Here is a 71,667-nt window from a genome sequence, read left to right on the forward strand (position 1 = left end):
ATATACAACATTGCCCTTGCATTTTGTTTGGTTAATTTGGAGGAATCTTTGTACATTGCAAGTTAATCCATGAATGGTAGTCATATCTTTCTTGAACTAATTCTCTTCTGAAGTCATTTATATGAATCAAGGGCATACACTACCAAGTAAATCTTTGAAGTTATTGTTATCTCCATACATTCTGCATTCTTATTCACTGCATTGCCGAGTGTCTACAATCAATATTTATGATTTGTCTACATTTTGTAGGCTGAAGTTCAAGGGAAAAGGCTCACCTAGATAACTCCACATGCTCTTCAGCAAGTGCAGATTTTATGGGATTCATGATCTGAGAGATGCACCAACGGGTTCTATAGTGGATTTAGGAAGAGAATGCTATTGAGGTCTAGAAAGAGGAAGTGTCGCATGTCATCATGGTTTTAGGGCTAGGATGTCATCGAATCACCGAGCAGCTGAGAGATAGAAAATACTCTATATTGAGTGTCCGCACTTAAGACCTAAGAAGATAAATAATCATTGGAGGTTCACTAGAGTAGATGCAGTAGAACCCCGTATGACCTTATAAAAAATGAACACTAGGGAAGCCCTTATCATATTTATTTATGCTTGCTGACACCAATGTAAGGATACATCATTTGTGTATGGATATTTCATTTATGTAAATCATCGATCAAATGTTCATTTACACATGTTCATGAATTATAATGATCATTTGTCACAACTTAAATGGAGTTGACATTATTTCTGTAACAATGCAGTTGGTATGTAGCTATTATGTTTACGCATGTGATGTGGTGGCAAAAAAATGAGGACCGTGGCAATGCACAGACAAAGGTTTCGGCTTCATGGTGTTGGAGCGGATGATCGATAGGATGAGATGGTGATATCGGCGCCTAGCACTACTGACACTTGCGGAGAAGCGGCGGGAAGAGGGGACCGTGGTGGTACGCTTGGAGCACACATGTGTCGCGCTAAAATTATATCCACGACTTAGATTGTCCTTCTCCCGTTGCAACGCACGGGCATATTTACTAGTAGAAACTGTAAAATAGCATATTCCCGAATATTTCACATTCTTCTTCCTTCCAATCCTCCGCGCCGCAACACCACGTCGTCGGCCCGCGCTCGGCTGCCCCACGCCGGCCACGCCCGCCCACGCGCCGGCCGCAACCTGCTCGCGTGCAGCAGCCGCCAGCTGCTGGGCACACACGCGCGCAGCAGCCCGCTCGCGCCGCAGGCTGCAGGCCACGCCCGCGCCGCCGGCCGCCGGCCACGGCCACGGCCACGCCCCGCGCTCGGCCGCCCTGAGCATCCTCGCAGCGCTGCTCGACCAGCTCTGCCCGAATTCAACCTGGGCGGCTAATTTCGGCGAGCGTGGTTTGATTTTGCCTAATCTCCAGTCATATTACGTGGAAGTTCGCCGGAATTTGATCGGACTCCGATGAGTTTATCGGCGAACTGTGTTGGAGCGAGCTCGTGAGAGCGTTGACCGGGTTGGCCTGCAAACATGTCACCGAAACCCCAACTATAGAGGTCGTGGGCTTGATATGCAAACAAACCTCCAAAAAAATTGCGGGTTTGACCACTTTGGGGTGTCTGGACTGGGCGAAAAACACGCTAAATCCCCAAATCGGCCTGCAATTATCCGGGTTTGACCAATTTGGGGGGTCTGCTAGAGATGCTCTTAGAGCTAACTTCGTTCTCGGTTACACGATGTTATCGAATCTTAGTTTCAACCCATATTGCAACTTACTATTAGTACGAATCACGATGCAAATCTAACAGTTTGGAGACATTTTTCCTAGTTGCAATCTGACTTGCGCTGCCTAGTAAAACTTACAAATAAACCAGATGTAGAGATGGCGACTAAATTAAGTTGCAGATTGATCGGTGTCTTATAGCGAAGCTTTATTTGTTTACATGCGGACCTTTATAGATTGGCGCTGGGTTTTGGATGGAGGTAGCGAGTGGTTGTCATTAAGCAGTGGGATGCCCGTGCGCCTAACCGAAGATGCACCGATCGAGAAAGCAGAAAGAATGGAAAGTTCATACATACTACCTAAACGATGTCAATGGTAAGAACAAACGAAAAACTAAGTGCCATCCCTTGAGAGTCTTCTCCCTCCCCCCGGCTCCTCTCCCTCTCCCTCTCCTCTCCGGCCGAAGGGGATATGGGAGAGGACGCCGGTCGCCTGCATATATTAGTAGTAGGGTAAGAGTTTGTTCCTTCGTGGAGTATGGCGTTATGCCGTGGCGGCTGTTGCTCCTAGTGCTTCGGCGCGGCACTGGGTGGTGGCTGGCGGCGCTCTCCGGCGGATCTCCGTGGTGGAGGTCGGTTTCTGGAGGCGGAGCTGACCAAGTCGTCTTCAATAAGCGCGGTGGCGATCCAGATCGGGCGGATCCTGGTGGTTTTTCTTCTGCTGTTGCCCATCGTGGGGATGGGATGGCAGAGGGATGGATCCTGGATTCCGTCGCAGATCTGGGAAGCGGGAGCGTCCAGCAGCTGCAAGCAAGGAGATTTTCGGGAGCGCATCCTCGGCGGCAACTCGTCGACGGCATGATGCCGTCCTGCCGCCGACCTTTATGGCCCAAGGGCGGCCGCTCCGAGCTCTGGATCCGGCAAGACGCCGGAACTACCTCATCTACTTCCTCCAGGCCAAAGAGCTAGAGGGGAAGATCTTCCTCAGCACCGTCAAGGCATCCATCACCTGCCCTGTCCCAAGTGGTTCCGTCCCCGGTGACGGTGTGGGTGGCCATGGCGGCGTGTTGTTCGTCAACTTCGGTGGAGAAGGACTCGATGGTGTTTCCTCATTTCTTTCCAGGGTCCTTAGTGAAAAAATAGAGGATGTATTTGGAATTTTATTTCTCTTACAGTCCCTCTATGTAATTTGTAACCCCACCGCTCCTGATTAATGCAGTTTCTGGGGCCTTCTAGGCCCTCCCTGTGTTCAAAAAAAAAAGTGCCATCCATAGCTGTTTAGAGAATAAAAATCTGTCAAAAGTTCAGATAATAAGAAAAGGAGAGATGATAATACCTAGCCATGGAAAGAGTAATGACGTAGAATATAGGTACACTACAACTTTTATTGGAAACACAAGAGGAATGAAGTAAAATATGAATATTGCAAAAAAATACAATAGAGAGACCTAGCAAATATGGGATTAACTATGACATATGAAGGGTCACAAATCGCAGGTATGAAAAAACAGAAATACCTCAAAGGAACACAAAATAAAGTAACATTTTGCAATTGCACGTATATATAGCAGATAACTAAATTATGAAGCCACTGGAAAGGCTCATCATCGCACAATGCAAACTACACATACATGTCAAACTCTTCCCAGTTGATCACATGGTTTGCAGCTTGCATAGCCTTGACATTATCCCACTTTGCTCTAGCAGGTCCAGGAAGTGCGGCGAGAATCACCTTCTCGTTTTCTCCAACAGAGGCAACCTCCAGATTGTTCTCTATGGTGCGGAGCCAGTCGTCCGCATCAAGAGGTGCAGTGCACTTGGAGAACACGGGTGGATTGGTGTTCTGGAAGTCTCTCAGCCGGGATCTTGATGCTTCCTCACCATTCCCTTCATTGTTGTTGTTGTTGCCTGCAGCGAGCTGTGCAATCTGCTGCAGTGCCGCGATATTGGCTTGAATCTCAGCTCAGGCAGCTTGGCGATCCTCCATCATGAGGCGCAGGATTTGGACCATGTTGGGATCAGGTGGGGGTGGAGGGGTCCTGGCTTGAGCTTGATGGGGTTCGTAGCATAGAAAACAAAAATTTTCCTACCGCAAGACGAATAAATCCAAGATCTAATCTATGGAACACCCAAGATCTAATCTACAAGATCGGAGCAACGAGATTGATATGAGACTAACCCTCGAAGATTTCCCAAACCTACGAGATTAGATCTCGTTGTTGGTGTAGACGATCGTCCCCGGTGCTGCAATCCGGCAGCACTTCCGTACTTGGTCGCGCGTACGGTGTCGATGAAGCCCGTCCTCTCCCCGTTCCAGCGGGCAACGAAGGTGTGGTAGATCCCCTCGGAATCCCATCAGCACGACGGCGTGGTGGTGGTGGTGGAGGAGAATCTCTGCAGGGCTTCGCCTAAGCCGCAACAGAGAGAAAGAGGAGGGAGGAGAGGTGGCGGCTAGGGTTTCAGGTTGGGGACTTGGCCGGCCACCCCTCCCCTCTTTATATAGTGGGGAGGGTCGGTTGGGGTGTCCCCCCCACGTCCAAACCCATCTAGGGCTGGCCAAAGGGGGAGGGGGAAACTTTCCTTCCCCCCCAAGCCTTCCAATTTTAGGGTTTCCACTTGAGCTTGGAAATTCCAATTGAGTTGAAACCAATTTTGCTGGAAATAGGACGACAAGAGCTACATCCACATAAGGTGAAAACATGGAAACATGTGGAGGATTATTTTCTATGAATTTAGAGGTGCAACCTCTCAATAAGGTAAACCGAGAAAATCACCCAACTCGAACACGCAACATGTGATGCATCCGGAATCCGTTTCTGATAAGCTAGAGATTGTCATGAGAATTAACACAAGCTCTAAAACATCTCATGGATAAGAACCAACAACAACCAAGAAACACGATATAATGCATGCAATGGTTTGAGCTCTCTTCGAAAGATGCGACCAAGTGATTCATCCGAGAGCCCTCTTGATAGAGAGGACAACTATCCTATCAAGAACAAACCTTGACCTTGCGCATTCCACTCGAGCCGGCAAGCTCCGTCTTCACCCCCTTCACCATTGCACATGCCACCGTCTTCATCCAACATCCACACCACCGTCTTCATCCAACTTCTACACCGTCTTCATCCATCTTCTACAATGCACTTGATTTTCTTCATTGCACTTGATCTTCTTCAACTTGCAACCTTGTGACCAACATATGTCTCAAGCATTGCCTATGGACACAACTTAAGAGAAAACCTCAATACAACCATTAGTCCATAGGAATTGTCATCAATTACTAAAACCACACATGGGGGCTCCATGTCCTTTCACGCTCTCCTTTAGACCACGTCGTCGCCTCGAGACCGCGTCGCCGGCCTCTGGCACTCGCTTTCTTCCCCGAAGAAACGTGAGTTATGGGTCGTGTGTGGAAATTACACGATTCTTTGGGCTTGGAGGTGGAACTTTGGGGATGAGCCGGAGAAAAACTCGCAAAAACAAGAGAGGTAAACGACATGCTCGGAATTTTCCAGGACCGTGGGGGTGGACTAGGAATTTTCCCTTTACCCCGTAAAATACTGGAGGAGTAAATAAGGCGTGAGAGGGTCTTTTTCGGTGGCAGATGGGCACTAAAAAAAAAAGGCTAGAGCATGATACTACTTTCACATAATTAATCAATCGTATCATTTATTTGTTGGCTAAAGGTTGTGTTTCCCTTTTTTATATATGACTAGTAAATATGCCCGTGCGTTGCAACGGGAGATAAAAAAAATCTATGTCGTAGCAAGCCATCGTTGATATAGCCGCGGCGTGTCACAGCAACCAGGCAAGTTCACGGGAGCGTTGTCGTGTCATGAGCGATGACATTGACTCTAAGGTCATTGGTACACGTGCATCTTAGATCCTTGGGTGGTCATCACTGTCTCACTGCCTTTATTTGCATGCCGCCATTGTGGATGCGGACGCATGACTCCAACACCAGCAACCCTGAGACCTTTATTGATAACATCAAATAAATTAATAATAATATAAAATGCAACTTCTGAAAAATCAGTTTGGTGAGGCCGCGCTTGCTCCTACGACGATCTTCGTGTGTGGCGCTGGAGCAAAATAATGTGGTACAACTGTTTATGTCTTTTAAACACCCATATTAGAAATCTGTGTAAGTGTATTATCCAACAACTTCAAATTAAAAAGAAAGCAAGAAGCGAACTACATATATAAGAACAGATTGATGTGTTTGCTCATGCATCATTGTACCACTTGAATTGAAGGTACCGACCTATTCCTTCCTGCATGCTATGTAGTCCGGCCCGTATACATTGTTCAGGATCTTGAAAAAAAATTCAATTGATTACCACAAAATTAATTAATTGAAATGTCCTGCCTCCATCAACGCCCGTCTTCCCGATCTGTCTCTTTGACCTAGCTAGTAGCCATCACGCTTCTTGGCCTGCCGTTGAATATCAATGGAGCATACATGTTGCACACCTCCACGGAAGCAGCGGCCGGCTATCCTAGACGCTTGGTTCGATCTGCCAGCACCATGCCCGCGGATCGCTGTCCGCCTGTTTTTCCATCAACGCTTCTAGTTCATGGTCGTGTAACCATGCAGCCATTCTCCAGTCTCGAGGTCAAACTCGACGACAAGTGTGTTTCTTGTTCATGGCCGTGTAAACATGATTCTATGGAGAAGTAGGCAACCCCCCTTGACGACGGCCAGGTCGCTGTGCCGCCAATGGACCATGGCCGAAGCGCTTTCTGCCTCCCTGTATCGGCCGCCATTGCTTTCTACGACTGAGGCTGAGCACCATGCCCACCGAAGTATATGATTTTGCCGGGTTCCCGCCGTCGTCCGCGGTTGTGTCGTGTTCGACGTGGCGACGAGACCTCGCTGTTCATCATAGCTCGTTGACTATTGTGGATGGCCATGGCAAGGAGATCTGCTGCTTGATGTCGTCTCTGCCGGCGTGGCGGCGAGAAGTCTAGTGTCGCTATGAGGCCATACGTCCAGGCCAATCGGTTCAATGGCGTGCAGAGGTTCGCCATCTTCCGCGAGTGTAGGACTGATCGATCTGGTCGCGAAAACTGAATTTGAGAAATCAATACTTTTATCGTCTTAGGGGGCCCTATTTCTGCAGATCGTACCGTGGGGCAAGATGGACTGGTTGGCAATCAACTTCTAGGGGCGGCTGGTGCGGGACATGTAGCTCCAATACGTGGAGAAGATGATTGACCTTGTAGCGGTGATTTCTTTCATGTAAGATCCACATCGGCTTTGGTTTAAGCTTCTGGGCAGTGGCCTTGTTGCCTGCTGGCACCCGGCACCAGCACGGACCGCGAGCTTGATGTTATTCTATGTAGCCAGAGTACCGGAGAGGTAACACCCGAGGATGTTTTCATCGGCGTTCTCATGCCACTACCAGAAACCGTCTTTTTCCTCTCAGCTATGAATTTTCCTGTGAGGCCCGAAGTAGATATCAGGATAACACGTTTTCCTGTGTCCTAGTCAGCTCACAGGAAAAAATTTAGAGCCCACCCGCCATCAGATGCACACGACACGCAAGTTCGCGCCGAAATTTTTCATCCCGGCGCCACACTGGAAACTTCGCGCGACATTTTTCATCTACAGATAAGATTAGAGACAGCCCTAGAAAATTTCCCCATTCTATCCTCTTCTCCACGCACCGCCGCCGCCCTCCTCCCACTTCCTCACCATTGTCGCCGCCCTCCTGTGCCGCCAGCCTCCCTCTCCTTCGACCTCCAGATCCAGATGCGGCCGCTGGCCACCGGATCCATCCACGACCGTGCGCAACCAGATCCAATCGCGCCGGCCGCCTAGTTCCCATCTACGTCAGCGAGCTCCGCCCAGCTCCCTTCTCCGAAATCCACCGCCCAACTCCTCTCCCTTTTGTCCAGAATAAGTGTTTCAGCTTCCGTATTATCTTTTTGTGAGGAAGTTTTCTATTGCTATTGATATATCATTACATATGCAGATACGTGAAATCACTCGGGAGGTAGCAGCAGCAGTTTCATTTTGGTGTGGTAAGTATCAGCCATGGTCGTTGGGGAAATTATTACTCATAAATGTGACAAAATGAGGGCCTTTTGCATTTTTAGTGCATTGTTTTATTTAGTTTTCACCATGCAAGAAACAGCTTTGTTCTATCTTGTAGATTGTAGATTTAGGTGCTACTATAGGTGCGTTATTAGCATGCCATTGGGAGACTCAATAGTGTCATGGCTATATAGTTTGCATAGTTGTTAGGTACCTGATCTACTTTCAAATTACCATATCTTTCTCATGTTAATTATTTGCTTCCATGTGTAACTGAAATGTTGTAGGCCTGTAACTAAGTTTCAAAAAACAAGTTTTGTAGGCCTCGTCAGAAAAGCAACGAATAATCTTATAAAGCTGGTGCAGATGATGTGTTCTCAAAAAGACTGCTAAATGTGAAGAATGTCAATAGCTTACTGGTACTACTCTAGAACATACTTTCCTGGCTAACATGTATTTGTGTTGTATTTCTTATGCCAGTCCTATTTTGGTCTCTATCATGTTAGGGTTCTTTGTTAGTATTTAACTGTGATGGAGGAGATGCTTCATCGTCTTATTAAGGTGTCACTATTTTGTAATTGTACCATTCTCTTCAGGCCGGAGACATCATGATGACATATGGTGGAATGTCCAAGAAACCTGAGAAGGTTTCTTTCTAATTCATCTTTCATTATATCCTGCTTATTGCTACATATAGTTATTGAAATGCAATTATTTGAATTTCTTCATAAGAAAGAATGTGTGTTTATATAAAAGATAGCGTGCTTTCTTTTTATCCTTACATATTGCCATCTTTTTGAATAAGAAACTGTTCCTGAATTTGGCTCTAAAGAGCATTGCATATACTACACATGGCTTGTTATTTCACTGTTAAAAAACTTTTGCTGCCAAACAGGTTCTAAACTGCATTGTTTTTATATACATGGCTTCTGCTATGTAGTTATATATACAGAACATCTGAAATGTCTTGCGCAACGAAGTTTTCTGGATGATCTTGCTGTGAGAGTAAGTTTGTAAATTTTATATAACGCTGGTCCTTAAAAGCTATATACAAATTTATATAGTTAATCTGTTGGTGCAGCCTGGTAAGGTAAACTATGATAATGATACAAGCTCATTGCAAAAAGAAGGTTTCTAAGTTGGAAAATAAGTTTGTATTTTCAATTATTCTTACAACACTCCAGAAAATGGATAGTTGCATCAAGTACTCTGTAGATAGTGATGCTTTTTCATGTTTACAAGTGCAAGGGTTGTACATTATTGACAATTTCTTTTTGTAAATATCTTGTGTTGTTTCATTTTGAAAGATGTTCTCACATGGTCTCATTTACGTGCACATGACTTTGTAGGGGAACACATATCCATCCCATGTTAGCTTGGATGCTGCTGCTATGGACGATCTCTTCGGCCATGGTAACATTGTAGGTAGAACAATGGTGAGAGAAATTGTGCTTCCGGAGGAGGATCTCTTCAGTGTACCCGTAATGAATATATGTACCTGCACTTGGGCAAGTCTGTATATGCCAATTATCATTGTTGGAACGTGTTGATTGTTATAATCTTATTTATAGACTGATTCTGAATGTGTGTATTTGAATATGAATTGGATCGTTAGCTAAATATGTACTGACTGAATGATTTTGTATATGATGTGGATTATACTCAGATTAGTTTTCTGAGAGCAGTCTAGCGCCATGCATATTATCCGTGATGGTACCGTGGTACAGCAGCATTTTCTTGTAGCGAGCCGGTCAGGCCTTTCCCTGTCGGTTAACTGACGTAGAAAACAACAACTTGGTAAACCTGATGCTGGCATTTTCCTGGGAGCAACTGACAGGAATAGCCGCCAGGAAAACAGTTCCTGTCAGCCAACCGTCAGGCAATAAGAATTTCCCTGTCAGATTAGTCCTGGCGGTGTTTTCCTGTGGGTCAGCTGACAGGAACAATTATCCTGACGGTTTTCGCTAATTTCCTGTAGGTTCTTAGCCGTGGGGAAAATACTGGTTTCTGGTAGTGTGCACTACGTGGCCACCGCGATTCTCATCAGCTGGTCGCCGCCTACGCGGCATCGGCCGCATTGGTGTAACGAGCAGAGTGGAAGGTGATTGTCTGGCGCACGGAAGAACGGTGGCGTTCATATCCAAGAACCCTATTCGGGCTGCGCGGCCGTGGCCCGGCGGGCATCTCCAACCATGTCGGCATTGCTTCCGTCCACCATGGTGTCCCGTCGAATTGAATCGCTAGCTTGTCTAAAAACTTGCAACCTCAAATTTCGTTCCTATACTTGGATCGATCTCCCCAGTATTTGAAGAATCAGATCAGGCAAGAAGAGGCTGAGTCGGGCTGGTGTGGATTCTCGAGTTTCGATCGATCTCTTTTCCGCCACAGTCATGATCTCCCAAATTCAGTACTACCCAGAAAGCCTTTTCTCACACGGTTTTGCGGCGTTGGTGTGTGGACAAAGGAAGTCGTACAATCGAAGGAAGTCTCCACCATGGTGTTCGCGTCGCACTCCTCGGAGGCGTGGCCTCTTCTCTTCATATTTTTTTTCCTTCAGCGATCTGTTAACTGGGCCGGGCCAATGAGTGCTAGGCCACGGGTGAATATGATGAGCGCGTTTTTTTTTTTTTTTTGAAAGCGTAGAACTTGTATTTAACCAAGTAGGAAAACAGTACAGGTACGATTACAAATACAAGAAGAAAAGAACAGCGAGGATACAGAAGCTATCGCTGTAGATCCGCCATCTTCCTCGTTTCCACCGGAGACCAAAGTCCTCCAACGCCGGCAGAGACGGCGGAGAAGAACAGCGCCCAAGTGGCAAACCCTAGGAGCAGGATGAGCTCCATGCCCGAAGGCAAAAACGAGCCGCAGTAGCCACCATCTCCGTGGAGATGGATCTTGACGCAGAACGACCAACAGCCGGGGACTCACCCCGAGCTCCATCCACCCCGGATCTGGCCAGGCGAGCACATCTCGCCGAAGGAAACCAGATCCCTCCCCTGTAGACCTCCTCCCACAGCAACAGCCGCCGACCTCGCCCAGGCTCCCAGAGCTCCTGGAGCCCACCTCACAAGCTTCACGGAGACGATGGAGCGGGCGTCGCCGTGGCAGGGATGAAGCCGGAGGACAAAAGTCCAAACCGTGGTCGCCGCCGCCGCCTCGCCGACCACAGCTAGACACCAAAGGACCATCGATTCCTCGCCGCCCTCCCAAGGAAGAGCACCGAGAAGAGGAGAATCGAGGCCACCTTATTCGCCGACGCGCCGCCGTCGTCCCCATCCGAGCCGCGGCGCCCGACACACTCCTCCTACTATCTACACGCCGAGACCAAAGCCACAGGGTTCCCCCACCCTCCCGCCGCCGGAGCGGCCGGCGGAGGGCGAGGGAACCGCCGGACTTGGCCGCGGCGGAGCGAGGAACAGGAACCTCCCTGGTCGCCTGCCTTATCGCCTGGAGCGAAGGGATAAGGGAGAGAGAAGACCGGCCTGGTCACTCCGTCTGTTGCTAATGAGCGCGTTTAGTGTGAGGCTGCGACCATAGGATCGTTCAACGGACAGAACAAAACGAATCGTTATTCTACTTGGCGGTGGCAGGCAATGTAATTTAGACCAAGATCAGGGGCAATAAAAAATGGACCAACAAGGAAGAATCATGAATACTTCCTATTGTGCGCTTGGTGTTCTCCGTGTACATCACGTCCATGTACATAGTACATGTAAAGGCGGAGGTGTCACCAAAGGAAAGAACTTCATGCGATGACGACGTTGGCCAGAGGCGGACGCGACCTGATGTATCGATCCAAACCTCTTTTTTTTCTTTATAGCACCGATCGATCGATTTATGAACACGGCTTTCTCTCGCTGATCGGTTTCAATGCGGAACCGATCACTAAGCGCGGGCATCGGTCAACGATCATTGTTAACTGGGCCAGTCTAGACGTGCCGATCGATCGGGAACGATCGAAGAAAATAAGACCGAAACGGTTCGGTGCAAATCCCGTGTAATATCTAATTTGGTGGGAGGGTAAATTTTTCTTAAAAATGGTCTACCATGTGCTTTATAGCAGATTAATATTTGTTAAATATTTTTTAGACCATGAAATAATTATACTTTTATTACACCTATATTTATTGTAAAAAATATGTTTATTTGTGCCCTTATATAGTTTTATGAAATAAATTTTGTTACTCAGGTTCTAAACTATGTGGCTTCAACATCTTTCATAGATTATATTTAGTTTATTGCAATGTAATTTGCGTCCACCAAATTAGTATGTGGATTCTTTTAAAGTAATGTGTTTTACCCTCTTTATTTTTACAACTCTCAATTTATAATTTAATTTTATTTCACTTTCAAATCTTTAGTGATTATATGCTATTTTATTATTTACCTAATTATTTATCCTGGCCAAAACAATTCAAAATCATAAACAGTATTTTATCTAAAAAAATCTCACTTTATTTGTTCAACGTATGCTTTTTTGCCAACAGACCAAGTGTGTAGGAGTAAATTACAAACCCATCTATACTATCTGTACATCCCTCTCTTCTGAAAAGAGAGCAAGAAAAATCTTCTTCTCCTATATATCACTGATTCGACTTTACCCAATCCATTGAGTTGCTCATCCATCCTTATACGCAATATATGTGCAGGAAGCACAACAACAGCAACATCAAATCTCAGCAATGGGTTCCGCGTCTGCAGTTTATGGTACAATCCAGCAAACCAGTAATAAAATTCAGAGAAAGGGTAGCAAAATTCAGCAATTAGTAGGAGTACTAAACTTCAGCAAGTCGCTTGACATCCATATAAAATTCAGCAGGCCATGGACGGATGAAGCAAACATCATTTTCTTCTTCCCCTGCATTACTGCCTCCCTCATCTCCACTACTCGTTCTTCCTCCGCCCCCGAGCGCCCTCTATTCTTGGCCCTTCAGCAGCTGCTCCTTCCTCCGCTAGGCTAGCACTGAGAGCTCCTCTTTCCTCCACCCCCAAGCGCCCTCTCTTAATCTCAGCCGTCCTCAGCTGGTCCTTTTTCCGTTCAGTTCCCGTCCCCCGCCGCCGCCGGAATCTACGTCCATCCCTCTGCGCTCTTGTCTTTCTTCCTCGGGATTACACATCTTGGACCAAACAATGATGTTGCGGCTTGTTGTTCTTGGAGGAGGCTTGCTGATTAAAGAAAATGTACGTATATAAACCAGCTGGTCTCGATTTAACTTAGCGATGTGGGATTAATTTGGCCCAAAATATTCAGGGTATCATGTGGGTTTTGGATTGGGGGACGGACTTCATGAGAAGAAATTTGCATGTTGCTTCATTGATTCTGGAAAGCCCATTCGTGTGGCTCGCGGGAAGCAGGCCTATCAACGCATATGCCACATGGCCCAGCTGCGCACGATCTGGACTTCTGGAGTTGGTCGAGCTGCCTCCCGTCAACCAAACCTTTACGTAACTTAAGCGATGGTATTAGTTGTAATTATGATCGAAAAGCATGGGTATTAAAAAACGGACGAAAATTTAGGGGAGAAACCTTCCTTCCTTTATTAGTAGGTATAGATGAAAAACAGGGAGCCAACAGGGGTGAGAAACCCCAAGGGTACCCCTAAAAAATGGATAAAGTGATGCTAGGGGCACATATGTAGTATCTGCATCTCCAGAGTACGCGAACGCATTGACCGGACATAATATTTCGCAGCGTGGCAGTAGTAGTACCCAGATAATCGAGGGACTAAACAGACAAAAGTCACGCTAACCCGGAAACCCTTTCCATCCACCACCTCCCCCCTCCTCAGCGCCGCCACACTCGTAGCTTCCTGGATCTACGCAGCCAGCGTTAGGGTTCCCGACACCGCCGACCATGACGAACGACCAGCCGGCGGAGACCTTCACGGTGGAGGAGATCGTGGCCGCCAACCCCTACAACCCCGACATCCTCAACGACCTCGAGGTCTTTGTCAACGAGCAGGTAAACCCTAGCCCCGGGGCGCGTTTACCCCTGTTCGTTTCCTTCCTCGCGAAAGGCTCAGTCCGCAGGCTTGGTGCTAGTCGGTAGCCCTGTCCCGTGGTTACGACGGAACAGCGGGGAAATCGGTTCGTTGGTGGTGTGCTGATTTGTGCGGCGCGGAAGCAAGTCGTAGCAATACGCGGATGCTAGAAATTTAGCGCTATTGTTCGTCTTTGCGTCAATAAGTTTTGTTTCGATGATATTAGAATAGGCAGGTTAAATTTGCCTTTGCTGTCCTCAAGAGGTTGAGTACGCCTCTCTCAAACATCAATCATGTGTTCGTACAATGATGATTAGATTGATAAATGGACTTTCAGTTAAGATTATTGTGTCTGTGGTCATGAAGTGGCAAACATAAGCTTTTATACAGATAATATCTATATATAGCACACTGGGTCTACTGGTACAGTAGAGGTTCAGCTTGTGAACTTTACAGAAAAAGTTTAACAAAACTTGAATTTAGGATCTATGTATTTAGCATAAGCATGCATACATACTTGTTGTCACAGTGTGAGTTATGACATGGTTTGATCCTCTTAAATTAACACAGGTTATATCATGTTTTTACTAGGTTTCTTCACAAGCATACAACTTGGATGCAAATCTCAGCCTTCTACGTCTTTACCAGGTAAATCACATATGCATATGAACCATTGTTATCCGGTTTACCGCTGAGATATAGCTATGCTTAATGTTTGCTTCCCTGTTGCAGTTTGAGCCAGAAAGGTTGAGCGTACAAATTGTAGCGCGCATATTGATTAAGGTCAGCGAACAACTAAAGGGTGCACCAATTTTTTGAGTAACACCTTCTGTTGCTTCGTTCTCATCTGCTTAGCTTGTTGTTTATTGACAGGCTCTCATGGCAATGCCTGCCCCGGACTTCAGCTTATGCCTATTCTTGATTCCTGAACATGTGGTATGAGAAATATATATGCTGCTTTACGTCTTCAACTGGAATTGATCTTTTCTCGTCATCTACATATTTATGTTTCTCAACCAAATGCTATTGAACATGCAACTTAGAAGAGTCCAGAATTAAGACAGATGTTGATTTAGCTGTGAATGTTCAGTGACCTATTTGTCATCAAAGCTGATTGTTACATTGACCTTGAAACATATGTAAGACATGTAGACCTGGAGATGCAAATGTTGTAACTTGCCGTAGGCTAATAGGTGATGGAACCAGCATCTTTATGTTCAATATGTGCTCATTTGCACATCAAGGACATCATGCAAAGTAATGTGCATTTTTATCTGAACTATTCCTTCTGATTACTGAAATATTGAAATTTCACACAAGTCTAATTAGTCTTGCAGATGTGTAAGATGTGAGATATCTATACTGCGTCTTTTTAGTTGCGCATTTGTTAATACTTCCTCCGATTCATATTAATTGGCTCTAATATGAATGGATCTAGACACATTTTAGTTCTAGATACATCCATATTAGAGTCAAGTAATATAAATTGGAGGGAGTAGCATTTTTGTTGGATCTCCTGAAATGAGCTGCCATTATGTGGAGTTGACTTGTATGCTTTTTTTATTTTAGCAAATGGAGGAGCAGTTCAAGACCCTGATAGTCCTTTCTCACTACCTAGAGGTACGTGCATGGTCTGACTAATCGACCAATCTATAGATGTCTATGAACTAGCGTGTATTGAGTATTGATCGCTAACCTCAAGTTATCTGCTTACAGACTGGTAGGTTCCGCCAGTTTTGGGACGAGGCATCAAAGAACCGTAACATATTGGAAGTTGTTCCAGGTATATGCTTCTCGTGACATTGAAGCTTAGTTGGCTCTATGCTGTTAAGTGAACCGGTTGCTAGCAGTTGTACTACGAGTTCACGTGCATGTTAATACCCACATAGGATTCCTTGAATAGTTCTGAACCATTTCAGGCCTTGTTTACTTCTCTCGTATTTTTCTTCCCAATGGGTATGGGGATGGGTGGGGATTTGTTGTTCACCCAATTCCCTCAAATACCCTTCCCCAAAAATACACTAGTATGATGGAGAGTTTTTTTTTTAGGTAAAAAATGTCGGGATGGGAGGGGATATCTCGGGATTATGTCGTTCAAAACCGGAGAAGTAAACGGACTAGTGGGGATTTTCCGGGATATGAAATAATCCCCTCCCATCCCCATAAATACCCTAGAAGTAAACAAGGCCTCAGTGTTTTCCTTCCAATTTCGTCAACAGACTTTGCAGTAGAGATTTTTTGCTTTACTGTATCTGCTAAAGAAGCTTACTTCTGCACAACCCTTTTTTGTTACCCTTTTTGTTTTTATTGTGCATTTATAAGGCATAAGCATGTCAAACAAAATAAGTGTTTCTTGTTGACTAGATTTTTAAAAATCCTAATTGACAACTGCTACTGCGCTTTCCCTACCTGTGGTCAGTTCCATGGTATCTTTTGCCAATTGATATGAGTTCTTCTCTTGTATCTGAAGATGAAGTTTGACTGACATAATGAGTTTCTTTTGAAGGTTTTGAGCAGGCAATCCAAGGCTATGCTATTCATGTGCTCTCCTTAACATACCAGAAAGTTCCTAGGCCAGTTCTAGCAGAGGTACAATAATATGTATCCATAGTATTTCTTTATGAGCTCATGGCAATTTAAGCATTATATTAGGCGACCTATTCTCTATACATTACATACCAACCAAAAGCAATCACCATCAGCCAAATCATGCTATTTATCTAATTTGGTTTATTTTCAGGCTATCAACATTGAAGGTCTTGCACTGGACAAGTTTATGGAGTATCATGCTGCAAACTCAGGATGGGTAATTGAGAAGGGTGGACGCTCTCAACTGATTGTCCTTCCACGCAACGAGTTCAATCACCCCGAACTCAAGAAGAACGCAGCTGACACCGTTCCGTTCGAGCACATCACTCGCATATTCCCTGTCTTGAGCTGATTGAACAACCATGACCGAATTGACATTGAGCACTTCTGTGGTCTTGGTTGCACACAGACCTCCTGAGAGTTTTCTAGAACATGAGCGAATGAAGAAAGCTAGTCTTGGCAATTGTATTTTCTCTTCTGTGGTGTAGCGCGTTTTTACGTTTCCAGATTGTGGGGTGCGCCTGTGTTAGCTAAATGAGTACCAAGTGATGTTTCCTAATGCATTCCTGTCGACATGTTACAATTGCCTGAAATTTCATTAGTGCAAAATTTTGCGCATCACCACAATTTGTCTTCGAGAGAAGTGCCCTGCTCGTATTGCACGCAAGTGGATTGTGTTCAATTGATATTTCATCCATATTTATTTCACATTGGCATGTTAATTTCTTGATCCACCTCTTCTTTCCATTGTTGTACAAAGCCTATTACGTTAGTTTTGAAGTCATGCTCATAAGTCATAGCCTCATCACTCTCTCCAAATCACACTCAAAATAATAATTCAATCTCTCCAAAGAAGTTACATCCAAATTTTTTTGTACATAACCCAAAAGCAATTGTGAAGAACAGAAACAAATTCAGAGCAAAAGAACGAAAGATATGCCACATCTAAATTAGTTGGGCCGGCCCACACAATAGAGGAGGCCCAACTAGCATCACCACCTCACTACAAAAGCCGATTAGGGTTTAGAGGCGCCGCCACAGATAAGACCCCTCCTCTTCCATCCCCTTCTCCCCTTCGCGCCGCCGCTCCCACACAGCTGAACCCTCTCCCTCCCGGCGCCACCCAGACGCTCTAGAGTCCCCATCAACCATGGCGGCCGCGGCTGGACAGGCCCCGGCGGAGCTCTCCCAGCGGGAGCAGGACACGCAGATGTTGCTCGCCGCCGACGCCCACCTGGGCACCAAGAACTGCAACTTCCAGATGGAGCGCTACGTCTACAAGCGCCGCACCGACGGTACGCCTTCCTGCCAGCCAGCTTCCGATTTTATTCGCCTAGGTTACCTTGTCCTCACAGATCTGCGCACAGTAGCAGCTTTGCTCTGGTTAGCGTCGATCTGCTTCGGATCGTGCTACTTGTGGGTGCACTTCATACTGCTTCTGTTCTTTGATACTATAAACTGTTGAATGCATCCCTAGGCATCTACATCATCAACCTTGGCAAGACATGGGAGAAGCTCCAGCTCGCGGCGAGGGTCATCGTCGCCATCGAGAACCCGCAGGACATCATCGTCCAGTCCGCGCGCCCCTACGGCCAGCGCGCCGTCCTCAAGTTCGCGCAGTACACCGGCGCCAACGCCATCGCGGGAAGGCATACCCCCGGTACCTTCACCAACCAGATGCAGACCTCCTTCAGCGAGCCCCGCCTGCTCATCCTCACCGACCCAAGGACCGACCACCAGGTATGGACGACTGCCATGCCAAAAAATAGTTCTCCACTTTTGTTGTACGTACTATTAGATGATTCACTGTTGCTGATCCGGTGCTTCTGAATCACGTGCAGCCAATCAAGGAGTCTGCTCTGGGAAACATCCCCACCATCGCCTTCTGTGACACCGACTCTCCCATGCGGTATGTTGATATCGGCATCCCAGCAAACAACAAGGGGAGGAACAGCATTGGCTGCCTGTTCTGGCTCTTGGCCAGGATGGTTCTGCAGATGAGGGGCACTATCCTGCCTGGGCGCAAGTGGGACGTCATGGTACGCTGTCTTAATCAAATCCTTGTTTTGGATTGTGTTGCTTGTTGATATAGTCTTGTACTATTTGCATGCTTATACTGTTATATGATGTTTTCCGTGTGCAGGTTGATCTGTTCTTCTACAGGGACCCTGAGGAAGCCAAGGAGCAGGAGGAGGAAGTTGCTGGAGCCCCAGAGTATGCTGCCATCACTGATTACGCAGCAGCTGGTCAATGGGGCGGTGACCAATGGACCTCTGATGTGGCTGCACCCCCGCCTGTTGCTGGTGGTGACTGGCCTGTTGCTGAAGGTTTGCACTCCTCTCCTTGATAAAAGTTCATTGCCTTCTAGTGCAGGCCTTAACTTTCTTAGGTGCTGTGAGTCTTGCCATTTCTGTATTCTGATGAGAACTATAGTGCCAATTGTTTCCAACATTGCTTATGTATCTGTGTTGTGCAATACAGTAGCTATTGAACACAAAATGTTCAGACCTTTAGTAGGTGCTCTCGGCTTTTCTACTTAAATGTTTCATTTGTAAACAATTTCTTGTCTCAACTAACATCGCCTATAATACATGTTTCTAATGTCTGATTTGAAATTATATTAGTTGACATGTAGTCCTATTTCAAACCATTTAATGTATTTGTTGTGCAACTTCAGTTGATCTCATCTCTGTTCATTTCTGCTTAATAACAGCTCCAGCTGCTGGCGGCGATGGATGGGATCAAGCTGGGGCACCTGTTGCTCCAGAAGGTGTTGCTCCTCCCCCTGTGGCTGCTACTGGCTGGGACGCAGCAGCGCAACCCGCTCCTCAAGGCTGGGAGTAAGGCTAGGACGTTACTTCGAGACCGTCTTTGCAGCTGAAAGTTCAAATTTTGTGAGGCATGAATGGATAATATCAAATATCAGGCGTGGTCTACTGCATCTATCTACTCTATGAACAAACATGTTTTAGGATTTTCTAGATGAACATGGTCTGTCAGTACTGTCAACGAATTGCAATGAGGGGGAGTTTGAGAGGTGTGTGATAAGTTACCTAGCTTTGAACCTGTTGGTCCTTCAATTTCGTAGCTGTCATAATATATGATGCCATGCAGTGTGTTGACTCTTATATATGCTGACTTACTGTTTGGTTTATCAAATCCCTGACAGGATTATCTTTATTTTCACCTATACACCTTTCAATTGTTTTGTCTCTTCTGGGATCTTCTGCTCTGCTTTTCTGCTTTCAATTGTTTTGTCTCTCCTGGGATCTTCTGCTCTGCTTTTCTTGAAAATGTTGTACGTAGCATCCGTTTCCTTATTGCTATGCCCCCATTCCATTTCCAAGGGACGAGCTCTAGAATGTCTCAGGACATTAGAGTTGCTGGTGGGCATAACGGCAGTGCGGTCATTGCTGCAAGAGTACAACATGGGCAGAAGCCAAGAAATGAAGATCCTTCAGAGCTTTGTTGTTGTCGGCAGAATTGGTGTGGGCTGGGCTCATTTCTGGCTCTCCTTTTGCGGGCTATAGACTACATATTTGATATTTCTATGGAGCTATATTTATTGGGCCAAATCTTCCACATCCGATTATGTATTTTGTTTGGCTGCTAGCAAAGTTGGATTATAGCTGGAAATATGCAAATGCAGATTGTTTGGTTGCGTACCTACTTCTGATGATATGGTAACCTCTTCTACATCTGATGTTGTGGGAACCTCTTCTACATCTGATCTTATGTTGTGGGAACCTCTTCTACATCTGATCTTATCACGCTAACAATAACGTTTGTTTATCCCTCTGTTTTATTCTATAGTGTCTATAGTTTTTTGGCACGGAAATTAGCGCTAGATTTTTCTACACAAAACCCCTAGCTGTACGATTTGACATCACGTAAAATTTGGGAAATCCATATCTTACAAACTTACCATAACAAATTTAGGAGCTGTACGGGGAGAGGGTAATTGAAAAAAACTAAGCTACAACCTTGTATTTTGAAATAAATGCCAAAAATCTATAAGCACTATAGAAAGGAACGGAGGGAAGCGAGGCGAATCGAGACGGGCTTGACGCGTCAGTGGCTCAGTGAAAAATCGTCTCCCACTCCCGCCAAATCCCGCCCCTCCCGCCGCGCATTTCTGGCCTCCTAACACATATCCCGCTGCCGATTCATTTCTCCTATCCCGCCGATTTGTTTCTCCCTCCCGCCGTCCACCCGCCGCCGCTACCCTCTCCCCATTTCATGGCGCCGCTGACAGCCCCCAAAAAGATGGCCAAGCAAGCGGCCAAGAAGCCGCCGGGCAATGCGAGGAAAGGGGCGAAAGCGCCGTTCGCGAAGCCGCGGAAGGCGCCGACTCCGAAGAAGAAGCCGGAAGGATGGACCGATGATCAATGGCATCAAAACTGTCTGCGCCGGAAGATGGCGACGGCGGAGCGGAAAGGACGGAGGGCGGCGGAGCTGGAGAAGAAGGCTCTGGCGGCGCGCCAGCACCAGCACATAATGGCCGGGTGTCTCGCCGCCACCAACGCGAGCCCGTATAGTACGAACGTGCCAGTGTATGTTCCGGTAGTGTTCTCTCCGTCGTCATCCGCCTTCTACAACGACGGCCCCTCCGGCACTCCCGGGTGCGTGACGCCTAACTTGTCGCCCCACTACCAGGATGCGTTGCCGCATGGCGGCTTCAACCCCAACAACCTCTACTCCCCGGCATACGAGCAGCGCGAGCCAGGACCCGGTGCGGAGTGCGACCCTTTCACTGGCCGCAGGGGGCCGCTCGAATTCGACGGCGCCGGTGCTGAGGGTGCTGAGGAAGAGGGCGGGGGTGAGGACGAGGAGGACGATGAAGAGGAGGAGGTGGAGGACGAGGACGACTATGAGGACGAAGAGGGCGGCAAGGAAGAGGACGAGGAGGGTGCCGGTGACGATGATCTCGTGGAGGTGGACACAGACGACGTGAAGAAGAAAAAGAAGAAGAAGAAGGCATCGGGCACACGAGGTCCCAAGTGGACGGTTTTGGAGGATCTTTGTCTGTGCGAGTCGTGGGCGACGGTGAGCCATGACTCCATCATCGGCGCCAAACAAAAATACGGGAAGTATTGAGCGAGGATCAATGCCGAGTTCGATGAGCGCAAGCTCATCAACAGCGACTACAATAAAGTGACAATGAAGAGGAGCCAAAAGGCAATATCGACGCGATGGGCCATCATCCAGGCGTCGGTGAACTCCTTCCATGGATACCATCACGACTTAGTGATGAGAGCTGACAGCGGCGCCGACGTCTCCCAAATGGTACGACTCTTTCTTCCATAATCTGTAGCACCTACATTGTGTTCGATGAAATGATTCCGCTTCCTTTGGCTAGTTTGATAGGGCCATGGAGGTTTACCGGAGGAGTTCGGATGGGCATAAGTCGTTTGCGTTGATGCATTGTGATACGTCTCCAGCGTATCGATAATTTCTTATGTTCCATGCTTGTTTTATGATGACACACACATGTTTTATACATACTTTATGTCATATTTATGCATTTTCCGGCACTAACCTATTGACAAGATGCCGAAGAGCCAGTTGCTGTTTTCTGCTGTTTTTGGTTTCAGAAATCCTAGTAAGGAAATATTCTCGGAATTGGACGAAATCAACGCCCAGGGTCTTATTTTTCCACGAAGCTTCCAGAAGACCGAAAGGGAAACGAAGTGGGGCGACGAGGCGACGCCACAACAGGGCGGCGCGGCCAAGGCTTGGGCCGCGCGGCCCTAGCATGTGGGCCCCTCGTGACGCCCCCCGACCTACCCTTCCGCCTACATATAGCCTTCGTCGAGAATATCCCAGTACCGAGAGCCACGATACGGAAAACCTTCCAGAGACGCCGCCGCCGCCAATCCCATCTCGGGGGATTCAGGAGATCGCCTCTGGCACCCTGCCGGAGAGGGGAATCATCTCCCGGAGGACTCTTCACCGCCATGGTCGCCTCCGGAGTGATGTGTGAGTAGTTCACCCCTGGACTATGGGTCCATAGCAGTAGCTAGATGGTTGTCTTCTCCTCATTATGCTATCATTGTTCGATCTTGTGAGCTGCCTATCATGATCAAGATCATCTATTTGTAATGCTGCATGTTGCGTTTGTTGGGATCCGATGAATATGGAATGCTATGTTATGTTGATTATCAATCTATCATCTATGTGCTGTTTATGATCTTGCATGCTCTCCGTTATTAGTAGAGGCTCTGGCCAAGTCGTTACTTGTAACTCCAAGAGGGAGTATTTATGCTCGATAGTGGGTTCATGCCTCCATTAAATGCAGGACGGTGTGAGAAAGTTCTAAGGTTGTGGATGTGCTGTTGCCACTAGGGATAAAACATCAATGCTATGTCTAAGGATATTTGTGTTGATTACATTACGCACCATACTTAATGCAATTGTTTGTTGTTTGCAACTTAATACTGGAAGGGGTGCGGACGCTAACCCGAAGGTGGACTTTTTAGGCATAGATGCATGCTGGATAGCGGTCTATGTACTTTGTCGTAATGCCCAATTGAATTTCACACTACTCATCATAACATGTATGTGCATTGTCATGCCATCTTTATTTATCAATTGCCCAACTGTAATTTGTTCACCCAACATGCTATTTCTTATTGGAGAGACACCACTAGTGAACTGTGGACCCCGGTCCATTCTTTACATCGAATACAATCTACTGCAATACTCGTTCTACTGTTTTCTGCAAACATCATCATCCACACTATACATCTAATCCTTTGTTACAGCAAGCCGGTGAGATTGACAACCTCACTGTCATGTTGGGGCAAAGTAATTTGATTGTGTTGTGCAGGTTCCACGTTGGCGCCGGAATCCCTGGTGTTGCGCCGTACTACACTCCGCCGCCATCAACCTTCAACGTGCTTCTTGGCTCCTACTGGTTCGATAAACCTTGGTTTCTTACTGAGGGAAAACTTGCTGCTATACGCATCACACCTTCCTCTTGGGGTTCCCAACGGACGCGTGCTGTACGCGTATCACATTGCTGTAGCAAGCTCAAAGTGAACGAGAAATGGCGGTTGACGCGCCTGTCACTGTCCAAAGGGAAGGATGCCATTGATCTGGACGCGCCGCTGGCAACATCGGCAGGGCGTCCTACTGGAAACAAGGCTGCCAAGGCCACCTTGGCCGACGCCGCGTCGTGTGAGAAGACGCAGGCGTCGATCACAAAATGCCTCGCGGACATCTCCTCGACCTTTCTCTCGCGCGACAAAAAGGCCGACGAAAGGTGGGCGGAGCTGCTCAAGAGGCAAGAGAAGAAGTTGGAGCTCAAGAAACGCAGGGACGACATGTCCCTGCTGAGAGCGTCGACAGAGGGAATGTCTCCCCGGACGCGGGCGGCGCACAAGTTCTTGAAAGGCCAGATCCTCGACGACATCGAAGCCAAAATGGCGGCGGCCGACGCTGCGGCCGACGCGGCGGCCCAGGAAGCGGCAGCGGCAGCAACCGCAGAGCAAGAGCCGGCTGACGCGTCTTCGACTGCTACACCTGCATCGGCCTATGCGACGGCGGCGGAGCAGACGGAGCATGCACAAGGCAAATCGCGATGAGGTCATCGTGATCGACGGGCCTGCATCGACTCAGGATACGTCGCCGTTGGCCAACCCCTTCTTCTAATTTAGCATGCACTATGGTCTCTAATATGATCGCGCGCCCAGTACTTTGATCGCCGCTACTCTGATCGGGACGATTCAGCGGGAACGATCTCTTTTGAATGCAACAATTTGAATTTCTGATTGGGGGCGGCGTTTGGGGGACGCGGCTGGGGAGCGACGTCCCCCAAACGCGACACGAACAAAACACGTCCCCCAAACGCTCAATCCGGCGCGGCTTGGGGGACGCTTTGGGGGACGCGGCTGGAGATGCTCTTACCTTATATAAATGAATATGGATAGTTCATAGAACGTGTCAGCACGATTATCTTCTTCATCTCTTCCTCTTGTTAATCCACATGTTGTTAGCCCATTGGTCCCTCTTGTTCTTCCAAGCCCGACTACCATTGGCAGCAACACCATCACCAACATCAATGTCGTTAGGTGTCACGTCATTCTCATGCGGTAGGAACTCACCAATATACTCCACCCTAAGATCTAGTTGTGCAACATGCAGAACTAGCATAGCTTGGGTGGGGAAAGGATGGAATGCCTTCTGAGCAAGGACATCGAATACCATCTCGATCGTGACTCTAAGGTTTGAGTGTCTGAGATTAAAAAGTAACTTGGCATCCATGGGATAGTACCTTGTATAGAACTCATTGATATGGTACCTTGTTATCCTAAAGGGTGGAAGAATACTAGGGGATTTCCCCATTTCTTATCCGCACAGACGGAAACAATCACTTTACATCCATTTGCTTCGGAGCCGATGGAGATGCCCTAAGATCCGTTGGGATTCTTAGCGCTGAAGAGCCACATCATTTGACCCTAGGCACCGACAACCGGATGGCTTTTGCCAGATGCCACCGCGGAGCAAAGGGGCTGCTACTTTTTCAAAACCGAACCTCGGTTTCCACACCAGTAAGGGGACAGGCATATCCGACATCAGGTTGGTAGAACTTACCATCAAAGATATCGAGGCCATCTAGTTTAGCCAAGCTATCAGCAAGAATGGTTGCATCATGGGCTGATACTTCCCATCCAAATCAACAACCGCACGTATATTTTGGCTAGTGTAGTGCTTTCCTCGCAGGACTCATTTCTAGGCTAGTAGTCAATTTATCCAACATAATTGGGGTGGTGGGGGGGGGGGGGGGGGGGAGAAGTCAACATATATGACTTGCTTGAAATACGGGGATATTGTCTGAGTTGATCTCCTCCATGTGTTGTGAATCACACAAAATCTCCGATTATGTCCAAGAATATGAAAGAACATTTCCATTTTTTCTTTGATATAGGTGTGGACGCAATCTTTAAGCAACCACATATCCCTTAATGTGTTCACATTGTGGTTCAAAGGGGATATTTTCATCCGAAGCATGCTGATAGCCTCTACAACGTTGTTGTAGATGTAGTGCAGATTTGTAAACCTCCCTCTATCACGTTCAAACATCAGAACATATGGGATGAAGGGCATGTAATTGCCATGAATCTCTCTTGGTGGATCAATAGCATCTAACAATGAATCATAGCTACGAGAGCAGTTACCTTAGCGAAAAGCTTCTACCTTTTGTCCTAATTAAATCGATGTTGCATAAGTAACTGCATAATCGGCCATAAGATGGAATTAACGAGGCAGACATAGACGACATGGGAAAAGGGTGATGAAGACAGGGAGGGAAAGTCGGTGCCGCAGATCTGCGATCCCCGCTGCTATCCGTGCCGAAGACTAGATGGTGATGGAGCTGGTGTCGAAGATCTGCAAATTCGGAGCAGCCGAAGAGGGAAGTGAGGATGAATTTGTTCTCTACTAGTGGTGACCGAGTAAGACGACGGTGAGGTTACGTTTCACGACAAACCGCGGAGCCAATTCTTTGGCTGCCGCCGTCACCCTGCTTGCTCCCCGCGCGCATGTTCCTCTCTTTTGTACCCTCCAACGCCTATCCAAGTGAAAACGTTCGATTTTGCCTTTACTCGCGACACTATCCCAAACTTGTTTTAAGGTTCGTGATAACCTAGAACACGAAACGATTTGATTGGTTACTCAAGTGTCTAAGTGTTAGTTTCAAGTAAGTGTTAGTTTCTTCTTCTTATGATAGACTGAAGGCTTATCGGCGCGCGAAGGTTCTCTGGATTGGTTGTGGTTAGCGCTGGGCGAAGGATTGTCAGTGTAAAGCTACTGTTCAACTTCATGTTGTTCAGGAAATGGTGGAATAATCGCGGAGTACTGCTGCAGGCTATTCTATGTTACGGGACCATGATGACTCTGCTTCGGATCTAATTAGGGTCCCCATCAGGCAACCAAAGGAGCGATTTTTGGCTCACTGGAGCCAGGAAACGGGTTCACGAGCAACCAAACTAATTCTTAGCACGTAGGTTCGCTCATTTTAGTCTGTATCTAGTCCTTCTTAAATTAAATATATCTAAAAGATGTTACATTAATGAAGATGAAACGTACATACGTTTCAGCCGTGTGACACACGCACCGTCGGCCGCATGCATGTATGTACACGTACCGACGTCCGCACGTCGCCCGTCGCGTGTACCTGTGCTTGTCGCGGCGCGTTCAAAGAAACGGACGCTCGGCTTTCTAGCCATCCACGTCCCCACACCCCAGCTTCCTGCAATGCAGACAAACATCTCCAACAACAAACCATGTCTTTGCCAACAGCAAAAACAAAGCCATGTAGTAACACACGCACGGACACCACGCATCATCACCCTGCGGTGCACACACACTCACTCACACGAGTGACACAGAGACGCTATATAGCCAGAGCCACGACGGTGCCGTCTACCTCACCATCATCACTTCATCAGCACACAGGATTGAGCTACACCTCCGTCCGATCGATGATTCCAGCCATCGCCTGCGTCGGCAACGACAGGCCACCGGCGCCGATCAAGACGGGGTCGTGGAGCCCCGACGAGGACGCGCTGCTGGCGGCCCTGGTCCGGGAGCACGGGGCGGGGCGGTGGAGCCTCATCAGCGCGGGCGTCCCCGGGCGCACGGGCAAGTCCTGCCGGCTGCGGTGGTGCAACCAGCTCAGCCCGGACGTGCGCCACCGCCCCTTCACCCCCGAAGAGGACGCGCTCATCGTCGCCGCCCACGCGCGCCTCGGCAACAAGTGGGCCGCCATCGCGCGCCTCATCCCCGGCCGCACCGACAACTCCGTCAAGAACCACTGGAACTCCAACTTCCGCAGGTGCCAGCGCCGCGCCAGGGCCATGGCTGCCGCCGCCGCGCGTGCTGCGGGCGCCTCGTCCTCCTCTGTCGCCGGGAGAGCCACGGCGCGAAAAAGGATGCAGGAACAGGTCGTGGTGGTGGACGTGGACAAAGACACTGCCAAGGACGACCCGCCACCGGCACCGGCAGGCCAGCAGACTAACGCCGGAGGAGCTACCGACGACGATGACCCAACAATGGTGTCGCTGACGCTGAGCCTTAGCCTGCCCCAGCAACCCGTGGGCAGAAACGGAGCACCGTCAGTGGAGGCCAAGGCACCAGCTGCAGCGGGCATGGGTGACGATGAGGCCTCAGATGCGGGGGTCATGGCAGCGATGCGGCAGATGGTGAGGGAGGAGGTGGAGCAGCAGTCAGGGCAGCTGTTATACTCCGTCCTCATGGCCGTCACGGCCGCCAGGACCGCCGGAGCATCCAACGGCAACCACTAAGGTGGATATATATGTTGTGGATCCTATCATTACTGCCTGCGACTTTGTGTTGTTTTCAAAACTTCCCTCTCCCGGGAGATGAAACTTTCCGCTTGGGAGATCGTCTTTCAAATCAACAAATCTAGCTCACAATTTACATTTAGATAAAGAGAACATCTGATGACTCTTATTAAGAGATGAAAACTTTGCCCTTGAGAGACGGTTCTCAATAATTCCAATGATCACTGTTTGTGTTGTTACCAAACTATTCCACCACAAGCCAGAAATCAACTTACTCTGGGAGCCATTACCTTCCAACTCAATTAAAGCGAAGAAATTTTCGTTCTTCGAGACCTGTTTTCTGTCAGATCCTGTGTTGCAAACACACACACACACACACACACACATACACACACACACACATATATATATATACAGGTAAAGGAAAACCGCACCACCATCCAAAACGAAGGTAAGGTAGCATATATGTCTGTACCATATTTACAGGTTTTGTTTTTTCCATTTTCTCATATGTATTTTTTTGTTTGTTTTTGTTTTTTAAAACTGAACAAAATATAAACTGTCTACCTAAGCACCTCAAAAGAATCAGCTTTTTTTTGCCTATCGTTGCCTGCACTAGGGTCAATTCTCCACCATAGCAATAGAACCCTGTACCCAACCAAACCAAACCAACCAACCAAGCCAGCAAGACCTCCATTCCTCAACTGAGTTACCATGTTGTTAAAGCCAAGCCTTGATCTGCCGCCTGATCATGCCGATCCTTCTTCCATCGCTGCAGCATCGGTGATCGCAGCTTGTTCTTGATTCTTTTTCCATTTGTTCTAGCTGTCAAACTTCCCTGCTGCGAGCAATTTATCTGGGGATGTCACCAGGACAAAATCTTTGGCATTAGTAGCACAACATGCCTCCATTAGCCACCCACTGAGCAAAGCGGTCAGAATAGTCACGCGAGTCGGAGAGCTGGCTGCTTGAGCGTGACAGGTCTGTGTCATCCCTTCCCTGTCCAAGAGGGGGAGAAGTTTTAAAACTGACGAATGATGAATACATAATGCAGCACTAGATTATGTCTGAACAGTAAATTCGGATCAAGGGAAAACCAATGTCAACCTAAGTTTAGTGGGCATGCATCATAGATCCTAATGGACTTAGGCAAGAATTATAAAGTGAGAAGATTAGAAAGACAAACTAACCTCATCATTGTGTCCTTGCTCACTGTATGTTGTAGTAGACTCAACGCTGATAAGATCCATAGGTGAATAGATGAGCGGTGACCTGTAAATGAGAGAGTTTGAAGAACCTTCTTAATTCTAACCATCAAAATCACATCTTCGGCCATAATAAGAGGCCAAGGGGCCGGGAATCGGTAATTTAATGAGTGTGGTATATAGTACCTCTCAAAACCTTCTTCATCACAAGAATTTCCAGAAGAAGATAACAAATCAAGATCGAGAAAATTTGAAGAATGCAACTCCGGGTAGCCTAATCTTTTGAGGTAACTCTGCCGTTCTTCCGATATGGAGAGTCTTCCAGGCATTGAGCTATATATTGTACTAAATATAACAAAAAAAAGTTGGGTCATATTAACACACATGGATAAGCTAATCTTCCCAAGGGCCAATTCTGAACAAGGAATTCCCTGAAAATATATATTGAACAAGGATTAACACACCTGGAGCATGGGTTTGTTTCACACATGTAGATCTCTGGTGCAGAATCGGTAGGCTCTCTAATATCATCCAGCTGTTGCATCGGGAGTAATTCTGAATTCGCAGTGTTGTTTTCTACGGTGTTACAGCCAGATACAGATGCACTGTTTTCACATAGAATGTTTCCATCCGAGAACGACCTCTTCATCAGTGGTCTGCTGATATGAAATGTGTCAATTAGTAATACATGCATGTTCAGATTGAGGAACAAAGACAGACTAATTTAGTCATCACGTAAAAACTTCATTAATTTAGGCTCTTGCTCGAGTTTATAAACATATCCCTTTACTAAAGGTCACCAGAATTAGTTCTGCGTTCGGGCATCCAAAACATAATTATTCGGTAGTGAATGATACATGTAAGAACACCTAGTTTTTGTTGCTATGGGTCCAGGGGTCTCACAGCCCTGTGAACTTGCAGCTCCAAAAATAAGTTTGATATTTCTTGATTGCTGGCATCTGTTTCACATGTATTACATGGAGCAAAAAGTGAGAACACAGTGACATTTTTGTTAGAGAGATGGTTTGTATACTGGTATCGTAGTAGGACTTTCATATGCATTTTCTTTTTGTTAGATGAATAGTTATGCCTGTACATATATTGGTCTTCAGCCCATGGAATAGATCAAATTTCTATTCCCCTAACAAGTGTCCAAATAAAAGCTAATGTGTACCCGCTCATCAAGCAATGTGTTTCTTAGTGGAAGGGTTTATAACAGTACCTCACAGTTTCTTCATTTACAGTTCCTTGCCTGCCAATACTGTAATGCTGATCTGAGTCCAATTTCCACAGCGCGGGCTTGCCTTGTTGAGGTTGGAAATGACCCAAGAACCTGCATTTACAGAAAATAGAACAGATAAATGACCCAAGAACCTGTCATAATATACTAGACCGATGCCGATAATTTCCATTGGTTCTGTCACACATAATCATAATTTACAGCATGAAAAAACTTACACATTTATAGCATCCTGCTTCTCAGGATCTGTGTAGGCATTATTGTAGTAACGTTGAAGGGTCCGAAGGAACTCCTGGGATTGGGTTGCTGCCTTCCACTGCCCTCTTTGTTCACAGAAGATCTGTGTCATATATGATGGATAACTTAACAGTGATGATTAAAAAATACCAACTTGGATTTCATGTTGATTACTGAATTCACTGACTACCAACAAGACTCAAATCACTCTGACCTAGAGGTATTCAAGATTATAATAGCGAACACTTAAATGAAAATCAACCATAGTCAGTAAATTTGCCTGTTATTTTAGTCACAAATATTTCTGATCTAGAAACTTAAAGTTTACACTTTCTACACAACTGTTTCATAAGATAGACTAAATATGCTTGCGCCGCAGAAGTCCTTTTCCTATTAACAACCTTTTACTGCTTTACTTGTTCCCAAAGGGCAAGCTGCATATACCAATTAATTTAGGAGAAGTTCATTTAGTCATAGGAGACCTGTGAAAGAAAACGTTTCATATTCGGTACAAACTGTCTTGGTATGAGCCTATGAGGTAATAGCTAGCAACTGTTTTTTGACTATTCTATTTTCCGGTGAAAGGTTGCCTTAAATTTATTTGACTTAAACATGTAAATACCGAACCATACAGTGTGAGAAAAATAACTGCATCGAGTCAAATGATAGAAAAAGAGGGAAGAATGATGTGGGGAAATTCCAACTACTCAAGAGGCGGTAAAGAATAGATTAAAACAGTACTGCACAACTACACACCTTTCACACTACTCCTATACGACAAATTTAGTCAAGAGTTGAGTTATGCAGATTATGATCCTGGCAGTCACAGATATAACAAGATGCTAACCTTGTTGTGAGCGGCAGAACCACCGTATTGGATAGCTAATATATCACCCATCCTTTCATAGAAATCCATCAGATCATCAGCCAAAGGAGCATGCAATTCGATTTTAGGAGCTTCAGTGAGCTTCAACACGTGAAGTTGACGCCCTAAAGCAGCTAATCCGTATGCAAACTGTGCGACATTTGTGCGGTCTAGGCAGTCAATGCAGTTAGTCCTGAGGACGCCCTTCTGTAGTGAAAGAGGTACCATTGTAGGTGCGCAGAAATCATCATTGTTTTTGTCATCACATGCATTGGTAACACATCCTTGCTCACTGTACAGAATGTAAAAGATATCGATTAGTACTGCCAACAGCAAGCCCATTACTTGCAATTTAGATTGATCTGTTTTATTTGTTATTTTATTTCTATTTTAGCCACAGTACAGTAAATAATGCTTTAAAAAATCAATGTTGCTATTGAAAGGGTGCGGTATACATCTTTGAGTTTAAGCAATGTAATAGCAAAGTCTTCAATCCCCCAAATCTGTGCCAACATTCTCTTATCTGGCTGGCTAGTATAGATATGTCATCTATCCCCATTGCGAACTAACTCTAACCACATATTTTATGAAAGAACATTTCAAAATAACAGCAGATGGGTTTCCCATGTCCAATCCGCACAAAATATAGAAAGATGGTCAAACACAATGAAAATATTTTAATTTAATTACTGCAGAAGGTTATTTCATTTTTTTTGCTAACTTGAACTTATCGTGTCTTGAGCAATGGCATGCTTAATAGTTTACGACCTAGTTGCAAGTATGTATAAAATTACCTTGAGGCATCTGAAGGTTTTGATGATGTAGTTATCTCACAGTGGAGGAGATCTGTTAGTTCCAACACATCTGATGCTACCTTGTCTAACAGTCCAAGCACATTAGTACCTTTCCTGCAGATGGCATGTAGACTAATATCATCAGTACATCAAAGCATAACAACAAGGTTCTTACATGGGCAAAGCTCAGATAGAAGAAACTTTTGGTACATAAATAGATTACCTTCGAGAAAGTTTACTCAGATCCATGTGTAAAAATTTAAGACGTTTGTCATCCGGTAACCCTTTATTTATGTAATGGATAGCCTTTGCAAACTCTGCACGGAGCAAAGATTCACGAGGTTTCTTCTCACGAGTCTGAAAAATATACCAAAAGTCCAAAAGGGGGTATTCAGAATTGACAACAGAAGGCTATGAAGCTGAAAAGTTAAATCAATAGATGGAAATTATGGTACACACTTACACTCACCTTGATTAAGTTTAAGATGACTATAGGATTCCCGTATCTAAGAACAAGGTTTTCAAAATGAAGGCGGGTGGCCTTGTAGTCAACATCTGGTTTTACTGCAGGTAGCAAGGACCATCAGAGAAGAAGTCTACAGATCAGAAAATTTATCACAGTCAAACAGTCATGAAACTTACATGTGATTTCTGGCCTAATATTAAGTCTTGAAGTTTCTTGAAACCAGACGAGGGGTATTGATCCTCTATGTTGTACAGAAGAAGTTATTTGACATGGGATGTCATCAGGTGTGTCTTCAAAAACAATCTGTTCGGTTTCAACATCATTGGCAACCCTACCCTTTTCATTGACACCTCGTTTCAAGAATCTATATTTCAAAATGATAAAATAAATAGATGTGGTAAAAATATAAATGTGAGATTGACTACTTAACACTTATGCGTCTGACTAACATGAAACTTGAATGCTTGTAATGCAAACCTGGTTCCAGCAAAATGACGAGAGCGTCTGGCTATAAGAGTCAACCAGAAATCCTTCCCAGATACTGAGAGCTTTGACTGAACACATGAAAATATGTTCATTAGCTTGTCTTCATATAGATATAGTACATAGGCAGACAGAACACACTACTAGCATGTAAAGCCTCACATGGATAAAACCACCAAGAGTATAAAGACAATGCAAACCAAATGACAACAAGAATAGTTCTTAATTACACTTAAAGATATTATTAATACTGGCATAACTAGGTCTTGCACGAGGAACAAGGGAATCTGCTCAATGCTTGCTAACAGAAATTTAAAATAGGTTTAATAACAAATCAGTTTTATCTCCATGAATTACCATGTCAGTACAGTAGTACTGCATACCAGGAACATACAAAGCATGAAAAAATAATAACTAAAGCATGGACAGTCTGCTGAGACTTACAAGCAAATGTTTCGACTCGCGAAAGCCGCAAGCAGCTCAACTGAAAAATATCAGTAGGTTATAGAAAGCCATGCGTTTGACCCTTTATTTCAAGCATTCACTAAATGTCAGTCATTGACTGTGGAGTAAACGCATAAGTTAGTGGGATGGTATCGAGTTAGCAGGCCAGGAACCGTACTGGGTGGTCTTCGATGATGAATATATGATATCCATACCATAAGTATAATGATTAAAAATGACAATGAGAATCAAATATAACGCAGTGCCAAAGGACTTAGTACGGCCCAGAAGAACATACCTGCTTAAAAAATCCATGAATTAAGGCCACGGTCCAATCAGTATTCTTCAGATGGTTCCGCATTGCTCGTGTCAGAAATTCATTCCATACAAACATCGTTTCATAAACAACCTGCCCAGTATTCTTGGCAGTTATGTTCTTCTGAAGACTGCGCATGATGTTGTAGGAGTAGCTGAAGAAGAAGTCCTTGGTGAGATCGACCGAGTTGAGGAGTCGTTTATATCTACAAAAGTTGTGCCACAAATACATGAATATGTGCAGACGATAATAAAATCAAAAGAACACTAGCAAGAATACAGTTGTAGTATATTTAGATTACTGCAAGTACAATACTATGGGAGCAAAAGATTCAAAACAATTCTATATACCTCTGACAATATGAACACCATACACATCAGTGCGCAAGAATGGTCATGACTTACCAACCATATGTGCTGGATGTGTATTGTTATCAACAAGCAAAACTTATACTTGTAGATAAAATGACATTAAATGCAGTAAATGAACAAATATTACACCGTCACTGGACCAAATGGGACTGCCCCTGTTCAACTAGGAATATGGATACAAGACGACAAAATGTATCTTAAATGTGCAAGTATAAAACAGAAATATAAAATAAAATAGACATCACCAATGACAACACACAATGTAGCGCCAAAAATGAACTGAAATGCGTGGAAAAGAAAGTGGCCTATAGTAACGTAAATGAATAACAAATTGATGTCGAAGACTCCAAGTACAAAAGGACGCAAGCTGGCGGTTTTGATACTGTTAAGAATCAGCGATGTAATTACAACAGGCAATACACAGTATTTACACAATGAATAAATGAAAGACCTGTTTTCATCCCTAGAATTAGCCACGTTGGGCCAGACTATAGGACATGGAATTGCGATCATTTCACTCTTGCCAATTGAATAAATATCATGGCCACAGATGGTGCCAACTTTCCTCCTCCTGGTAATTACAACCATATAATAAGGACCAAGAAACTTCATAAAACCTGAAGAAGCAAAGAAGAGGTGGATTTTATAATTTGGACAGCTAGAACCTTTTGATTGATATACACTAATAACCTCAGTTTATGTTGGCTTACCAACTATTCCATAGCACTTTGTGACAAATTTGAGCCCACCAATCAACCTATTTCCCTCGTGAATCCGCCAAAGTAGTTCTTGGCATTCATTCTCCGTGTAACTAGTAGGGTCTTCCTCAATACCCAAATCAGTAGTCTCCAACCGGTCAATCTTTAGCACCCTCCAAACAGTCCTGCTCTTGTCTCTTCCGATAAGATAAAATTTCTGCACCAAAATAGCACGCAAATTAAACAATTATTAATAGAAAGCATAAGAACTTTTGGCATCAAACCTCACTTTTCTAGTAAATCAAAGAAAAAGGATGGGCGGCAATTACAAAACTTGTATTGCTTGTCCTATTTCTGGCATCATGATGACAATGGCCAAGCAGAAGGCAAATGCAGATTAAGCCAAGCAACACAGCATTACATCATCACTAAACAAGCTCGTCAAGCACACATTTAATCTGGGGAATCAAATAATTGCAGGGAGTAGCAAAAGGGAGCAGCCCTTTCTTAACTCTCAATTGCCAAAGAAACAAAAAGAAGGATTCCTCCCCTTCACCTTTTTGCAGCCTTTTACCCTTTCCTATAATCAAATTGGACCGAACCAATCATAAGGGAGATCCGTCCCACAGCGCAAGCATTATAAATCACTCAATAATCCAATCAACCATGAACAAACAACGGAGCACATCTATGACAAAGTCAAACACACAAAGATCGCCATTTCCAAGGAACCTAGTGCGGATACAATACAGTTCAAGCCAAACAAAATCAAGCGAGTAGCGAAACAAAATTTGCAGGAGATTCTTACCGATCTGGTTTCGTAGAGCCGGAACTTCTGAAGGAATTTGCCGCCCCTCATGACCTCCATGGGATCAGATCAGCAGACAGGCACGGCAAGATGGCCAGAATCCGAACCAGGAAATTTAAGAATTTCAAACAGAGACTACTCGGCGTGGGGTTCAGCTCCTCGTGGTCGGCTGCTTCAAGTAGAGCATATTGCTCCCGCGCTGTAATGCTCCAGGGTGATGAGAAAAACTATCGACGAACACGAATTTCGGATCAAGATTGGAGCAGCGACGACGGAACGGATCGAAATCGATCCAATTTACAAGCAGTCACCGAGAATTCTACGGAAAACACGCGCTTTCGGATCCGTGCAAGTATCAGGAACCCGGGAAAGAAGATAAATCGAGGCGAGAATCAAAGAGAAACAGGGGAAAATTTTGAGGGGAAGAAGGCGAGCCCTGGAGGGAGAGATGGATGGGTAATAAATAGGAGGGGACTAAATTTCCGGAGCAGAAAGAATGGATTTTTGTGAGGGCAACGCGGGGGGAGAAGACGAGGGCCACAAGGAGGCGGAGGCGGAGGCTGGCGACGACGACGCCGTCGTCCACAAAAACAGCACGCAAACGCGAGAAGTGGCAAGGCGCAAATACTCCCACGAGACTAATCATTGCAGCAGCACAGCAGCATCTTTTTTTTTTTTTTGGGTGGATTTATTGTGCTCTTTTGTGGAGTATAATTGTAGAGAAGAAAATTTTGGGTTTTGGTTCGTGTCCAAGAGGAAACTGGTAACTGGTCTCTTTTTGGAGTATAGGACGAAATTTTAACAGTGGAGAATACTAGTCAGGACACTGCTAGTAGCTGTACATTAATGGAGAGCAATTTAGGGAATCATTATGATGGGATTTTTATGTGTGTGTTTTATCTTTGTTTAATTAACGATGTGCTCAAGCCAGCTGAGCTGATGTGATTTATTCAGGGGAAATTATAACAACCTCCCCAATAAAATGATGTTGATTAGGTATTCAATCACCAATGTCAATGGCAACTACCTGGCGCGTAGGAATAGTTTAGGCCCAACTGTGCAAGCATCCCACATGGAATATACTTAATGCAATTCGTTTAACACTCCACCTGATGGCAATGTGCGACTCTATCAGCAGGGGGAGGGCTTCCCTGAAAAAAACAAAACAGAGGGAAGGGGCGGATGAGGGGGAATAAAAATGCATTAACTTAATTAGGTGGAAATAATAACATTGATCCACATGAATGAGTATTCGAAACCTAGCAAACTAGCATCTTTCAAGTTTCGGTACAAAAACATAGCTATTGCATTAAATAAGAAAAGAAACTAATAGAAGTGGAAGACGCGGAATGGTAGTGAATAGAGAGAAAGATTCTTCTGATTTTCTTGTTCTACCATCCATCGAGAAGTTTAGATTTTTTTTGGCTCATTTTGTGGTTTTTGCACAATTTTAACAATGCCTATATTTTATTTACCATAATTTACTCGAACTAGTTCTTCCCATTTTCTTCTTGCGTGACTTTATAATTTATACATACTATATTTTATTAGCTTTAAAAAAGATCATAAGTACCCAAGTAAGATTCTAAAGAAAATCTGATCCCCATTTTAAAGAGTAATAAGAACGAGTAAGCGAACATGACTAGGGAGGTTCAAGGGTGGATCCAGGATAACATGCCATGTAGTTGAGATTTTCAAATGACATTAACTGCTAGCTACTCCCTCCCTCCGTTCCAAATTATAAGAAGTGGCATTTTTTTAATGTGGACTACATACAAACTGAAATGAGTGAACATGCATATTAAAATGTGTCTAGATACATAAGATTCAGAAAAAGCTAGAACATCTTATAAAGCTGGAAAATCTTATTATTTGGAAGTAACAGATAATTCACAAATTATATTGCTTGGCTAGAGGGCACCGGTGGAGACTGACACCAGCTCTAGTATTGTACCTCGACCCGACAAGGAGGAACCTAGGGTATTTTAATTAACAAAAGTAAGAGATTGTGTCAGATGTGAAATGATCCTCCAAAAAAAACCATTATTGTCCCTAGTAATTCACGTATATGGGGAGTCGAGTCCTTAAGTGTTGATGTGTCATATGATTCCATTACCAGGTTGTTTCCTAGTCTTCAAATCGTATAAAAACTCCACTCTATTTCAGTATTTCTACAGAAAAACACTTAGTACCAAATCAATGTGATTTTAGGTTATTTTAGCCAACAATTGATGCTTCCAATGGGAAGAAATGGTAGAGGTTGTATCATCCTAACTCATCATGTTGCATTTGGCACAAAAACTTGCTTCATATAATAAAATGATGCCGCGTTCTTTCTTAGATGGGTAAAACACATAGATACATTCTTTCACTAGAAAGACCACTATATATTATACAACTACTATTTTGCGTAGCAAAACTCTGGAAAACAGTGATATCTACTACTCCCTCCGTTCTAAGATGTAAGACGTGCTTTATTTTGCACGACTTTGATCGTAAATATGTATCAAATATGGACCGAAAATGTATAAATGTTGTCATCCCACTTGTCTTGCAAAATTATTTCATTTCATATCTACATTTATATAAATTTTATGGACATAATATAAGTATAGAAAGTTGTAAGTTGTTGATCATCAAAAATCAAGACCGCCTTATTTTTTCAGGACAGGGGAGTGGAGTAGTAACTACCCACCAAGTTATCCTTTCTGTACATTTTGCAATCGATCACCTAACCACTTGCATTTCAAACGAAGCCTTGCTCCATTAATTTGGATGTGTGGAGTCACCACGGAAGGGTCTATTCTGCAGGACCACAGCTGAAAACCATCGTCTCATCACCCTGCTCCACAGGATCGCATGGTGTTCAGCAAAACGACCCTCTCGAACAGTCTACCAAAAGCCATGAGCCACCAATTAAACTCTCAGTTAAACCTCCCAATTTTAAATTAATTTTCAGAAGGCCTTATCCGCTCTCCCCAGCCCAGGACACGTCATGATATGCATCACATGATCAGGGCTCACTTCTATCACAGCTTTTTCAGCACAGCGCTTATCGCCAGATTAGCACACGGGCTTATCAGCTGCTCTACAGTAACTTTTTTTACTTTTTAGTTTTTGAGTCCCTTCTCAGCTGGATAAGCCCGTACAGGTGTAGCTGGGAGGGCACCTCGGACGCACGGGGCCGTTAACCTGGCACAGTACTTTTCCTATGCTTTTATCTGTACCTTCGCACATTCTGTAGTCAGTCCCACAAGTGTGATCTTGAGCTCCTTTTTGGGAAGTTTTTAATGGTGATTGAGTTGAGCATGAACTGCGGATCGTGTGATTAGGGGTCGTCCACGTGGATCTGCCGCGGGAACAAGTGGCCGCGAGCGTGGCCAGGTAGGAGGAGTTGCTGGTCACTGATGGCGATGGCAGCTGCTGGCCTGCTGCACGGGCATCGTCCATGCATGGATCCATGCCCAACACGACCAACCTTTATGTCCCTTTTGGGTAGGTGCTTCTGGCAGGAACAAACAAGTCCACGATTATAGTATCTCTGTATCTTTTTTGTATTTTATTTTTATCTCTGTCTTTGAGGTATGGTCATTCTTCATCAGTTGATGTAGAGAGCCTTTCTACTTTCTAGTGGTGTTGTGTTGTCTTCACATTTGCAGATATGGACTACTCCCAACTGGGTTGCATGGATACATGTGGCTGCAACAATAAAGTTTTGGATTTGATATGACACGGCAGCGCTGAAGAAAAAGGTAATCAACTAGGAAGTTAACTGTGCACCCGATCAGAGAACTACCCATGTTCATCAGTTTAGTTGGTGCCCTCAACATACTTCTACTGTTGGTAATGAATGCATAAAGCAGTTGCTTGTCGTGCATGACTCTCGTAACTGCTAGTAGCTCAATAAAGCGATTTTTTTTAGAATATGGGTACTCTGAACCTGATTAAGTTTACTCTGATACTGAGTTGTATAGTTATCCGACCACTAAGTTACAGAAATTTTGCGAGGGGCGAGTTTCCGTTAGACTGTAAATTTGAAACTTGTGATTTTTTCGTAAGCCACATATTTTTAAATTTGGGTAGATTTTTTAGATATACGGAAATGTCGATTTTTGGGCTGACCCTTTATCAGGTTCCATTGAACCCATGTCATAGTGCGTATTTTCGGTAGTTCAAGAGTACTTACTGAGCAGGGCGGCGTTAGGGGTATTCCTAGGTATTCACATGAATATAGATTTTGGTAAAACAACGACGATTTTGGCAAAATGAATACCAAGTTACAATTCTTAACGAAGTCATAGCACAGTGGTGTTAGTTGAATACCAAGATTATTGGCAGTTAGCGTAATGGTTGTGCTGAAATTGTGGCCTCAAAGTCATAAACTCAGTGATCTGATCACACTAACATGATTTCCACGTGGTGGACCTGAGGAGACAGCCACCGATCTAGATGGCTAACCAAGCTATGCTAATTAGCTTCAAGCTTTAAAGCCACCGAAAAGTCTCTCTTGTTCAGATTTGAGGTGGAAAAATAATGAAATGAAAGATAATACCGTCGTCATTCTAGTTTGCTCTCTTGTTTAATGTAACCAAACAAAATCGCTACCATGCCAGTGAGTGATAGTAGCTCAAGTGCTCAACAACCACAAATCTCTTTTCATCTCATATTTTTTTCGTGCAACGACAACCGGGACCTCACACCTGCATCCATATGTCATTGTCATTTGCGCTAATTTCGTGCTTACGTCCCTGTTAGGCTGCACACTCAGGTCAACATGGGCAGCCTAACTCGTGTTATGTATCCATTGTTCATTTTACTAATGTCGAGGAAGACATGTCGAGGAAGAATCTAGTAGCCAGTAGGTGCAGCTCAAGATGTTAAGAAGGAAACAATGTGTCTTGTAAGGAAGGGAGCATTTTTATTCTACATGTAACCAGTACTAACATACATACTGCTCCCTATCCTTTCAGCAATATAATTTCTTTTTTTCCTATCCTATCCATTCTTTTCACCATGAAGCATATGCTTCCAGGGGCCGTTTTTAATTACCATGTTTCTTCAGTACGGTTTGGGTGCAACAAGTTACAGATTTCTTGTATATATGTGCCATTGCTTTAGCGTCCTAGAAGAGATTGACTCATACAAGTTCTTTTTTTTTGAGAGAGCTCTCATACAAGTATATAGCAGTATAGTAAGCACTACCACGAGAAAATTGCACTACGGGTCCGCGATCTTGGCTTGCATGTATCATTTAGTTCATTAAGTAGGAAATCTCAAAAGTGTGTCCTCAAACTTGCCCGTGGGTTCAGTCTTAGTTCCAACCACCGACAGGGTGACAATTGAACTGGTTGCAGTTGCGAGGACGGTTTACGTGGTATTTTTAGCAAAAAACATGGATGTATGTTTGTATATAACCCTTCAATACTTATCTCTTACCCATAGGGACCAAATAATAGAAATGTCATCCGTGTAGCATGTGTTTAAGCCATGCATATTGACGCCTCCAAACGTGCCCGATGGGTGAAAACCTCAGTACGGTTTGGAACAAAAAAAACATGGACATGTAAACAGAAAAACTTTATGCCCATCATGTACGGTTATGTGAACACATAACTACCCACATACGCATGTGCCTATGTCAAAAAATGGAGAGATGGGTCTCACAGTGTAAACCTAAGTATGTAAACTTAATAATTTCCCTAATCATGAACGGTCGAACCCCACGAGGGACACAATCACCTTAGGCTTAACCCCCCGGTGCTGCCAATAGGGACCCCGCAAGTCCCTTCGACCCTTCCCCTCCTGTGGTCCAGCATCCCGCGAGTCATGTCCAGATCCCGCATCTCTCATGTTCTCATCTCTACATCCCTCGCTCATGTACATTTCCCATCCCGTGATCCTCTCCCTCAAGTGCGGATCCACCCCCAAGTCACGTTGTCGGCCCGCCTCGAGGACTCTAGTCTCATGATGTTGTTTACAGATTATGACTACATGTTGTTGCTTATACCCAGTTGTTGCTCAAGTTAATGTGATGTGGGGTGGTCATTTTTTACCTGCGGTTACCCGTTCCCCTTGTCGGGTCCCGGGTGGGGGTGTAGGAAAAATTGTATCCGCTGACTAGTGTGGATATGTGTGATGGGTAAGCTCAAGAAACGGGTAACGGTACGGGGTGGTTCCACACGCACCCAAACCCGCTGGGTGCCATCCCTAGCCACCACTCGCACATACGTTTTTTTTGCGAAAATTCCACTAATCTATTAATAATCATTTACAATAGTACAAATAGCCCCAAAATAATAAATTAGAAATAGGTACTTATAAACCACCTAAAGGACGACTACATACACTAGTATGAGCCAAAAGACGCGCCGCCATCCTTACCCCTCCATCACCGGAGGCATATAAATGACATATAAAAGGTTGATTCAATGTCAACCCTCCCACCAAAGGGAACAAATACTATAATTTGTGCTAAACCGAAATCACATGAGGATTAGTAGTACAAATCTATGCTGAGGTGGAGCATGGACCTTCCTCTCTCCTCTACCCAATCTCTCTGCCAAGATACAATGTACATACGTCTAAGATTAGGTTTGATCGGGTCACATGCGTCTGGGGAAATAATGTAACCGAAACAACGCACACATCGATCCAGCACTCGAGCGGTTAAGCAGCTTCCTGGCACGACGACGACGGATCTATATATCGATGCGACGTCCATTCCGTCGCTTGCTTAGCTCGTGGGAGGTGTATACGTATTCGGCGACCGATACGTACCCACGCCAAATTCCACGCCGTTTCTTGGACGCAACCTGCAGCGCGTCGCTCGCACGCCATGGCCGACCATTAGCAGGCTAATTTCCCATGTGATTAGACTAATATCGATCGGTTCCAATGATAATGTAATCGACTCCGTTTTTGTCCAGTCAGATAGAATAGTAGTGATCACGATTCGTCCAGTTACAAGACGCAACGACGACACGTTGGTTCTCCGGTCTAGTCTAGTTCAACACTTGAACCAGCAGGACACGGCCGGTTCTAGCCAGGGGAGGGAGGAGAGGGAAAGGGAATGCTGACTTGGCATGGAAGTGACGGGCCAATCAGGAGGCGCCAGATAGAGGGGCCAGCTGGATCGATCGTGATGAGGATGAGTACGTGCCAACATGTGCTCGGTTAATTGTGATTAGATTAGATGATCCCCTTCCCATCGATGTGATGTCGATGCTCTCCAGGAATTCTTATGTTTTTATGTAGCTATCATAGAGCTGTCAAGTGTTATCAACAGTTATCTGCTGCCTGCCTACCACCAGCGAGCAAATTATGCATGTGGTGATTTTAGAAGAAGAAGAAACACTAGCTCCCAAGCTACAATCCTGCGGCAGAAGTACGGAACTACACGTACGGAAGCATGTGCTCAAAATATCTTGCATTTGCCCCAAAATGGCTCGAACTCTATCATCACAATCATTACCTCTCACTGCGTCTAGGATACAATGCATATTTTAGCAGAGTTCCTATAACTGCACTGCTAATGTACACTAGTACAAGCATGATTATTAGAGGGTCCGTTTTGATGATCAAATTAAATTTTAACCCGACTATAAATACTGCCATCGATCGAAATGGAATGAGCTGGAGGATCAGGAAACCGACCCCCTCATGTCGCCTCCTCTAGGCGACGGGGGGCGAATACTAGATCTCGCGCTGCCACCCCTTCCCTCGTCTCCCCAAGAGGCAGCTGCCAGACAAGGCCGATAGCACCCGGTGAAGGGGGCGACGGGGATTTGTATCTCTCGGCCCCTAGCTTGGTTGTATGGAGGAAGGCTGCTAGGTTGGAGCCGGTTACTCGGAGGGGAGCTTGGACGCCGGGGCGGCGGTCCTAGGAGTCGGAGGCGGCATTGGCTCGACGGTGGGCGACACACATAGGTGCTGGCCGCTCTTCTCGATCGCGCGGACGACGGGATCAGCAGGCCGTCCGATATGATGGTTGTCGTCCTTCTCCGCCTCAACTTTGTGTCCCTATCGCTGGATCCGGAGAGGTTAGCCGCTGGGAGACTCAGCGAAAGCTCTGGCTGGCTTTGGCTAGCCCCGCGACAACAATGGCTGTAGGCGCCTTAGCCCTTCCTGGAGGCATCATGGTGGCCTCCACCCGGATCCTCGGTCCCAGGTGAAACTCTAGGTCCTTTGGGCCGGGCAGCAGCTGCGTCTCGACGTTGCTAACTTCTTTGAGACACTTCCTTGAGATGAGGTGATGTAGTGTATGGTGAGCTGGGCTTCGGATGGTGAGCCTTTGCCATGGCTCCATATGAAGATCTTCGACTCAGTAGTTTGCAGGTTTTAGACATGCACTTGCGGCCAACAGGGAGGAAAACTGGACACACATGCAACCGCTTAAGCAATGTTAATTTGTCCACACAACTGGATATTTTTGTTTGGAAGTTAACAACATCTGACATTTTTATGTCAAATCATTGTATCCAGATTACATAAATGGTCATACAAAGTTCGTTCACAAATATATTTGGAAGATGAAAGTACCACTTAAGATTAAAACTTTTATGTGGTTCTTACATCGAAAGGTTTTTCTCACCAAAGATGACTTAGCGAAGAGGAAGTGGAAGGGAACTGATTTTTGTGTGTGCTCAAGGTGGAACGATGCAACGCTTATTTATCACCTATCCCTTTGCAAAAAATGGTGTGGCGTATAGTTTATATGACTTTTATTATTATCCTCCCACAAATGTTACGAATTTGTTTCGGAGTTGGTTAGTGGATGTTGCAAAAAAAGATAAAATGCAGATCCGAGTAGGTGTTTGTGATTTACTATGGGCCATGTGGAATAACAGGAATGATTATATTTTTAGCAATACAAAATTGACTTATTTATGTAGGTTATATATATCACTAGTAGATAAATCCCCCTTTAGTACCGGTTCTAGAGGGTCTTTAGTACCGGTTTTGGAACCGGTACTAAAGATTTGGGACTAAAGCCTCCCCCCTTTGGTACCGGTTCCTTACGAACCGGTACTAAAGGTGCTTTCACGTGGGCACGGAGGAGCCCGCGGGGATGGAGACCTTTGGTATCGGTTCGTAACACGAACCGATACTAAAGGGTACCGGTGCTATTTTTTATATCAAATTTTTTATCTATTTTTCACTCCCTCTTTTTATCTATTTTTTTCGAATTATTTTCCACTTCCTCTTGTTATCTATTTTTTCCAGAATTTCTAATATTTTAGTTATTTGATAAGTTTAGTCTCTAACTACACTTATCTCTAGTCAAATTACCTACTCGTGGTCAAACTTCCCGCTCGGTCACCCATCCTCCCACTACTCCAGCACTATCACGTTTAACTTCCGAGTTCCTTCCCATCTCACTTCCAAGTGCTTCACGCGCATGTTATTGATAGTAGTATCATATCAATCATATTAACATGTTGGTCACGATATCACACTTCTTTATTGTTTGAATTCCACATGGTTATTTTAATAAACAAAAGTAAAGATGTAAAAATAATATTGAATAAATAAATAAACTATAAATTTTTAATTATTTTTTACTTTTTAAATATATTTTAAATTTTAATTCTTTTGCAAAATCTAAAACTTGAAAATTTGTAAATCTAAAAATTTACTAACCTTTATGGTTAAGTAAAAGTAATCTTTATGCAGGAAGGAATTATTCTTTTAATTTTTTTTTAAATATAATCCTGAATTTCTGGCGAAAACTAAAATGTTTATGCTTTCATATTCCCATTTAGAATTTTGAGAATCTAAAAATTGGCTAACCGGGTAAACCATCCGCCACAGCGACGACGATGCCCGCGACGAGGCTGTCGGCTGCAGCGCGGCGCCATCAACACACCCACAAGCCGCGACAACGACGTCCGCGAGGAGGCTGCTGGCGTGCAACGCAGCGTCATCAACACACCCACGATCCCCGACGATGACTTTCATGACGAGGCTGCCGGCGTGTAGCGCGGGCGCCATCAACACCACCACGAGCTGCGACGATGACGTCCGTGACGAGGCTGCCGGAGTGTAGCGCAGCGCCATCAACACCACCACAAGACGCGACGACGGCGTCTGTGACGAGGCTGCCGGCGTGCAGCGTGGCGCCATCAACACCACCACAAGCCGCGATGACGATGTCCGCGAGGAGGCTGCCGGCGTGCAGCGCAGCGCATCTTCACCATCCACAAGTCGCGACGACGACGTCCGCGAGGAGGCTTCCGACGTGTAGCGCGGCACCATCTTCACCACCCGTGAGGCGCCACGACGACGTCCGTGACGGGGCTACCGGCGTGCAGCGCAGCGCCATCTTCATCACCCGTGAAGCGCGACGAGGGCGACCTTGGCGAGGCTGCCAGCATGCAGCGCGACGTCATCTTCAACTCTACACCATGCCACTAACGACGACGTCGGGGCTGCCGGTGTACAGTCCGGTGCCATCCACCATGGCGAGGATGACGCCGACCTTGACGAGGCTACCTGCGTGCAGCACGTCACCATCTCCACGGCGTCCACGAGCCGCGAGGACGACTACCTTGACGAGGTTGCCGGCGTGCAGCGCGGCGCCATTTCCGCCACGAGCGATGACACCATCCTTGACGTGGCTGCCGAGGCGCACCGTGGCACCATCACCACCACACATGCCAAGACATCTGTGTCGGCGCAGCACGGCGCTGTCCACACCACTCACCAGGCGTGACGACGACTCCCGTGTCGGGGCTGCCGGCGTGCAGCGCGGCGCCACCTCCACTCCGCGAGCCATGACAACGAAGTCAGTGTCGGGGCCACGACGATCATTTTGATATATTACACGCTTTTTTCCGACGTCGCATGCAAAATTTAATGCCATTTTACCTTTTTTGTAAACTTTTTATGCAAAAAAAGTCGAAATTCAAATTTCTTAATTTCACCTAATAGTAGGTTGCATAACATACAAGAATCTGAAAACATTTTATTTTTTGAATCCGTCTAGGGTTTCTCTTGGATATTGGGTGCAACCGGCTAGAGAAGGTTGCATGGGATATATACATCCAGCTCAGCTAATATTTTGATCATAGGATAACATGGCAGTGCAGTGTTGTCACATGTTTTCTCTTGTTTTTAGATGGTTAATTCATGTTTCAACCCTATGTGATCCATGATGTAACCTTTTGCAATACTTAAACATAATAATAATAAACAAATAAAATCCGGATGCATCAATCAATCCAGAGGCTAGGGCGAGAGCCTCCATTTCGAATAAAGTTGTTTGCATGTTCTTTCGGGGGGGGGGGGGGGGGGGGCTGGACATTTGGCCCTTTGGTACGTTGCTTGCTCGCGGTTTGGCATTCTCGATCGTAGGCGAGGGGATAGGTATCCCTTCTGGCATAGTGTTTGCAAGGGTGGTACGAAGGCCCGGATTTTCCCAGTAGCGATAGTTTTCCCCCTTATTTCACAACTTCCGTTTGTCCCTCCTTCGGAAGCAGACGACTTTCGTCATTTATTTCGTCCTTGTATTCGCACTCTCAAATGTGAGTGGAATAAATTCGACTTTCATATAATATCTTAATAGAATTCCATGTAATGATCAATGCATATCGGCAGTAGGGGTAGGGGCCTCTTCTTGCATTCTCCTGGTGCAGTACCCGCGGGAACCAAGGTCCCCAGGATCCTTCTGGTGCAGGCCACATCAGCGTCTAATCCTGGAAGCATCACTTGAGGGCCCACCTAGTCAGGGCCCCGGGTACCGGGAAGAAGATAGCCCGGGAAGAATACGTAATAAGTGACATATGCGTTCTCGGGCAAATTAAGATGCCCTCCCTCACTACAAGAAAAGTTCTGATAGACAACGTCCCAAAATCGTCAACTAAGGGGCATTTTTCGTCGCCTATGGGCCTAACCCGACGATATGGGTTCTGTTGTCGAAACTGCGTCAGGCAAAGTCCTACGACGATTTTTTCGGTCCGTCGCGCTTGGGCGCCCTTCCGCCACGGAAAATCGGACCGTTGCCCAAGTGTTTCCGGGAGCCCGTTGACTGCTGACGTCATGCAACCGACACGTGCGTACGCCGTTAATCGGCAAGCACTGCGTTAACCGGCTGAAACCCCGTGGTAGATGGTAGGCCCACACATGTTTGCGGGCCGGGCCAGCTGACTTAGTTTGACCGGTCAACTATATGGCTGGGCTGGTCCATTAGTTACGTGGGCCGGGCCTAACCTCTAAGGTTGACTGGTCAAAACTTTAATGGGCTGGCCCACTAAGCATGTGGGCTGGGCCGAATGCACTCGTTTGACCGGTCAACAGGCAAAAGGGCCGGCCCACAAGACATGTGGGACCCACTTTCTTGGTATCGGGCCGGCCCATTTACAAAGTGGGGTCCACATTAAGGCAACTGGGCCGGCCCAAGAAGTTATTGGGCCGGCCCAATTAGCATGTGGGTCCCACTTTCCTGCTATCGGGCCGGCCCATTTAGTACGTGGGGTCCACATTTGATCAAATGGGCTGGCCCAACAAGCCGATGTCGGCCAAAAGCACCGGTGGGTCCCACTTTCCTGTTAAAGGGCCAACCCATTTAGTATGTGGGGTCCACCATATAGCAAGTGGGCCGGCCCAACAAGATAGTGGGCCGGGCCTAAAACACAGGTGGGTCCCACTTTCCTGTTAAAGGGCTGGCCCATTTAGTATGTGGGGTCCACCATATAGCAAGTGGGCCGGCCCAACAAGATAGTGGGCCGGGCCAAAACACAGGTGGGTCCCACTTTCCTGTTAAAGGGCCGCCCTTTTAGTATGTGGGGTCCACCATATAGCAAGTGGGCCGGCCCAACAAGATAGTGGGCCGGCCAAAACACCGGTGGGTCCCACTTTCCCGTTAAAGGGCCGGCCCATTTAGTATGTGGGGTCCACCATATAGCAAGTGGGCCGGCCCAACAAGATCGTGGGCCGGGCAAAAAGCACAGGTGGGTCCCACTTTCCTGTTAAGGGTCCGGCCCATTTAGTATGTGGGGTCCACCATATAGCAAGTGGGCCGGCCCAACAAGATAGTGGACCGGGCCAAAAACACAGGTGGGTCCCACTTTCGTCTTAAAGGGCCGGCCCATTTAGTATGTGGGGGCCACCACAAAAGCAATTGGGCTGGCCCAACTAGTTAGTGGGCCGGCCAAGATCTTGGGTGGGGTCCACCTTAAAGCAAGTGGGCCGGCCCAATAAAAGTGTGGGGTCCACAAGAAATCAAGTGGGCCGGCCCAATAAGTAAGTGGGCCACCGTTTAGTTCTTTGTTATATGCCGGCTTAATAGGCGCTTTAGGATTTTGGGCCGGCACATATGTGATTTCGCTTAATTGGGCCGTTTAAGGGATGGGAATTCGTGATTTAGCTATCATGCGAATATTTACGCAAAGCATTGATTTCTCGGATAGCCTCACTTACCACAAGCACCAAAGAAAAAATGCGCGAAAGAACTATAAAAACTAACTAAATATTACATCACTGCAAGGCATTGAAAAATATTACGTAACCCAGAGAAATTGAATGGTAATTAAACCTAGCAATACAATGAAGGGATCCGCAAATCTTTTAAGTTGTCCATGCAAAGACCTATATCTGAAACAAAGACATTACAAGTTAAGACAACAACAATGGAAAGGCAAAGACACTACAATATTGTTTGCCAAAGAATTTGGAACTCATCATTTCGTCGTTATAACAAGATCATTGTAATGCGCACAATAAGCAAACAAAGAGTGCATGCCGCATACCAACAGCCAATATAACAGAGCATGTTAGAATGAAACAAATAGACTTACTACCGTCGAGTCCCATGCAAACCAACATGTTCGGGGAGTACAAAATTGGCATGAACAACATAGTAGCAGGCTATAAATTTTGTAACAACGATCGAGCAAGATGAAGTTATGATGGCTACATCTACAGAGCAGGAATGTAAACCAAAAATAGAAGTTACGATGGCAAAAGCTAAAGAGGAGGGAATGTGAACCAACATGTGCCAAGTGCAATTACTTCATTTTGGCCGTGAACTAAATAATACTCCTGAACTTATAGTGAAGGGGATGCAAATCAAGATGTTTCGGGATATAAACTTGTAATGAGCAACACATAGAGGATAGTTAATGCTGGAGCTTAGGATGGACCAGATACAGAATATAGTGGGATCACCTGTGAACTTGTATAAGAGGGAATGCAAACCAATATGTTCAGCTTTGCATATGTGAGCGTCATGCCAAGTCAGAGAAACAAGTCAATAATGCAGCTTTTGAAGAACAAGATGGCACGCAAAATTATTATCTAGTAGTATGACAAGTATATTTGTACTACAGGCTAGATAGCAGAGTGATAGCATGCCAAACTAAGTCCTTACTTTGTTAGCTTACAATGAACTAGATACAAAACAATGGCATCACCTGTAGTACAGGGAATGCAAGCCAACATGTTCATGGAGTAAAAAATTGGCACAAACAACATAGTAGCAGGCCATAATTTTTGTAACAATGGCTGAGCAAGATAAAGTTATGATGGCTAGATCTACAGAGCAGGGAATGTAAACCAAACATAGAAGTTACGATGCCAAAAGCTATAGAGCAGGGAATGCGAACCAACATGTGCAATTACTTAAAATTGGCCATGAACTAAATAATAGCAGGATGTTACTATAATACCTATAATTTTTGTAACAACGACTGAGCAAGATAGAAGTTATGATGGCTACATCTACAGAGAGCAGGAATGCAAACCAAAATGTTCAATCGCTTAAAGTTAGCAATGAAGTAGAAAATAGCAAGGTGTTACGATCATAGCTAGGAATGAACTAAAAGAGCTTCGGACAAACAAGCATCCGAACCAACATGGCGCTAAAACAAGGGACTTACATTAGGAGAAGCACTGTGGGGAGTCACAAAGAGATCTTCCGGGGTTGATAGATCCGGTGATGAAGTACGCTACATGTGCTACTTGGGGTTGGAGAGACGGCCATTACACTTCATGGTTACTCATCTCATCTGCAAAAACGTAACGGCGCGTCGTTAGCACAAACAGGTTCCCCCAAGATTAAACAAGAACTTGCAGGCAAGCAATAGAAAAGCGACAGTAGAAGAGTTTAGATCATGCACGGCGCCGGTGAAGCAGATCCGGTTAATGCACAGTGGTGTCGGTGAGCTAGATCCGATGCGGTGGACGACGGATCCGGCGAAGCGGCTCCGGTGGGGTGGACGATACCGCAGCTGAAACGATCGCGTAGACTCGCTGGATGAGTATATGGTTTCGAGGTTCGGCGGGGATGATCCGGTCCGGTTGATGACGGCGTCGATGAAGCGGCTCCGGCAGACAGCCGGATGACGAGGATCGCGAGGCCTCGGGTAGGCCAGGGAAGTCCGGCGGGGATGTTCTGGTGCGGTGGCCGTGTGGAGGTGGGAGAGAGAGGGACTTGGGAAGTTCCGGTGGGTGGTCTCAGAGGAGAGAGTGAGGGAAATGAATTTTTTTTCGGGGGGTTTCCGGAGCTAGGGAGGTGGTGATCGAAAAAAAATGACGGGTAGACCCCCCACCAACCGACTTATACATGGACATTGTTGTCATCTTTACGAGGGTAGAATTGGAAGTTAGAAGCGTGTGAAATATTTGTATTTTTTGGGCGGGAAGTTTTGCCGCTGGAATGAGATTTCGAATTTGGCCACAGTCCAAGTACTAAGTAATACAAAAATATGAGACCGTACTAGTACGGCCAAATGTCACATCAATTCATCATCACGTTGAAAATCGGTTACCATGATCATAATTATTGGCCGTTGGCACATCAGTTCTCCAACGCTTGATCCAACGGTCAAAGTTCCTTTTTTTAAGAGAACGGTCAAAATTCATTGGATTCGCTCGGGAACTGCGCGCGCCAAAACGAGTCTGACGAAGATGTTTCTAGAGTTCTCACGGACGCGCCTTGGCGATACATTGAATGCAAATCTTGCAAGGTCAAAAAAAAATGCAAATCTTGCAGGATCGTATGTGGCTGCTATGAGCTGAAGTACTCCATGAAACCATGAACATACATGTAGATGGGAATCCCATGTAGACGATCTGAAGAACGACCCGCTGCATCTTTCACAAATCCATCTACATGACATGATAAACTTTAATTAAGAAGCAGCCACGTAACAATTATTGCCCAAAATCTAACGGGTTCGACAATAAGCTGGTAATTATCTATTATATATAAACACCAAAAAAATATAGCAAGTAAGAAAGGAGTGTCAATGCCACCAGGACTTACCAAAAAAAAAGGGAATTAGCACTTCGTAATCTCTTTGTTTTTACACATACCTTCTGCTCAGGAATCCAGGGCCTAGGGTCACATCAAGTCATAATCAGAAACCAAAGTCGGTTCCCATGTTCTCCAATTCAAAACGCGTACAAAATATTTCAGTGTGTGAAATAATTGTATTCAATAGGCAGGAGGTATATGCTACAGTGTTAAGATTTTGAATTAGACGGTTGTTAAGCTATTGATTATATGGAGTCGAAATTTGGTAGTATACATAAGTATCTTTGTTCACAACTCGCCTGTCTGTATAGAAGCTGTTGTGTTGCAAAGACAACACAAAGGAGAAGCAACATCCGTTCATTGCACTCAATACAAACGATGAATGAACCAGACCAGTTGACAAGCTTCTAGACCTGGGCTATATGTAGAAAGCTGGAAATCAATGGATCACAGAAAATCATCAGTGTCAAGCTTTAATGCACTAGCCAACGCGACCAAAAGTCCGAACTTGAGACTATGGGCTCTGATACCATGTCAAGCTTCATCCACGAGCCAACGGAACCACAAGTCAGAACTGATGGAAAGGGCTAGGCAATCCACTTATAATATTAACAATCAGCAGGGTTCCGGTTCAAAAAAAAATCCACATCACAACAAGGAAACGACCACCAAGATCATAGCAATTGCAGATAAATGCACCTACGAAATATGCTCAGACTAAGGAACCATTTTACAAGACGAAGGTAATGACTCGTCATCGTCCCCGTTCATCTCCAATTATCTAGCAGATACTCTTCTTACTACTTACTAGCATTCCTAACGTGCTCCAAAGTAGGGCCTCCTTCGTGCTGCTATCGTTCTAAAATTGTCGACTTCTAGTCTTAGCGCAGCGGATGCAGCTCGTTCTACTTGGAGTTGCTCCTCTAGAACTTGAGCATGCAAATACTTTGACTTGGACGTGGACTTGCACTTCAGCAGTCCAACATTCTGTAAGAAAGTGTTTTTGGCAATGCCTTTCTTTTTTATTGCCATAGAAAATGCCTTCACACATTCTTCATCGGTTTTTTCCAGACCGTTTTTACCGGGTTTTGCCATCTCTAATTTCATATCTTCCTGCAAAAAATTCAGTTCGTACACATGTGTAAACATGATAGTTACTACAGAGAAACTTGCTGATAGTAGATTTATCATGTGTATGACCTACTTTTATTCCTACAAGTTTGGCATGTCCGATTCACATCACATGAATTTTAATAAACATATATAATATCATATTGACATGTACTTTACTACTCCTACATGTTGGGATGTGAGTCGTCACAAAATTTCAATCTTTTAGAAGACTTACAAGAACACTCGTGCGACTTCTCCAATCACTTCAAGTTTGTTCTTCTCGGCATGCTTCAAAAATCTCTCGCGTAGTCATCTCTTTATTTGGTTCCCTTTTACTTGCATTATGTAACATCTGCATTTTAGTACTACCATTTATAAATCGAATAACGTGGTTGAAATGGAGGATCATAATATAAGCTGCACACTGGTGTATATACTCTGCATGATCTTTTACTAAAATATTTCTAAATAGCAGATAAAACAACATGTCCTTACTTTTTGCCGAATGTGCACTATAAGGTTACGAGATCCCGTACGGCTAGGTAAAAGTAGTTTACCGCGGTATTTCGATTCTGTTTAGCCAAATTACGCAAAAAGGAGACTAGTGAGACACTGCTATAAATAAGAATCCAAGATGTGATCTGGTCTCGCCTTACAAATCATACCATATTCTTTGGATCAGACAGTGCTTCACAAGATCTCCCCACCGTTTGTCGAGTCATTTGCTTAAAAGGAGATATAGTTGGAACACTCCCAAGTAATCTTTCCAGTGAAGTATTTCTTCTTTAGCCTCGCTACGATATCTTGGCGCAGCATACCTCGAGAATAGATCGTTGAGAACATGCTTTACTTCCTCTTGGTCCTCATCGAACTCGAACCTTAACTGTTCACAACAATATAAACCGTTGGTGCGATATACATAGAGCCAACAACAAGCTAGAAGGAACGGGACGTGCCAATGTGGTATACTAGTATGAGTAGCATTACCAAGAGAAAGATGACTTACGTGTAACCTGTGCACTAATTTTTCAAAATGCGCAGAGGTGTCTACGTGCTCTTTCCATGTTGGGAAGATAGGAATTTCATTCCTGACGAAAATTCCTACATCCGATGCTAATTTACAAGATTCTTCGGGTCCAAGTGGGCCTTCGCCACCTACGATAGATGAAAGGCGAAATCTTGATTCCATCCCAAAGAAGCTTAGCTACGAACATTTTCCCTACTGTTGGGCCCCTCGTTTTTCTTGATCGTGGTGCAACTACGAAGTTAAGCATTACATCAAGCTATCAAGGTAAATATATATATTTATATATATATATATATTTATTTATTTATCTATAAAGTATAACTTTATAACGGAGAATGAAACTATAAGCATTGGAAAATGTACCTTCTTCGGTGTGGGGCTCATCCTCAGGGGAGTTGTCTATGGCAGGACTAATATGGGTCGGTGGGAGATCATCAACAGCTTGTTGATGTTGTGCTAGCGATGTTTGGCCATTGTGGTTGTGTCACTGGGACCGGTACATGTGTCCTTGGGCAAGATTTCCTACCACAGCTATCGCTGATCCCAATTGTGGCTGAGAAGTTGCCGTGGAAACTGGTTCTGCTGCCAATTGTTGTTGAGAAGTTGCTGTGGAAACTGGTTCTGCTGCCAATTGTGGCTGAGAAGTTGCTGTGGAAATCGGATTCTGCCGCCAATTGTGGCTGAGAAGTTGCTGTGGAAACTGGTTCTGCTGCCGATTGTCGCTGGTTGACTGGATTGGTAACAGGTGGCTGATTCAACCTCTTGGGGTGTTCACCACATTTTTTTATTTCAGTACTCTTAGCATTTTCATTATTTTCTTCAACTAGTGCCATGAATCGCTGAGACTGTCTAGTAGCGTAAGCAGGTTTCTTTTTTGGTTGCAAATGTTCTATCACCGATTCAGGTGCATATTGAATGGTCTTCCTCTCATTGGTGGTTCTGCGAAATTATTACTTGAAGCCGCTGATTCCTAGCACACATAAACGATATTTCGGTCTTAAGTCCCATATATGATGATATGCAAATGGGATAGAATGAAGAACAGTAAAGGATGACGTGCATGCTAAAACATATATATGATGCATTAAGGAGACCTAGAGGTGGCATGTGAACATGTTTGGTGGGATTCATGATACAAGTATACAACACATGGAAGTTGCAACAGATATCTCAAAGTAAAAACACAGAAATCACCTGGTGGGGTTGAGGAGAATGGTCAGGCAAGGCATCTTCCTGAGTCAGCTCTCCAAGAGGCTCAGCAGGATCAAATTGTGAATCATAACATTGTTCTTTATCTTTGGGGAGGGGAAAGGGTTCTTCTCCGATTTTGTTCAGGTTTGCACTAGAGGCAATAGCGTTACAAATGCTTGTGCCCACACGGCTTGCATATCTTCTACATATATTCCGTATCCGTTTCTCTTTTAATTCATTCTTCTGTATTGCAATAATATCTAGCATGCATTACAAAAAAATGCTAATGAGATGGCGGTGCAAGTAAGCAAAAAAATACTTTTCGAAATCACATGCATAACGAATGCGGCCATATCAACCTTCTTGGAAGTGGGCGCGTGTACGCTTTGGTTTCCTGCCGTGGACCATGGGGGCGCCCATCTCTCCAGTCCGGTGGACGGAAGGAGTAGGGGATTAAGATACGAGAACCCGGCGATGGTGATCGTCGGCCGACAAGGCGGTGGTGGAAGTCGGGTACGGAGGAGCTCGTATGGTACAGTGGTCGTCGGTGGGGGTGGGGGAGGTGGAAGCTACTCCGGCTTGCTAAAAAGCAAGGGAGACGGCGGAACGTCGTCGGTCACTACGGTGGCCGATGAGAAGGCAGTAGTGCTGTTGTGGGAGTGGGACAGTGGGCCGGCGCCGGCGTGTGAGATGATCCGGTGGGTCATGCAGGGTGGAAGCGTGAGAGAGAGAGATGCGGGGTTCGGCGCCGCCGGTGATAGGTCTGAATTGAGCGGTCCGGGGGGATAAGATCGACACTGTACTTATTTCACATCGCTTTGAATTTTGGAAGCGGGAGGGGGGGGATTTCGGCGGGAATTTTGCGGCAGAGTTGAAATTATTACTGGTTGGTGGAAAACTGTGGAACCCTAGCCTACGAAATCCTGTGTTCTGAAGCTGAGGGTCCTTTTGGTGTGGCTTTTTGGCTTTTGGATTTTGGAAGCCAAAAGAATATAATATTTGTTTTTGGCTTCCAAAATCCAAAAGCCAAAAAGGCAAAAAAAAAAGCCACAACAAAAGGGCCCTGAGTATGTTCGGGGTCAAGGGGATATGCTTGTTGGTTCTTGGGTGCATATGATCTCTTTATTTCGAAATTCATCTTCTATACATTTTGAAAAATGTCAAAAAAGAATAAAACGAAAAATGCATGTGTACTTCTTCGCTTGCTTTATACACATAAAATATTTCAATGGAAAATCGAATAGTAATTTGGGCTATGTAAAAAAGAGTTACTCCGTAAAAAAAAATGTGCTAACCATAAGGCTTTTTATGAGACATGTTTTCTCTCTTTTTTTACATCGACCATGAAAAAAACTTGTTTTTTTACATCAACCATGAAAAATACTTTTTTTTACATCGACCATGAAAAATACTAGGAATTTGCTAAGAGCATTCACAACGTGTAGCCAAAAGTGGTTCCATATTTGATTTTTGGCTTTTGGAACTAGTTCCATACATTGTAGAGGTAGTTCCAAAACCAGAAAACAAGGAACCGGAGCAAGTAGGTGCTCCGATGCCAAATTTCACTTTTGGCATTTGGAACTAGTTCCCTACATTGTGAGAGTAGTTCCATATTGGCTTTATGTGTTGTTTTAGCTTGATGGCGGGTCCCACGTTATAAATATTTGGAACCACTACATTGTGGAGCTATTGTTATATTTCACACCAAAGCCAAATTCACCATCGTATCAGATTTGGCAATAGCAACATTGTGGATGCCCTAAAGTTATATTTTCCATCTTGTACACAATTAAAAGTATCTTTAAAACAAACAAATCTCTAATGTCTAGGTGTACCATCTCTACTAGTACTAGTATATACTAGTAAATTACACGTGCCTTGCACGTGAGAGCTCTTTTTTTTAGTGAAACAACTTCGACGCAGGATTTTGTGAAGCTTTTTAACTTAATTGGTCAAACATGCGAAGCTTGTGCCATTTACTTGTACAACTTTATCGGAAAAAATTACTTGTACAAGCTAGTTCCCCTAAGTACTACCAAGACATAAGTAAACAAAAGAACCAGGGACATCATCAACTGAAAACAACAATCTATTCATATAGCGGCTCTTGCATCACCCTTTGAAAATCATCTACCTGCAAAGATGAGTGCAGAGTTTCTGCTCGTGCTTTCACCTGTTCCAAGATCTTCCAGTTGATCTCATGGACATCTGCATCAGCCAAAGCGGTAACCAAGTTGCCAGCCACTAGCTTCGCAGATCAAGAACAAAGATGTAGGCCATCTTGAATTGTAGAATTCCATCCTCGGTTCATTTCTTTGTTCCGCCAAGTGGCCACATCCAAGTCCTTTTGAAGACGCCTAATCTTAGCTTCCCCATTGCCACATCCTTCTGTTTTGTTCCTACAAACGTTTGCATCAACGGAACTCGGACATCTCGTGCTACAATGCCGCTTGGCAGGGACATGAGCAAATACTTGCTTCTGCGATTTGCCATGCATAAAATCAATCCGCAGATTAAAAGGAAATATGTTGGTTGATTCATGTCACCACTTTGAGCAACCCATGAGTTTCTAAACCTTAAATGGAGTCTAAAACATTGCAATAAAAGGGTGGGTGCATCATTTGGATGCAGAGGCCGGCGACCCTATTTTCAAGAAAAAAATAGGAAATCTGAAATCTATATCTATATCTCTACCATCTATACCACTCCACTCCAGCTTGATGCTTGATCTCTTTCAGTACATTAGATTATGTCATGTTTAAAACACTATTATAAAATTACCTCCTTAATGTTGAGCTCAGAGGATCCGGATGTGCTGATCCTAGGCGGCCCCTCAAATGATTGCTTGCTAGAACAATAGGACCAAATCCCGCCTCCTTTCTACCAATGTCTGCATCACCGGCGCGCTCACTTGTCTTTGTTAGGAACATGAGCGGTGGCTAGCTGCCGCAAATCAAAGTTCATCAAATCAATCAGCAAACAACACATATGAAATTTGAGCGGTGCGGCTAAATACCTTCTTCAAGAGCTGCCCCACGGAATCGTCCTTTTGGCGGCACATCACACGGGTGAAAAATCTCGGCAACGACTTGGGGTGCGGTGATTTTGTCCCATTCCACAAGATGCCGAGCTTGGCTGCAATTATCTTATTCTCGCAAGATATTTTGCCTCCGAGATTCTTCGTAGGCCTTCTCGAGTGGAATTTCGAGCCGGCATTACAAAAAAACCAGCTGCGAATACCCAGCCGTGGAAGCAAGCAATAAACTAGTCTCGGAAATCAAATACATAACAAAAGCTGCCGGACAAAGTGTTCAACCTTGGTCGACTGGGGAGGTGGCGCGTTGGCCGTTCGTTTTGGTTCGGTGGATCATGGTGGCGCTTTGTGTACCGATCTCGCCAGCCGGTAAGATAAACCAGTGAGTCGGGGAAGCAGATCCGACGAAGCGGACGGAGTGTGGTTGACGGCGTCGCTGAGCTGGCTCCGGCGCGGTGGATGTCGGCTACGGATGGAGGACTGAGAGGGAGCGAGACGGACTAGGTGCGAGGTAGGGAGAGAGGCCCTTGCTTGTCCGTGGGTGGGGCTGGATATAGGGGAAATGAAAGCCCTAGAAGATAGCATCCTGCTAATATCCTAGTACAAAACAATTGAACTAGAAAATCCCGCCAATATATGGTGCTGAATTGCGGGCGGCTCATAGCTTGTGCACAAATAAAATGGGAAAATCCAAAAAATGTACTAGTTCAACAAAAAAAAACTCTAGTGGCAAAGTCGCTAGCTCGCCATGAGAAGATGCACTCCGCCAAAAAAATGTCATGAGAAGCTAGTTTGCTATGGATCTTGCATTAACCCTGCTCGATAAAATGGTAGGCACAAAAGACAAGCTAAATCAAAAATAATGGTGGTAGAAAGATGTAACTCTCAAATGTAAACTCTACTAAACAGGGCCAGCTCAAAAACATGCCTCATATTATTAGTACTTCCTCCGGTCCATATTAACTGCCACTAAAATGGATGTATCTACAAATACATCCATTTGAGTGGCATGTATATGGATAGGAGTAGTAGATCAAGGAGTTGCGAGACAGTGGAGGAAATGAGGTGGGGAGGAGGAGGGTGACGACCAGACCCCCACCTCCACGGCACCGCATAAATAGAAGCTAAAATATGTGAAACAGTGGAGGAAATGAGGTGGAAAGGTCTTCTTTTTAGCCCCAGCGTCACCGCAGATCAGGTGACATGCACCTATTGCATGTCACACGGTGACATGCGGTTTAAATTCAAATTTGAACACTGCGAACAAATCTGAAAAAAAATCATGCATGTTCATAGATATTAAGATAACCCCTAAAAAATTCAAGTCAAAATTCGAAACATACATCGAGAAACAAAAAAGAGAAATCTGTCATGAATAGTTCCCGAATTCAAATCTGAGTTTCTCTGTAGACTATTCACATCTGAGTTTCTCTTTTTTGTTTCTCGATGTATGTTCCGAATTTTGATCTGAAATTTTTAGGGGTTATCTTAATATGAGCTGTGAACGTGCATGATTTTTTTCAAATTTTTTCGCAATGTTTAAATTTAGATTTAGGCCGCATGTCACACGGTGACATGGTGCATGTCACCATGTCATCTAGCTACTGCTCGAGAAATGGAGCCCCTCTCCGCTGGGCTCCATAAAAGCTTCACTGCTCGTGTCAGACTGTTGAAGACACTGGCAAGTGCATGTCAGGGGGACAGAGAATAAATATCGTCCACGCGTCGGCGCGTGCTGTCTACCCCAAACCCTAAACTCTGTCTTATGAAGTCAAAGCATGCATGAAAAGAAGTGGTTTTTGGTTTCAAACATGGAAATTTCAAAAACCCTCTCAAGAGCTACATTTTGGAGTGACTAATTTTTCATATTCATGATTTAAACTTGTTTAAATGGGCATAAAAATGGGCATAAAATTCAAAATAAATCAAAATAAATGAAACACCAAGGCACATAGTCTTCTTATGTCATATAGTAAGCATTCAATTAAGTTGATAAACAAGGTCTAGACATACTCAAACCAGAAAAATCATGTATCTACCCCTAACCCTAAACTCTGTCTTATGAAGTCAAGCATGAAGAGATGTGGTTTTTGGTTTCAAACATGGAAATTTCAAAAACCTCCCAAAATTCAGCTTCATTTTAGAGCGACTAAGAAGGATCGATGCTTACCTTTTCATTTCCATGTTTTAAACTTATTTAAATCTTGGTCAAACCTAGGATTTGACCAAGATTCAAATGGGCATAAAAATTCAGACAAAAAATCTAAAGAATGAAAAACCAAAGCACATAGCCTTCTTAATTATGTCATATAGTAAACACTCAAGTTGATAAACAAGGTCTAGACATATTCAAACCAGAAAAATCATGTGTATATCTACCCCTAACCCTAAACTCTGTCTTATGAAGTCAATCATGAAGAGAATTGGTTTTGGGTTTCAAACATGGAAATTTCAAGTACGTCCCAAAAGCTTCATATATTTTAGAGTGACTAATTAAGAAGGATCTTGGCTTACGTTTTCATTTTCATGCTTGAAACTTGTTTAAATCTTGGTTGAACCTAGGATTTGACCAGAATCAAATGTGCATAAAATTCTTAAAAAAAATAGAAAAATGAAAAACAAAAGCACATGGTCTTCTTATGTCATATAGTAAGCATTCAAGTTGATAAACAAGGTTTAGACATATTCAAACCAGACAAATCATGTATCTACCCCCTAACCCTAAACTCGGTCTTATGAAGTCTAGCATGAGGAGAAGTCGTTTTGGGTTTCAAACGTTTAAGCCAAAAGCCCCATTTCAAATATTTCAAACTTATTCAAATTTGGTTCAAATTTCAAAGACACACAAGTTATAGCACACATAGTGCATACATTCTCACACATACTGCACTAGATGCTAACCCGGCCTATAGTTTGAGGCCATTGGATGAGGTCGAAAAAATCTTGGATTAGAAATGGGGTTGTTCGAACCCCGTAGTTGGATTTTTTGAACCTTGATCTGTAGTACTGGGCAAAACCCTAGTTTAACCTATTTAATTATAGATTCGTAGGTCGATTTTTCTACTATGCAGCACATGTGTGTTTGCCCGTCGAGTGAAACTCGGAGGAAGAGGGATCACTCGGAAGGAGAGAAGAAGGGAGAGAATTATGGTGTCTCCCCTTTTTCGGGTGATGATGTTGACTTTTGTGCAGGGTTTGTCAGTGAGCATGAGGTGCGAGCGAGCGAGCGAGTCGAGCGAGGCCGAGAATGAGAGAGATTTGTTTTTTTTGTGAGAGGGACAACCGAAGGATCCAGAAGGACCCACAGACTTCCAATACGCATCCTGATGCGTCTTCTCTTGACAAAGAAAATGGCTGGGAGTTTGCGTACCTATTGCACGTGACTTGTGCTCACTGAAATGTGGGACCTCACGCATGGGCACCACACGTAAGTGACAGACCTGCTGGTGTAAAAGCTCGGTTGATTATTATAGTGCATTAGAACAAAGTTTCCTATGGTTTCAAGGGTAGAAAATCCACGTTAACTCATTTACATGACATTATTTTTTCCATGAAGCAAAGTTAACGCACCTATCAATTGGTACATTTTGGAGTGACTAAGAAGGATCCATGCTTACTTATTCGTTTTCACGTGTAAAACTTGTCTAAATCTTGGTCAAACAAAATTGGCAGAAAATTCAAAAAAAACAGAAAAATGAAAAACCAAAGCACATAGTCTTCTTATGTCATATAGTAAGCATTAAAGTTGATAAACAAGGTCTAGACATATTCAAACCATACAAATCATGTATCTACCCGCTAACCCCTAAACTATGTCTTAAGAAGTCAAGTATGAAGAGAAGTGGTTTTGGGTTTCAAACATGGAAATTTCAAAAACCTCCCAAAACTTCATTTTAGGGTGACTAAGAAGGATACACGCTTCCCTTTTCATTTTCATGTTCTATACTTGTTTAAATCTTGGTCAAACCTAGGATTTGACCAAGATTCAAATGGGCACAAAAAATAAAAAATAAAAGCACATAGTGTTCTTATGTCATATCGTAAGCATTCAAGTTGATAAACAAGGTCTAGATATATCCAAACCAGACAAATCATGTATCTACCCCCTATCGACCCTAAACTTCGTCTTATGAAGTCAAGCATGAAGAGAAGTGGTTTTGGGTTTCAAACATGGAAATTTCAAAAACCTCCCAAAATTCAGCTTCATTTTAGAGCGACTAAGAAGGATCGATGCTTACCTTTTCATTTCCATGTTTTAAACTTATTTAAATCTTGGTCTCAAACATAGGATTTGACCAAGATTCAAATGGGCATAAAAATTCAGACAAAAAATCTAAAGAATGAAAAACCAAAGCACATAGCCTTCTTAATTATGTCATATAGTAAACACTCAAGTTGATAAACAAGGTCTAGACATATTCAAACCAGAAAAATCATGTGTATATCTACCCCTAACCCTAAACTCTGTCTTATGAAGTCAATCTAGGATTTAACCAAGATTCAAATGGGCATAAAATAAAAAAACAGAAAAATGAAAAACCAAAGCGCACATAGTCTTCTTATATGTCATATAGTAAGCATTAAAGTTGATAAACAAGGTCTGGACATATTCAAACTAGCTAGACAAATCATGTATCTACCCCCTAACCCCTAAACTCTGTCTTATGACGAAGTCAAGCATGAAGATAAGTGGTTTTGGGTTTCAAACATGGAAATTTCAAAAACCTCCCAAAAACTTCATTTTAGGGTGACTAATTAAGAAGGATACAAGCTTCCCTTTTCATTTTCATGTTCTATACTTGTTTAAATCTTGGTCAAACCTAGGATTTGACCAAGATTCAAATGTGCATCAAAATTCCAAAAAAATCAGAAAAATGAAAAACCAAAGCACATAGTTTTCTTATGTCACATACATATATATAGTAAGCATTCAAAAGTTGATAAACAAGGTCTAGCTAGACATATTCAAATAAGAAAAATCATGTATCTACCCCTCTAAAACCATAAACTCTGTCTTATGAAGTCAAGCATGAAGAGAAGTGGTTTTTGGTTTCAAACATGGAAATTTCAAAAACCTCCCAAAATTAAAGCTTCATTTTAGAGTGACTAGTTAAGAAGGATCCAGGCTTACCTTTTCATTTTCATGTTTTAAACTTGTTTAAATCTTGGTCAAACCTAGGATTTGACCAACATTCAAATGGGCATAAAATAAAAAATAAATAAAATAAAAAACCAAAGCACATAGTCTTCTTATGTCATATAGTAAGCATTCAAGTTCATAAACAAGGTGTCTAGACATATTCAAACCAGACAAATCATGTACCCCCTAACCCTAAACTTTGTCTTAATTATATATGAAGTCAAGCATGAAGCAGAGAAGTGTGGTTTTGGGTTTCAAACATGGAAATTTCAAAAACCTCCCAAAAAGCTTCATTTTAATTAGACTGGCTGGTTAATTAAGAAAGATCCATGATTAATTACCTTTTCATTGTCATGTTTTAAACTTGTTTAAATCTTGGTCGAACCTAGGATTTGACCAAGATTAAAATGGCCATAAAATTTCAGAAAAAAATCGAAAGAATGAAAAACCAAAGCACATAGCCTTCTTATGTCATATAGTAAGCATTCAAATTGATAAACATGGTATAGACATATTCAAACCAGAAAAATCATGTATCTACCCCTAACCCTAAACTCTGTCTTATGAAGTCAAGCATGAACAGAAGTACGGTGGTTTTGGGTTTCAAACATGGTAAATTCAAGAACCTCCCAAAAGCTTCATTATTTTAGAGTTACTAAGAGAAAGATCCAGACTTAATTACCTTATCATTTTCACATGTTAAACTTGTTTAAATCTTGCTCAACAAACCTAGGATTTTACCAAGATTCTCAAATGGGCATAAAAATCAGAAAATGAAATACCAATGCACATAGTCCTCTTATGTCATATAGTAAGCATTCAAGTTGATAAACAAGGTCTATACATATTCAAACAAGACAAATCATGTATCTGCCCCCTAATCGACCCTAAACTTCGTCTTATGAAGTCAAGCATGAAGAGAAGTGGTTTTGGGTTTCAAACATGGAAATTTCAAAAACCTCCCAAAATTCAGCTTCATTTTAGAGCGACTAAGAAGGGTCGATGCTTACCTTTTCATTTCCATGTTTTAAACTTATTTAAATCTTGGTCAAACCTAGGATTTGACCAAGATTCAAATGGGCATAAAAATTCAGACAAAAAATCTAAAGAATGAAAAACCAAAGCACATAGCCTTCTTAATTATGTCATATAGTAAACACTCAAGTTGATAAACAAGGTCTAGACATATTCAAACCAGAAAAATCATGTGTATATCTACCCCTAACCCTAAACTCTGTCTTATGAAGTCAATCTAGGATTTAACCAAGATTCAAATGGGCATAAAATAAAAAAATAGAAAAATGAAAAACCAAAGCGCACATAGTCTTCTTATATGTCATATAGTAAGCATTACAGTTGATAAACAAGGTCTGGACATATTCAAACTAGCTAGACAAATCATGTATCTACCCCCTAACCCCTAAACTCTGTCTTATGATGAAGTCAAGCATGAAGATAAGTGGTTTTGGGTTTCAAACATGGAAATTTCAAAAACCTCCCAAAAACTTCATTTTAGGGTGACTAATTAAGAAGGATACAAGCTTCCCTTTTCATTTTCATGTTCTATACTTGTTTAAATCTTGGTCAAACCTAGGATTTGACCAAGATTCAAATGTGCATCAAAATTCCAAAAAAAATCAGAAAAATGAAAAACCAAAGCACATAGTTTTCTTATGTCACATACATATATATAGTAAGCATTCAAAAGTTGATAAACAAGGTCTAGCTAGACATATTCAAATAAGACAAATCATGTATCTACCCCTCTAAAACCATAAACTCTGTCTTATGAAGTCAAGCATGAAGAGAAGTGGTTTTTGGTTTCAAACATGGAAATTTCAAAAACCTCCCAAAATTAAAGCTTCATTTTAGAGTGACTAGTTAAGAAGGATCCAGGCTTACCTTTTCATTTTCATGTTTTAAACTTGTTTAAATCTTGGTCAAACCTAGGATTTGACCAACATTCAAATGGGCATAAAATAAAAAATAAACAAAATAAAAAACCAAAGCACATAGTCTTCTTATGTCATATAGTAAGCATTCAAGTTCATAAACAAGGTGTCTAGACATATTCAAACCAGACAAATCATGTACCCCCTAACCCTAAACTTTGTCTTAATTATATATGAAGTCAAGCATGAAGCAGAGAAGTGTGGTTTTGGGTTTCAAACATGAAAATTTCAAAAACCTCCCAAAAAGCTTCATTTTAATTAGACTGGCTGGTTAATTAAGAAGGATCCATGATTAATTACCTTTTCATTGTCATGTTTTAAACTTCTTTAAATCTTGGTCGAACCTAGGATTTGACCAAGATTCAAATGGCCATAAAATTTCAGAAAAAAATCGAAAGAATGAAAAACCAAAGCACATAGCCTTCTTATGTCATATAGTAAGCATTCAAATTGATAAACATGGTCTAGACATATTCAAACCAGAAAAATCATGTATCTACCCCTAACCCTAAACTCTGTCTTATGAAGTCAAGCATGAACAGAAGTACGGTGGTTTTGGGTTTCAAACATGGTAAATTCAAGAACCTCCCAAAAGCTTCATTATTTAGAGTTACTAAGAGAAAGATCCAGACTTAATTACCTTATCATTTTCACATGTTAAACTTGTTTAAATCTTGCTCAACAAACCTAGGATTTTACCAAGATTCTCAAATGGGCATAAAAATCAGAAAATGAAATACCAATGCACATAGTCCTCTTATGTCATATAGTAAGCATTCAAGTTGATAAACAAGGTCTATACATATTCAAACAAGACAAATCATGTATCTACCCCCTAATCGACCCTAAACTTCGTCTTATGAAGTCAAGCATGAAGAGAAGTGGTTTTGGGTTTCAAACATGGAAATTTCAAAAACCTCCCAAAATTCAGCTTCATTTTAGAGCGACTAAGAAGGGTCGATGCTTACCTTTTCATTTCCATGTTTTAAACTTATTTAAATCTTGGTCAAACCTAGGATTTGACCAAGATTCAAATGGGCATAAAAATTCAGACAAAAAATCTAAAGAATGAAAAACCAAAGCACATAGCCTTCTTAATTATGTCATATAGTAAACACTCAAGTTGATAAACAAGGTCTAGACATATTCAAACCAGAAAAATCATGTGTATATCTACCCCTAACCCTAAACTCTGTCTTATGAAGTCAATCTAGGATTTAACCAAGATTCAAATGGGCATAAAATAAAAAAATAGAAAAATGAAAAACCAAAGCGCACATAGTCTTCTTATATGTCATATAGTAAGCATTACAGTTGATAAACAAGGTCTGGACATATTCAAACTAGCTAGACAAATCATGTATCTACCCCTAACCCTAAACTCTGTCTTATGACGAAGTCAAGCATGAAGATAAGTGGTTTTGGGTTTCAAACATGGAAATTTCAAAAACCTCCCAAAAACTTCATTTTAGGGTGACTAATTAAGAAGGATACAAGCTTCCCTTTTCATTTTCATGTTCTATACTTGTTTAAATCTTGGTCAAACCTAGGATTTGACCAAGATTCAAATGTGCATCAAAATTCCAAAAAAAATCAGAAAAATGAAAAACCAAAGCACATAGTTTTCTTATGTCACATACATATATATAGTAAGCATTCAAAAGTTGATAAACAAGGTCTAGCTAGACATATTCAAATAAGACAAATCATGTATCTACCCCTCTAAAACCATAAACTCTGTCTTATGAAGTCAAGCATGAAGAGAAGTGGTTTTTGGTTTCAAACATGGAAATTTCAAAAACCTCCCAAAATTAAAGCTTCATTTTAGAGTGACTAGTTAAGAAGGATCCAGGCTTACCTTTTCATTTTCATGTTTTAAACTTGTTTAAATCTTGGTCAAACCTAGGATTTGACCAACATTCAAATGGGCATAAAATAAAAAATAAACAAAATAAAAAAGCAAAGCACATAGTCTTCTTATGTCATATAGTAAGCATTCAAGTTCATAAACAAGGTGTCTAGACATATTCAAACCAGACAAATCATGTACCCCCTAACCCTAAACTTTGTCTTAATTATATATGAAGTCAAGCATGAAGCAGAGAAGTGTGGTTTTGGGTTTCAAACATGAAAATTTCAAAAACCTCCCAAAAAGCTTCATTTTAATTAGATCCGGCTGGTTAATTAAGAAGGATCCATGATTAATTACCTTTTCATTGTCATGTTTTAAACTTCTTTAAATCTTGGTCGAACCTAGGATTTGACCAAGATTCAAATGGCCATAAAATTTCGTAAAAAATCGAAAGAATGAAAAACCAAAGCACATAGCCTTCTTATGTCATATAGTAAGCATTCAAATTGATAAACATGGTCTAGACATATTCAAACCAGAAAAATCATGTATCTACCCCTAACCCTAAACTCTGTCTTATGAAGTCAAGCATGAACAGAAGTACGGTGGTTTTGGGTTTCAAACATGGTAAATTCAAGAACCTCCCAAAAGCTTCATTATTTAGAGTTACTAAGAGAAAGATCCAGACTTAATTACCTTATCATTTTCACATGTTAAACTTGTTTAAATCTTGCTCAACAAACCTAGGATTTTACCAAGATTCTCAAATGGGCATAAAAATCAAAAAATGAAATACCAATGCACATAGTCCTCTTATGTCATATAGTAAGCATTCAAGTTGATAAACAAGGTCTATACATATTCAAACAAGACAAATCATGTATCTACCCCCTAATCGACCCTAAACTTCGTCTTATGAAGTCAAGCATGAAGAGAAGTGGTTTTGGGTTTCAAACATGGAAATTTCAAAAACCTCCCAAAATTCAGCTTCATTTTAGAGCGACTAAGAAGGATCGATGCTTACCTTTTCATTTCCATGTTTTAAACTTATTTAAATCTTGGTCAAACCTAGGATTTGACCAAGATTCAAATGGGCATAAAAATTCAGACAAAAAATCTAAAGAATGAAAAACCAAAGCACATAGCCTTCTTAATTATGTCATATAGTAAACACTCAAGTTGATAAACAAGGTCTAGACATATTCAAACCAGAAAAATCATGTGTATATCTACCCCTAACCCTAAACTCTGTCTTATGAAGTCAATCATGAAGAGAATTGGTTTTGGGTTTCAAACATGGAAATTTCAAGTACGTCCCAAAAGCTTCATATATTTTAGAGTGACTAATTAAGAAGGATCTTGGCTTACGTTTTCATTTTCATGCTTGAAACTTGTTTAAATCTTGGTTGAACCTAGGATTTGACCAGAATAAAATGTGCATAAAATTCTTAAAAAAATAGAAAAATGAAAAACAAAAGCACATGGTCTTCTTATGTCATATAGTAAGCATTCAAGTTGATAAACAAGGTTTAGACATATTCAAACCAGACAAATCATGTATCTACCCCCTAACCCTAAACTCGGTCTTATGAAGTCTAGCATGAGGAGAAGTCATTTTGGGTTTCAAACGTTTAAGCCAAAAGCCCCATTTCAAATATTTCAAACTTATTCAAATTTGGTTCAAATTTCAAAGACACACAAGTTATAGCACACATAGTGCATACATTCTCACACATACTGCACTAGATGCTAACCCGGCCTATAGTTTGAGGCCATTGGATGAGGTCGAAAAAAATCTTGGATTAGAAATGGGGTTGTTCGAACCCCGTAGTTGGATTTTTTGAACCTTGATTTGTAGTACTGGGCAAAACCCTAGTTTAACCTATTTAATTATAGATTCGTAGGTCGATTTTTCTACTATGCAGCACATGTGTGTTTGCCCGTCGAGTGAAACTCGGAGGAAGAGGGATCACTCGGAAGGAGAGAAGAAGGGAGAGAATTATGTGTCTCCCCTTTTTCGGGTGATGATGTTGACTTTTGTGCAGGGTTTGTCAGTGAGCAGGAGGTGCGAGCGAGCGAGCGAGCGAGTCGAGCGAGGCCGAGAATGAGAGAGATTTGTTTTTTTTGTGAGAGGGACAACCGAAGGATCCAGAAGGACCCACAGACTTCCAATACGCATCCTGATGCGTCTTCTCTTGACAAAGAAAATGGCTGGGAGTTTGCGTACCTATTGCACGTGACTTGTGCTCACTGAAGTGTGGGACCTCACGCATGGGCACCACACGTAAGTGACAGACCTGCTGGTGTAAAAGCTCGGTTGATTATTATAGTGCATTAGAACAAAGTTTCCTATGGTTTCAAGGGTAGGAAATCCAAGTTAACTCATTTACATGACATTATTTTTTCCATGAAGCAAAGTTAACGCACCTATCAATTGGTACATTTTGGAGTGACTAAGAAGGATCCAGGCTTACTTATTCGTTTTCATGTGTAAAACTTGTCTAAATCTTGGTCAAACAAAATTGGCAGAAAATTCAAAAAAAAAAACAGAAAAATGAAAAACCAAAGCACATAGTCTTCTTATGTCATATAGTAAGCATTAAAGTTGATAAACAAGGTCTAGACATATTCAAACCATACAAATCATGTATCTACCCGCTAACCCCTAAACTATGTCTTAAGAAGTCAAGCATGAAGAGAAGTGGTTTTGGGTTTCAAACATGGAAATTTCAAAAACCTCCCAAAACTTCATTTTAGGGTGACTAAGAAGGATACACGCTTCCCTTTTCATTTTCATGTTCTATACTTGTTTAAATCTTGGTCAAACCTAGGATTTGACCAAGATTCAAATGGGCACAAAAAAATAAAAAAATAAAAGCACATAGTGTTCTTATGTCATAGCGTAAGCATTCAAGTTGATAAACAAGGTCTAGATATATCCAAACAAGACAAATCATGTATCTACCCCCTATCGACCCTAAACTTCGTCTTATGAAGTCAAGCATGAAGAGAAGTGGTTTTGGGTTTCAAACATGGAAATTTCAAAAACCTCCCAAAATTCAGCTTCATTTTAGAGTGACTAAGAAGGATCGATGCTTACCTTTTCATTTCCATGTTTTAAACTTATTTAAATCTTGGTCAAACCTAGGATTTGACCAAGATTCAAATGGGCATAAAAATTCAGACAAAAAATCTAAATAATGAAAAACCAAAGCACATAGCCCTCTTAATTATGTCATATAGTAAACACTCAAGTTGATAAACAAGGTCTAGACATATTCAAACCAGAAAAATCATGTGTATATCTACCCCTAACCCTAAACTCTATCTTATGAAGTCAAGCATGAAGAGAAGTGGTTTTTGGTTTCAAACATGGAAATTTCAAAAACCTCCCAAAATTAAAGCTTCATTTTAGAGTGACTAGTGAAGAAGGATCTAGGCTTACCTTTTCATTTTCATGTTTTAAACTTGTTTAAATCTTGGTCAAACCTAGGATTTGACAAATATTCAAATGGGCATAAAATAAAAAATAAATAAAATAAAAAACCAAAGCACATAGTCTTCTTATGTCATATAGTAAGCATTCAAGTTCATAAACAAGGTGTCTAGACATATTCAAACCAGACAAATCATGTACCCCTAACCCTAAACTTTGTCTTAATTATATATGAAGTCAAGCATGAAGCAGAGAAGTGTGGTTTTGGGTTTCAAACATGGAAATTTCAAAAACCTCCCAAAAAGCTTCATTTTAATTAGACTGGCTGGTTAATTAAGAAGGATCCATGATTAATTACCTTTTCATTGTCATGTTTTAAACTTGTTTAAATCTTGGTCGAACCTAGGATTTGACCAAGATTCAAATGGCCATAAAATTTCAGAAAAAAATCGAAAGAATGAAAAACCAAAGCACATAGCCTTCTTATGTCTTATAGTAAGCATTCAAATTGATAAACATGGTCTAGACATATTCAAACCAGAAAAATCATGTATCTACCCCTAACCCTAAACTCTGTCTTATGAAGTCAAGCATGAACAGAAGTACGGTGGTTTTGGGTTTCAAACATGGTAAATTCAAGAACCTCCCAAAAGCTTCATTATTTTAGAGTTACTAAGAGAAAGATCCAGACTTAATTACCTTATTATTTTCACATGTTAAACTTGTTTAAATCTTGCTCAACAAACCTAGGATTTTACCAAGATTCTCAAATGGGCATAAAAATCAAAAAATGAAATACCAATGCACATAGTCCTCTTATGTCATATAGTAAGCATTCAAGTTGATAAACAAGGTCTAGACATATTCAAATAAGACAAATCATGTATCTACCCCCTATCGACCCTAAACTTCGTCTTATGAAGTCAAGCATGAAGAGAAGTGGTTTTGGGTTTCAAACATGGAAATTTCAAAAACCTCCCGAAATTCAGCTTCATTTTAGAGCGACTAAGAAGGATCGATGCTTACCTTTTCATTTCCATGTTTTAAACTTATTTAAATCTTGGTCAAACCTAGGATTTGACCAAGATTCAAATGGGCATAAAAATTCAGACAAAAAATCTA

At 43.3% G+C, this 71,667-nt stretch overlaps 4 protein-coding genes and 1 long non-coding RNA gene across 5 annotated transcripts; 4 read left to right on the plus strand and 1 right to left on the minus strand.

The window, feature by feature from the left end:
• The first annotated feature begins 7,953 nt into the window (after positions 1-7,953).
• LOC127298130 (uncharacterized) lies at positions 7,954-9,377 on the plus strand. The gene is made up of 3 exons (XR_007849628.2): positions 7,954-8,161; positions 8,339-8,389; positions 9,092-9,377. It is a non-coding gene; the product is annotated as an uncharacterized lncRNA (long non-coding RNA).
• Positions 9,378-13,473: 4,096 nt separating this feature from the next.
• LOC127301350 (eukaryotic translation initiation factor 3 subunit K) lies at positions 13,474-16,936 on the plus strand. Its single transcript, XM_051331572.2, has 8 exons — positions 13,474-13,707; positions 14,318-14,374; positions 14,459-14,509; positions 14,600-14,662; positions 15,296-15,346; positions 15,443-15,509; positions 16,233-16,315; positions 16,467-16,936. The coding sequence occupies exons 1-8, from the start codon at positions 13,600-13,602 to the stop codon at positions 16,665-16,667; spliced, it is 681 nt and encodes a 226-aa protein (XP_051187532.1). The 5' UTR covers positions 13,474-13,599; the 3' UTR covers positions 16,668-16,936.
• A 427-nt stretch (positions 16,937-17,363) lies between these two features.
• On the plus strand, positions 17,364-19,501 carry LOC127301351 (small ribosomal subunit protein uS2y). Its single transcript, XM_051331573.2, has 5 exons — positions 17,364-17,610; positions 17,793-18,055; positions 18,157-18,354; positions 18,459-18,642; positions 19,029-19,501. Exons 1-5 carry the CDS (start codon positions 17,466-17,468, stop codon positions 19,157-19,159), a joined length of 921 nt encoding a protein of 306 aa, XP_051187533.1. The 5' UTR covers positions 17,364-17,465; the 3' UTR covers positions 19,160-19,501.
• Positions 19,502-26,498: 6,997 nt separating this feature from the next.
• On the plus strand, positions 26,499-27,791 carry LOC127301353 (uncharacterized). The gene has a single exon (XM_051331575.2). The coding sequence runs from the start codon at positions 26,602-26,604 to the stop codon at positions 27,619-27,621; it is 1,020 nt and encodes a 339-aa protein (XP_051187535.2). The 5' UTR covers positions 26,499-26,601; the 3' UTR covers positions 27,622-27,791.
• A 269-nt stretch (positions 27,792-28,060) lies between these two features.
• Positions 28,061-36,096, minus strand: LOC127301352 (phosphoinositide phosphatase SAC2). The gene is made up of 16 exons (XM_051331574.2): positions 35,549-36,096; positions 34,753-34,957; positions 34,494-34,659; positions 33,654-33,876; positions 32,906-32,982; positions 32,605-32,792; positions 32,432-32,526; positions 32,186-32,319; positions 31,963-32,076; positions 31,151-31,460; positions 30,285-30,406; positions 30,049-30,159; positions 29,291-29,482; positions 29,013-29,171; positions 28,812-28,893; positions 28,061-28,620 (listed from the first exon to the last, which is right to left on the minus strand). Exons 1-16 carry the CDS (start codon positions 35,606-35,608, stop codon positions 28,510-28,512), a joined length of 2,349 nt encoding a protein of 782 aa, XP_051187534.1. The 5' UTR covers positions 35,609-36,096; the 3' UTR covers positions 28,061-28,509.
• Positions 36,097-71,667: the final 35,571 nt, after the last annotated feature.

This window comes from Lolium perenne, chromosome 4, assembly GCF_019359855.2.
Source record: "Lolium perenne isolate Kyuss_39 chromosome 4, Kyuss_2.0, whole genome shotgun sequence".
Taxonomy (NCBI): domain Eukaryota; kingdom Viridiplantae; phylum Streptophyta; class Magnoliopsida; order Poales; family Poaceae; genus Lolium; species Lolium perenne.

What these genes read in the sequence shown, in the direction of transcription:
- LOC127301350 (XM_051331572.2), top strand. Translation starts at nt 13,600, where the DNA reads ATGACGAACGACCAGCCGGCGGAGACCTTCACGGTGGAGGAGATCGTG. An exon ending in CATATTGGAAGTTGTTCCAG is followed by an intron (nt 15,510 to 16,232) that starts GTATATGCTTCT and finishes TTTCTTTTGAAG; the next exon opens with GTTTTGAGCAGGCAATCCAA. An exon ending in CTAGGCCAGTTCTAGCAGAG is followed by an intron (nt 16,316 to 16,466) that starts GTACAATAATAT and finishes GTTTATTTTCAG; the next exon opens with GCTATCAACATTGAAGGTCT.
- LOC127301351 (XM_051331573.2), top strand. Translation starts at nt 17,466, where the DNA reads ATGGCGGCCGCGGCTGGACAGGCCCCGGCGGAGCTCTCCCAGCGGGAG. An exon ending in CTACAAGCGCCGCACCGACG is followed by an intron (nt 17,611 to 17,792) that starts GTACGCCTTCCT and finishes ATGCATCCCTAG; the next exon opens with GCATCTACATCATCAACCTT. An exon ending in GGCGCAAGTGGGACGTCATG is followed by an intron (nt 18,355 to 18,458) that starts GTACGCTGTCTT and finishes TTCCGTGTGCAG; the next exon opens with GTTGATCTGTTCTTCTACAG.
- LOC127301353 (XM_051331575.2), top strand. Translation starts at nt 26,602, where the DNA reads ATGTCTTTGCCAACAGCAAAAACAAAGCCATGTAGTAACACACGCACG.
- LOC127301352 (XM_051331574.2), bottom strand. Translation starts at nt 35,608, where the DNA reads ATGGAGGTCATGAGGGGCGGCAAATTCCTTCAGAAGTTCCGGCTCTAC. An exon ending in TATTAGGCCAGAAATCACAT is followed by an intron (nt 32,527 to 32,604) that starts GTAAGTTTCATG and finishes TGCTACCTGCAG; the next exon opens with TAAAACCAGATGTTGACTAC. An exon ending in TCATCTTAAACTTAATCAAG is followed by an intron (nt 32,320 to 32,431) that starts GTGAGTGTAAGT and finishes TATATTTTTCAG; the next exon opens with ACTCGTGAGAAGAAACCTCG.